The sequence below is a fragment of the Chironomus tepperi genome, unplaced genomic scaffold, assembly GCF_022539635.2.
Source record: "Chironomus tepperi strain 1889 unplaced genomic scaffold, CSIRO-AGI_Ctep_v1 contig_427, whole genome shotgun sequence".
NCBI lineage: Eukaryota > Metazoa > Arthropoda > Insecta > Diptera > Chironomidae > Chironomus > Chironomus tepperi.
Window position 1 is genome coordinate 514,044 of NW_027226549.1, and position 72,089 is coordinate 586,132.

The 72,089-nt window shown below is 32.1% G+C and overlaps 1 protein-coding gene across 6 annotated transcripts; it reads left to right on the top strand.

Annotated features, from left to right (window-relative positions):
• Positions 1–688: 688 nt before the first annotated feature.
• On the top strand, positions 689–43,551 carry sand (potassium two pore domain channel sandman). 6 transcript variants are annotated; one of them, XM_070649627.1, is made up of 11 exons: positions 1,465–1,589; positions 1,687–1,792; positions 25,767–26,524; positions 27,443–27,590; positions 32,248–32,372; positions 32,839–32,940; positions 34,212–34,348; positions 36,457–36,584; positions 36,718–36,841; positions 41,944–42,048; positions 43,130–43,551. In XM_070649627.1, the coding sequence occupies exons 3-11, from the start codon at positions 26,389–26,391 to the stop codon at positions 43,196–43,198; spliced, it is 1,074 nt and encodes a 357-aa protein (XP_070505728.1). In that variant the 5' UTR covers positions 1,465–1,589; positions 1,687–1,792; positions 25,767–26,388; the 3' UTR covers positions 43,199–43,551. The 6 variants fall into 6 exon arrangements, with proteins under 6 accessions (XP_070505732.1, XP_070505727.1, XP_070505731.1 ...); XM_070649631.1 differs by lacking the exons at positions 1,465–1,589; positions 1,687–1,792 and adding an exon at positions 689–706; XM_070649626.1 differs by lacking the exons at positions 1,465–1,589; positions 1,687–1,792 and adding an exon at positions 959–1,410.
• Positions 43,552–72,089: the final 28,538 nt, after the last annotated feature.

The window sequence follows — 72,089 nt, forward strand, 5'->3', positions numbered from 1 at the left end:
ACACAGTAAATATGAAGTCAACTTCCTACGCTAGATAACTGAGGTTGATTTCAGTTCATTAATGAGCTAAGTTCATTACTCAGTAATGATTCTAGGAAGATTCATTATTTACTTCGTTGGTCTTATAGATCATTTGTTATAAATGGTCTTTTTAAGAAAGTACCTACCCTAAAAGAAAGAGAGCATGCTTACATGGCACAGTAATAGCAGTACACTTCCTAAAAATTGTCGTTTATCAGGGCTAATTTGACTATGCATTTATTAAAAGTGTATAATAATGCATTATTAATTGTGGGTCTACATAACAAGATATCTCGTTCTTCAAAAATATTGCGAATAAAATTCAAATTTCTAAGAAATTGGGCAAATCTGTTAAATGCGCTTCCATCTATCATACCTCCTAGAATCCTCCGGACTCTCCTATTCACATAAAGAATGAGCATATCGACGTGATTTAAAAGATGAGAAAGAAAAAAGAATTGTTAAACATCGTCGAAAAGTCAATAGTCGTTAGCTGTTCGTTGTCGTCGTCGTATGATGTTTCGAAATTTTGTTACACACACTCATATTTAGGCGCGCGATTTATGCATGAGACGAGTACGAAATAAGAAAGTAAAGTCAAGAAGAAAAAAACTACTATAAATGCGGTGTGCTCGAAATGAGTGTGGAGATTATAATTTTAAAATAAACATGTAGAATGAAAATTGTATTTTCAAATAAAGATGATGATGGTGGAAAGAAAAATTGTGAATATATGTGAATCCCAGACGATTTTTTCACTCACGAAATAATATTGTGTATGAAGATTATTATAAAAGAAAAGAAAAAAATTTCCTTGAGTTTCGCCACTTCTCACAGAAAAAAAATTCTTTTCCCTTTTTTTATTTTCGCTCTGCCGTCTTTTTTTTCCGTGAGCTCGAAAGCTGAGCTTCAGTATGAATTTTTCATTTTAATAAAATGGATTAAATTGCTTTTCTCGCTACTCGAGAGTTTTTTCTTTCATTTTTCTTACTTTTATTTTATTTTATTTTACCACTGCCGTGTTCAATCTACGCGATCGCGTGCGAAATTTGTGAGGGATTTTTTGTGAAAAATTCAAATTTAAACGATAGTGCTCGACCATATCTCGTAGTGCATGAAAATGAATAAAAATTCAATTGAATTGTGGAATTGTTGTATAATTTTCTAAAAGAAATAATCTTGTGCTGCTTCAATAAGTGTTGTGATTTCTAACCAAGAGGAAAAGAAAGCAAAAAAGATGAATTTTTAATTTTGTGAAATGAGAATAGAATTGAAAATTTCCTCATAAATTCCAACCATCCAGAATTGCGAAACGTGAAATTTCTTTTTTTTTTAAAAAAAAAAGCCAAAAAGAAAATAAAAGAAAAAATTGTGAGAGAAAAGTGAAAAGTGAGTGAAAAAAAAAGGAAAATCTTTTTTGTGCTAGAAGAATTCAATTCCGTCATATTCGGTTCCGCATAGAATAATACATAATTGAAAAGAATGCTTAAAAACGATTGAAATTTTATTTATCAAATCAAATAAAATTTATTGTTATGAGCTTGAATTTGAGGATAAATATTTTTAGGGTGAACTTAACTTTCTCGTCGTTCTTGCTATTTTTATGAGAGAATGAGGAGAAAATTTATTTTCTTTAAAAAAAAAAAATTTGTTTTTGCACGAAAGCCGCGAAACGAAAAAAATCAGCTACAATAATTGCGGAATTTAATATGAAATTTGTGACATATCCATAAATCTTTCTTTCAATACGAAATACTTTATGTATTTTTATGTGCGTTAATTATGGTTCATAAGATCGTAACGAATTACACATGCCAAGACAATAATTAGATTGTCATTGGCAAATAAGCTTATTAAAAAAATACTTTTTTTATTTCAATTTCCTCTTCTTTTTTCTCATACTTATTGACCGTGTGGATGACGAAGATTTAAAGATCTTTTATGATATGGTTTATAATTTGTCGGAAATAATTCATTTGAGGAATCTCATCTTAAATCTTTAATGTAATCTATTTAACGATTGAACTATCAAAAAAAGGGATTATTGCTGCTGAAATCATAAAAATCTACCCATAAATGTTTATTTCAAGGGGTGAGAGCTCTACTCTACTCATTGCAATTTATTGCACTTGACCGTGATTTCACTGAACTTTATTGCAAATTCAGCACTTTTCTCTACTTTAGCGAAATTTATTGCACTTTGTTGCATTTTATTGCACTTTGTTGCACTTTATTGCACTTTGTTGCACTTTATTGCACTTTGTTGCACTTTATTGCACTTTGTTGCACTTTATTGCACTTTGTTGCACTTCATTGCACTTTGTTGCACTTCATTGCACTTTGTTGCACTTTGCTGCACTTTATTGCACTTTTCTCTACTTTGTTGCACTTTATTGCACTTTGTTGCACTTTTTTGCACTTTGTTGCACTTTTCTCTACTTTGTTGCACTTTATTGCACATTTCTCTACTTTTCTCTACTTTGTTGCACTTTTCTCAATTTTGTTGTACTTTGCTTTACTTTGTTGCACTTTATTCTACTTTGTTGCATTTTATTGCACTTCGTCCCTGGCAGAGAAACCAAGCGGTATCGGCGGTATTTGGCGGTATTGTATTTTCTAAGATTTTATCTTTCTGATATTGGAAAACCAAGGTGAGAAATAGCGTTTTCCGGTAGTTTTTCTTCCTGGTGAAAGGAAAGCTATACGAAAATAGTCATTTTCGAGGGTTTTCACCCCATTATAGAAAAGTTTAGACATAATTTGACTTTTCCAAATGTTTGTCACCCTAATATAGAAAAATTGAGACGGAATTAGAATTTTCTTATGGTTTTTCACCATAACATAGGAAAATTATGGCGAAATTTGGCTTTTTCGAGGATTTTTCAAAATGATATAGAAGAAATTGGGTTTTTTAAAAGGTTTTTTACTCTAATATTGCAAAATTTATGCCAAATACAGGTTTTCTGAGATTTTTTTACCCAAAAATAAGAAATATGAGGAAAAATTTTGCTTTTTGGAAGGTTATTCAAATATAAAGCATGTACAGTGCAGTAAATTATCGTAAAGTGTAGTAAAATACAACAAAATGCAGTTAAATGCAATAAAGTAAAGTAAAGTGAAGTGAAGTGCAATAAAGTACAGCAAAGTGCAGTAAAGTCCAATAAAGTGCAGTAAAGTGCAACAAAGTACAGTAAAGTGCAATAAAGTGCAACAAAGTGCAGTAAAGTGCTACAAAGTACAGCAAAGTGCTACAAAGTACAGCAAAGTGCAGTAAAGTGCAGTAAAGTGCAATAATGTGCAGCAAAGTACAGTAAAGTGCAGTAAAGTGCAGTAAAGTGCGGCAAAGTGCAGTAAAGTGCAATCAAGTGCAGTAAAGTGCAATAAAGTACAGGAAGTGCAATCAAGTGCAGTTTAAGTTCTGTAAAGTGCTCTAAGTGCAGATGTTTCAAAATAATGTAAAATTTTTCTGAAGTGTAATTTTTAAATTTGTACAAAATTTTTATTTTTGTGACATATACTATGAATATTTGAGTGTTAAAAAAATGTTTTATAGCATTTCAAAATTTTAAAAATAAGTTTAAAATTGGTTGCACTTTAGTCTGAAACATCTGCACTTGCTGCACTTCAATGCACTTTAGTTGCACTTGATGCACTTTTTTGCATTTTACTGCACTTTATTGCACTTAGTGCACTTTACTGCACTTTACTGCACTTTGTTGCACTTGATTGCACTTTGTTGCACTTTATTGCACTTTGTTGCACTTTATTGCACTTTTCTCTACTTTGTTGCACTTTACTGCACTTTGCTGCACTTTATTGCACTTTTCTCTACTTTGTTGCACTTCGTTGCACTTTATTGCACTTTATTGCACTTTGCTGCACTTTGTTGCACTTTGCTGCATATTTTTGCACTTTTTGAGGAGCTCTCACCCCTTGGTTTATTTTATTACTTTTTCAATATTTAAAAGTTTTAAAAAAATTCGAATTTGTTTATTATGAGAGAGAAAATCAGATTTTAGTTCCTTTCCCTAATGGAACTGTTGCTAACTAGACTTTCCATCGATTGATGAGATATTTTAGGGCACGTTCTGGAGAAATCAGTTAAACGTTGGTCCAGCTATTAAGAAGACACTATGACAAGTTGTCGATTCGGGTTCATGGAAACAGTTTTGGCACTGTGGATGCAATATACTCATTTTTTCAATTTCAAGACACGTTGCTTCAAATGATTCACGTGTGATTCATAGTACTTCTTGCATTTTCAAGGTCTATTTTTGCACTAAGAGTTCATCAACTTTATCATCGTGTTACACATCATAACGATGACGATGCATATAAAAGCATTTGGTAAAACGTGGTGATGACCGTCATATCATGGTATTATTTTAAAATATCATCTTATTACGGTCATGTGACCTTCATTACGAATGCTGTTTCATTGCAATTGTCATGATGATCATTCGGGTATTGAATCTATTTATTCTGTAGATCTTTCATAGATTTCTCTATCCTTCGAAGCCTCTACTAGTTATGGATATTAAGGGCACTAATTTCACTACTAAGGAATATATCGGTCTTGCTTGGAATTATGCTTTTCATGAAGCAAATTATCACACTTAAATTATCACAATTTCATGAAATAATTTAAAGTTTCAACTATTGGGATTTTAATCTAAGTTTTGTCAATATTTCAATTAAATATAGGTCTTTAATTAAATTGAGATAATTTAATTAATTTTAAGACAAGAATTAAATCTAGTAAAATTGTTTTGACTTAAATACTGTCCCGAATAGAACAAGTTGGTTGATCGCCCGGAGAATGTGAATCAGAGTCACACCGGTCTGGGGCTATATCATCTTTTCCTGACTTAAACACTGAGCTAATTTTAAAATAAATCTTGCAAAAACTGATTTCATTACAGTTTTTATATCAATCTACAATCTCAAAAACAGTCGTAATTGAAGTAAAAACTAGATACAGTCCAAAGTCCACTAATGATCATCATATAATCAAACATTGAAAGATGTTTAACCAACAAAAAGTCAATAAATATTTGATCAATAAAGCAATGCCAAATGTTGAAAGTTTATATCAAAAATGTTCAAAAATTTTCAAATAAAAAAGAGATACAAATGTTTCCTCATATGATGATATTAAATCTCATCTGATTCACTTTACTACGATTTTAATTACACGGAAATGTCTATCTTGAAACACACTCAATGTATCGTTATTTTAAAAGGAAACAATAAATAAAATGTGAAATATTAAGTATCAAAAAAAGAAAAAAATCATCAAAAGCAGTGTTTTGGATGTAAATCCATGCATTGCCACAGCTAAATTACCCCAAACCATAATATATCACACACACTTGTCTCGTTTATGAAATTTATTTATGTGGATGACTCAATTGTTTGACATTTTTTCTTCTAGATTTTCTTACAATATTTGATCTCATATTTTTATACATTTTATTTCACTAAAGTTCTTCTTCAGTTTTATATACTTAATGTTACAACCTTTATGGGTAAATCAGACATTTTTTTGACATCAGTGGGTGCTCTTTGATCAGATACGATTTTCAACGATCGTTTGCGATTCTTTTCGGTTATTTAATTTTTAAAACTTTTTTTTTTTTTGACAGAAATGTGATAATAATTTATGAGGTTTTATGAGTGCTTGGCTACGGTGGGTGGCTGTAAGACCGGAGATCTAGTGGTGTAATAAATTTTAATGTGGAATATTCAGTGTCTTGTTTGGAATTTTTATATTTGTTTTGGATTATTAATTTTGTGAGGGCACAAATGAATTATCGTTATTGTACAACAACATAACCAGCGAGAGACCACGAATAGAATCAAGTTCATAGTCCGTTGAAGACCATGAGACTCAGCGTCTTTTTGTTCCATTCAATTAGAGTCATTTATAACCAAAGCTCGGAGTCGACTCAGATTTTGAAACTAAATTTATAAAACAAACCCTTGCTCCTCATGTGAGATATGACCATATCATAACACACTCAGTTCTAGATAGTTCTAGACCTGCCAAGAACTTAGATTTGCTCATTGATTATTGCAGTCTTTAGAGTTAGAGCTCCTGATTCTGAATTCTGAGTGACCAGGAAGGCGAATTCTGCAATATTTTATTACCAATTCTAACTAAGATAAAGGTGTTATTAGAAAAGAGGGAGGGGGTTTTTAGGGGGTTTGAGCCTCTCATATTTTACACAAATTTGAAACATTGTTATGAAAAATCAACCTAAATTTTCTAAAATTTGCAAATTAATTAATCACATAATTCCAGACACCCCAATAATCCCTCACTCAAAATAACCCTCAAAAATCAAAAATTTTAATTATCCTAAAATAAAACTCAAAAAATTTATATGAACATAAATATTTAGTCATAAACTTCTCCTTCAAATATATTCATGTGAAATGAAATCAAATGAGATGTTTCAATGATTTTGGCAATAAAGTTTGATATTTATGTCCGAATGGCTTAATATTCCCATTATGTCTAACAATATTGAGATTTTTGATAGTTTCTTTTTTTTGTGATAAACTTTTCTCTTCATTTTGGGACATTTTAAATATTCAATGAAGTGATTCATTCTTATTTTATGGATTTGTTCTGTATTTTAGATACATTTGTCTGTCAATTTAAAGTCTATTAGAGAAACTCTTTTCGTTCTTTTGTTTCATGGATTTATAATTGAATAAATGTTGTGGGATTTTGTGTACAAGAATCAATAAAAACTAAAACATTTCATTTCCGCACAGAGGAATTGCATCATATTTTTAGAATACAAAATTTATAAACATAAAATCAATGAATTACGAAACCCTGTCATGTTTGTGTTTAAAACTAAAATAAACTAACGTAAATTATTTAAATTAAAATTTTATGTTTTTTTGGGGTTTTAAAATCGTCAGTATAGGGCAATAGCGCGTGTTAATTGACCAACTTTGACTAAAATATTTCACTATGCGCTAATAATTTATGACATCTAAAAATTGATATTTCTGTAATAATTTAGGACGGAGTGTCAACATTGACATATTTAGGATGTATTTTTTTCGTGAAGTGTTTTCGAAATATTTTAATTAATTTTCATTAAAATTCTAAATAAAAATTTAATTTATTAAATTTGAATGTTTGCTGGTTTTGAATATTACAGCAGCTCCAAGGGTACTACAGCAAGACAAAAAACTGGGGCTACTCAAAAAAAGAGGGGGTGATGGAAAAATAGGTAACTTGTACCCCAAAAGCACGCTGTATATACCCTTGGTAGCCTCCCAACAATTTGTAAAAAGGAGAAAGGATGAAAGGGTTGCATAACCCCAAAACGACCATTGGTAGTCTAATAGCCATCTGTCATAAAAGGAGAGAATGGAAAGAAGGTTTGACCCCCAAACGCACGCTTAATATATCTACATTTACTTACTCACCTACTTGGCTGTACAGGTAAATTGTGATTCATGGCTTCCTTGTGATCTCGCCTGAAACTGGCCTTATAGATGGCTTTTGCTAGTCAAATTCTAATACCAAATGAATTGATTGGTAGCCATTTAACCATCTGTCAAGAATGGGGAGGAGGAGAGAAGAGGAAAGGGAGTTTGACCCCCAAATGCCCCTCTGAATACGGCTCTAGTAACCTCATAACCATCTGAAAATCAAGAAAAATTTCAATTCTCTCAATCAACAAATCAAAAAAATTTCAAACTCATCCATCCAACCCAAAAAATTTATTCAAAAATTAAACTTAATTATACATCTATTAAAATTAATTGATAAAAAATTTTATACTGTCCGAGTAATTTGTTTTCCTCACAACTTACCGGCTACAAAATTTCTCATATTTTCATAACTCAAAAGAAAAATTTTTGTGAAATATATTACGAACATTTCATCAAACAAATGAACATTTTCACTTCATATTTCTCATATTTTTTTGTGTTTTTGTGTGTCGAGGAAATATTTTTAATTCATTATTTTGTTGATACTATATGACAGAGTTGTTGTGTGAGGATTACAGGCTGTCATGATGGAATATCAAATAAAGTTGACATTTGGTGTCAACATATGATGTATGAAGAGGAACTGTGGACGTGATAAAGTTCATATGTTAATAAATTTATTGAATTTTGATGTTTTTCACTCAAATTAAGGGCATTGACTTTAAAATGAGTAAGCATGTAGTGTAAAAATGACAAAAATTCAACCTTCAGGCTGGTGTGACTCTCAAAATCACTCTGTTGCTAAAAACAATTTTCTTTGTCATTTTTGGGGCCAACAGTAATCCAATGAGATGTGGAACAAAGCGGTCACCGTCACTTGCATTGAGAATAATACAATTTTAATGTTCATGTGATATATAAAAAGACACATAAAGGCATTAAAAATCACGACAAGTTTTATTACCACTCATTTGTTATCAATATAGGGTCATCGTAAAGCTTCATATAATCCCAATCTATAAATTTTCAAAAATACAAAAATAAAGCAAAAAATACACACAGCATTGATGCGAGAAAAGTGTGTTACAAATTTCATTTTGCTTATGCCTTATGTTGTTGTGTGTGACTCGATGTTAAGGGACTTTACTATTCCCAAATTTCTTAGATAAATGAAAGAAGAAGGAAGCGAGAAATCTGAACAATCAACTTTAATAATGTAGTGTTACTGGTATATGTGTGTGGTTTTGTGGGAAAAAAACAGGAGGAAGTTCTTTTAGTGCAATTAGGTTAGTCAGATGCATTAACAAGCATTTAAGTAAATTTATGATTCAAATACACGTATTGAGCCTTAGCATAACATGGATGCGCTATGATATTCACTGCCAAACATCAAAATGACGGATAAGAGCCTAGATGGTAATGTTACGGCATTATGCTGCTCATTAAGGTAGTGCTGGTACTGAGATTCAGTAAAAGCTACTCTGAAGCCATCATAAACCACAAATTCACAACCAACCATGCATGAAATCGCCAAAATGACCCAAAACATCCCATATTTCAACACATAGATGCTTTAAAAAAAATAGACAAAGACAGAGAATATGGCGCTTTATGTGACATCTGAATCCGACACAATCATCTCTCTCGTCGTCTGAATCGGACTATTGAATGAAAATATTTATTTTATTTCTTCTTCCTCAAGCTGACTCTGCTTGCTCTACTGCTTCTCATATTTTTTTATCTCTCAATATTTCTAAATAAACGCTCAGTGCTTGGCTTCAAGCTACTGATGATATTGAAAACACATGCTGCATTCATACTCACCATTGCTACATATCATTTTCATATGAAAAAAAGTCTCTTTAACTTTTATTTTTTTTGCTATTTTCATTTTCACATCCTTTTGATCTGATAAATTAAATTTAGTACGGCTTACATATCTACATGTCAGCAATGTCGGCCCTTATTTTATGAATCAACGTAAATGATAAAAACAAACTTTTGGCGGACGATCGTTTACACATGATATTATTTTTAGACATATTAATCTAAGTTGTGACTTCTCGCTTCAATCTTTGATTGATTGTCAAGGAAAAGTCTAGATCAGAGACCTTTAAATTAAACAAAATTTGCAGTATGTGTTGTATTTAAAGGTTAATCGTCTAGGGATGAATATGAAAATCTATCGTGGTGGGACTGCATGCTGTGGGAAATTGATGTAGTTGAAAATGTTGTTTATACTTTGCTAAATTTATTATACTGAATATTTTTTGTGATTTTGTCATTTGTTTGTGTAGAGTGGTGAATGTCAAATTCCCGAGGAGCACAATGCAATCAATAGGATATCGCTTCGTTGTCTTATTAATGACAAGACGAGAAGGCAACTTAATGGCACCACAAATGTTGTTTTTGATCTATTTTTCTGGTTAAATATGAAATTTTCTCAATAATGCCATTCTGGATGTGTATAGCCATGTAAAGACGCATTCTGTTTGAATCAAACAGTCTGAACTGTACAATACATTCGCTAGGAAATTGATCAATCACCTTATTGACGGTAAAACATCGAAATAACGAAGAAATGTACTGATGGCACTAAGACGATAATCTTTGGTCCTCATTGAGAACTCCTCATTATATTATGGCGAAAATGAAACATAAAACAGTATGCTGCTCGGGTATGATATCTTGATGCACTAGAAAACAATATATCAAACTGTGTGTGCTATCATAAGATCTTGGCACTCAGACAAAGTTTCAAATTTTGATTTAAAATGTTCATATCACTAAGTGATCATGTGTTCCTTTTGTCTACTGAGTTATGTTGTCTGTGAAATTCACTTTTGATTGTCTCGCGCATTTGTTATCATTCAATTTTTATATTATAATGTCGTGAGCATTGTGCGTGTCCTTGTCATTTTGACAACATTCCGATGACTGAGAGACCAGTCTCTCATAGGAATTGAATCCAAGAGTTCCCAAAAAGTGTTACAGATATCTTGTCTGTTTCCAAGCCAAGCGTCAATAGAGGCCTTACAATTGCACTAATAGATATGTCTAAATATGACTCGATACCTCAGATTCTACTCCGCTTAGTCACCATACCCAGTCATCGTCTGCTTATTTTGATTAATAATCTTGCAACAGTCTTCATCAAGTCATCAAATGTCACCTTAAATGAATCACTTTGTAAAACAATGAGTAGCAGAACAGCTATGCAATAAATTGGCATAAGAACCTATCCTAATTAAATTATTACGCTTGTGTTTTGTTTTTCACATATTTTTAAAAGATGTTTCACTTAAATTCTTTCTTACATACTTCAAATCAAATCTAATTAAGAAATTTTCCTTTTCTCTTGATTTTAAAAAAACAGGCACAATTTTTTTACGTGCTGAGATTTTTTGCTTCTTTCTCGTCTGTAAAACGACAACAAACAAAAGAATATGAAGATGACAAAAATCTCTCCCATCTAATTAGTATGAAAGAAAAGACAGAAAAAATTAATGTCCCTTTTCTATTCTATAACCCCACAATATACTGAATCTAACACAATATTCATGCTTAATGTTCAAATTTATTACGTCTGTCTTGTCTCTTCATTAAGTTAAATTGAGCTTAACTGACTACATATTATGAGTAAATTACAAAAGAAAAAGAAAAAAAAATTACAAAAGTCCTCGTGTTATTGGTCGAGGGACTTAAGCGCATTTTTGTCCCAGCGATCAGTAATTGATTAAAAAGTCACTTCCAGACCTCAAAAACAAAATCCAGTAGGATTCTGGTCACTTCCAGACCTAAAACACAAGATCCAGTAAGATCCAGTTCACTTCCAGACCTAAAACACAAGATCTAGTAAGATCCAGGTCACTTCCAGACCAAAAACACAAGATCCAGTAAGATCCAGTTCACTTCCAGACCAAAAACACAAGATCCATATAAAACTTCCACAAATTTAAGAACTTAATCATTTAACGGATTTTCATAATTCAAACTTCATAACGGTCAAAAAATTCAAACATTGTTCAGAAAACACTGTAAAAACATCGACAAACATTGAAAAACACTGTAAAACAATGAAAAAACGTGTTGTTGTTTTTGTTGTTGTTGTATATGAAAACGAAAAATTGTTAATTATAGTATTTATGCTTTGATTTAAAACTTTTAAATGCCCGGGGCGCCAATAACTTTATAAAACTGATCTTTTAAAACCATTCCGAGCTCTCTACGATGTCTAGATAAAAAGTTTTTAATGACAGCCGAACGAACGACCGAACATTGTGTCTTATTAAGCTACCTTTTTGAAAAAAATTTCAAAAAATACTTTATCTTTTAAAAAAACTAGTGTGTGCTATCATTAGATCTTTTGTATAGCACTCAGACAAAGTTTGATAAAATTCAAATTTTGATTTAAAATGTTCATATCACTAAGTGATCATGTGTTCCTTTTGTCTACTGAGTTATGTTGTCTGTGAAATTCACTTTTGACTGTCGCGCGCATTTGTTATCATTTAATTTGAAATTCTGTTTTGTCTTGAGCATTGTGCGAGTTCTTGTCATTTTGAATACATTCCTATGACTGAGAAATTAGTCTCTTATAGAAATTGGACCTAAGTATTCCCTAAAAGTAATACAGATACCTGGTCTGTTGCCTAACCACTTGGCCACAGAGGCCTTACTCTTACTAAATAAGACTCGATACCTTACAAACCATTCAGCACAGTCACCATACCCAGGCATCGTCTGCTTATTTTGATTAATAAACTTACAACAGTCTTCATCAAGTCATCAAAAGTCATCCAAATGAATCACTTTGTAAAACAATGAGTAACAGAACAGCTATGCAATAAATTGGCATAAGAACCTATCCTAATTAAATTATTACGCTTGTGTTTTGTTTTGTTTTTCAGATATTTTTAAAGATGTTTCACTTAAATTCCTTCTTACATACTTCAAATCAAATCTAATTAAGAAATTTTTCCTTTTCTCTTGATTTTAAAAAAACAGGCACAATTTTTTTACGTGCTGAGATTTTTTTCTTCTTCTCGTCTGAAAAACGACAACAAACAAAAGAATATGAAGATGACAAAAATCTCTCCCATCTAATTAGTATGAAAGAAAAGACAGAAAAAATTAATGTCCCTTTTTCTATTCTATACCCCCACAATATACTGAATCTAACACAATATTCATGCTTAATGTTCAAATTTATTACGTCTGTCTTGTCTCTTCATTAAGTTAAATTGAGCTTAACTGACTACATATTATGAGTAAATTACAAAAGAAAAAGAAAAAAAAATATACTTGAATATGTGAGGATATGGAAGTAAATACAGTGTCTTATGGCACGTGTATGAAAGGCTTGCTCCTATCCATACATGTCGTTCCATTACTAGCTATCTTAAATATGATCAGCATTAATGGAATAATAAAAGCTTCTGGATCATTAGTTTTTATTTACTAGGCGGTTATTCCGGCATATTTAATGTTCTGAAGTCAATTTCTCATCTGCTTATTCTGATAATATTTATACTCGCACACATCCTGCTTATGGATGCATGAATATTAATCGACTTTTTATTTCTATTTGTATGAATAATTTTCATTATTTTATCACTTTCGTGCACTTGAGCTATTAAAATCTTTGCAAATAAATTTTCAGTTTTTATTAATGTTCGGATGAGCTTTTTGGTTCAATATTTTACATCCATTTGATTAGTTTCTTGATTAATAAATCATATAAAATTCATTAAACTTGATGGATATTTAACTGCTGATGTGTACTTGAAAGATGTGAGTTTTTGATGGTCTAGAAGTGGGTTTTACGTCAGATTTTTAAGTTTCATGGATTGAGCAATAAAAGATCAGTGATGTAACTGTGTGCTGATCAGGGCAGAATTTAAATTTGGAAGGGAGATGGCATTAGGTTGGAATGATGTCAGATTATTAGCTATTTTTCACAATATACCTTAGAATTACCTACATTATATGCCTTTAAGACAGTTTTTAAGAATTTTTTAAGAAGTGCTTCTCAAACTCTGACCTCAACGTGATAAAAGCTTTAGGTCTGTTCCGAGTGACTTTACGCATAACTTCTTAGTATGCTCAGTGCAATAAGAGTGACTATAATCATTTTAAGCTCTAGTTACACTACCCTCTAGCATATCTCATGTATCACTTTACATCTCAACAAACAGCATCACCAAATCCATAAGTAGATAATAAAGCTTTCAATGTATCCGATTTAAAGTAATTTTCATGTTAGATGCTGAAATTTCAAATACTTTTGTCGAAATACTTAATGGATATCTGACTAATAAATGTCTAACAGTCCATAATTCTTTCTATGAATCAAGTCACACATAGTTTGGATTTTTGTATGTTCCCATATTTTCCCATTTATCCAATGAACATATAGACATAACATGCTGAGGACATGATCACAAGTATGCTCACAAAATTGAGTATGGTCAATTATATTGATTATATTGGTCAGTTGATTATATTGGATAATAATATTGGTCAATTTACTCATATGGAGGCTCATTTATTTGAGTATGTTCATTGTCTGTTAGAATGATCAGTCAAAATGAGTTTTGGATCCTAAAACTTGGCAAACAATGATGGCTTTACGCAAAAATTGATCATCAAATAATCTAAAATATGCAGAGATTACAAAAATAAATTTGTAGGCTTAAGGCTCTCAGAACAATCTCCAAAAAGAGTCTCTAAAGTTCAAGGATATCAGAATATATTAAGATAATTTTACATTAAATTGCGTCTCACAAAAACATTCATTAATTTTGTAAACAAACAAAAAAATTACCACCGCGACTCAAACCACACAAATATAAAATTTAATTCTCATTACCAAAGACTGTTGCACCTTATGGTTCAGAGTTGAGATTTGCTCACTAATGATTATGATAATGTTGATGGTTATGTCTTAGAAAGAAGACTCTAATTTGCTTCGAGTGTCTTCTTAGAAGTCAAAACTTTGATCTTCTTTACACATTTTTTTTATCAAAAATAACAATCATTTTTGTGTTGTGTCCTTCACAGAAGAATAAAGCTTTATTGCTTGTAAAAAAAGATTATTTTTTGAATACATTTAGTTATTAAAGGAAGAAGATATTTTTTATTAAATTTGTTGATTCTGTTTTGGTTCGGGTTCGTTTACTTTTAAGATTTGAAGAGAAGTTTACAATTTTCTGAAAAATTTTTAATTGGATAGAAAATGTTTCCTAGTGATGTGCGTTATCTAGAAGTTTCTACTCATTTTAGGTATGTAAGGTTGATGAGGGCACCATATTCAAGATCTTGGTACCGTCCAGAATAATTCATTTTCTACAATACCGGAAATTCGGCTGCAATTTCGTCTTATATTTGTATATTATTAACCAGAAAAGCACATAGCGTAGATATGCTCGATAATCCAGTTGCAGTCCTACTTGACTCTATTCTAGGGTGCAACCGTTCATGTTTGAAAGCAACTGAGATACTAAAAATTGGAAACAACATAATTTGAACAGAAAACTCTTGAGTTACTTACTTATTTACTTACAAGAACCATGCTCCGATGTGGAGCCTAGGTTTCTACAAAACGCCTTCAATCTGTCTCTGTTGCTGTCTTTATCACACAGTTTGTATATATTTTCCGTCTTTGCATCTAACTGAAATTCTTTTAAAACCATCGTAAGTCATGTTGCTTGAGTCTTACTCTAGTTGCCACACCAAATTAGTGTGAAAAGTCTTGTAGATTTGGTATTGGTAATTGGCAGGCGGAAGCCGGCGATAGAACCAGTTATAGGCGACATCTGCGAGAGGCCATAGATCACAGTTGATATGTACGGCCATCGAAGTAAGTAAGTGAGCCTCGTAGATTACTAAAGAGAGACACTAAATTGCTATACAATATGATAGAATTTATTCGATAATATCAAGGCAGTATCAAGGGTTCAAAACTATTAAATCAATGCTTATAATTTTGACAAATTCCACAACCTTATTTGAAATCATTTGCTATACCTCCTCTCACTCATATTTCTGTGTAAACCTGTTAATGGTCCATTAAGTTTATCCGGACATTAAAGGTCAAAAAATCGATAATATCTGTGTTTAAACAAGCCATGAATTCATAAATACATACCCATGCTCAGCCAAACGGATATTTATATTATATGAACTTAGATCTTATATTCCTTTGAGCTTCAGTAATTATGAGAAATGAGCGTAGATTATAATCTAGTACATGTACAGATTTGTGTTTATCTACAGGTAAAATAAACAGACATGACTTACGTTCTAATTATTTTATCTTTGCTCACTTTAACAAGAAATCATATTAATTTATCCAAAAAAAAAATGATTCCAATATTTTAATTAATGAACATGTACAGCAATAACACACAAAATCCATGTCATAAAATTAATTAAATCATATTTTCTTCTGTTTCCACGATTCCGTTGGTACGGAAAAATGCTCTAACCCATCATACATTTTTCTCCCGATTATTCTTGTCAAAACACGGTACTTACAGGCTACAAAACAAACGAAATATTTTTTTTAGAAAAGCAAACAACTTTTCTACATAAAAGAAAAAATAATAAAATCACACGAATGATGTTATACATCTTTTTGAAGCACAAAAAAACATTTAGATCATCAACTTTAAAAAAAAAATTCATGACACAGAATGGGGGCTCTCTTCTTTATGCACGATTCTTACTTTAAGATTTCCTCATCAATATGAGTGGCTGACTGGCAATTTATGAATATATGTGTTTATTATTAGCTCATCATTATTGGGCATGGGTTAAATTTAGAATGCTATATTTTGTCATGATGATTATGAAAATGAGTATAAAAAAAGAGAATAAAGATGATGCTGTAGATTTGAATGAGATTAACATTATGACGCATTTCGTCAAGTGGAATTGTATGAGATATTTTCATTTGGCATTTCAACATTAATGGAAATTTTAGTTTTATGGATTGCGTAAACAAGTTGAGTTTATAGTTTCATTGAGATTTCGTAAGAGGAAATGAAGGGGATTTGGAGCAATATTGTAGGATTGTTGGATGAGTGCCTTTTGATACGTAATAAGGAAGGAGGCGGTTTTACCCTTTTTGAAAAATGCAGCCTCCTTTTTCGCCCTAACTTATCTTCAAAAAACTTCTTGATATCCCCATTCATGTTATCTTTCACTCTATAGATTTATGACAAATAAATGCTTAAATAATCACTTCCTTTGTCCTTTGTCTAGAAGTACCTTTTGATAATTTTGAAAGCAAACTACTTACTTCCTTGACAACAGTGCACGAGGGTCCAGTGCCGCCTGTAAAAATGTCACAGTTCTATCATTTGAAACCTTCTGCAAGTTCGGACGGACGGATGGACTTTACCGTCCTTTTCATCAAATCCAATTTAGGAATTTCTAATACCAAATTCTAATTCCCAGTAATTTCGCATCTTGGCTCACCCATGAGCTATTGGATCTACCACGAGAATATCAAAAGTCTTGCAAAAGTCCACATTTATTTCTAGATATTTCTTGATAAAAGCCAATCCATCTCTTGACAGTACTTAGGCAAAAGTATATTTCGGAGCTGGCAGCACCATTAGATAGACTCCATTTGTAATCTAGTGGGGTCAAACTGCCAGAGTCCTGTCAACACTGGCATATTTCTTTAGGCATGCTTAAATTTTTGTCTTCTGTACAAAATGTGAAGATGTCACCAACTCTGCCATATTTCCATATGCATGCCATCAACAAAAATAAATCATTATAATTAGTTGGACATTTTGAAAATGTCATCGAACCTTTCACAATAAATATTTCAGCTAAATGAGAATATGTACATTCATCTCAGTTTTCGTTCTTTTAATAAATTTTCCTCACTCGAATTTCTTTATTCAAATTTCTTCTTCTTCCACCCTGTCGTCTGTCGACTCTCATATAAATATTCGCAACATTCCTTTGCAACGTGTCGATTGTAAATACCTTAATATAAAATTTATATACAGTCACGAATATAGTTTTTTTTTCTTCACAAACATCTACATTATCATCATCAGTAGCATCGAATTGCATGTAAGCGGAGGCAGACGTTGAGATTGTCGTTGCATGTAATTTAGCCTCTGATGAATGCCAGATTTGTTGTTGTAATTATTGCAATGCTGTGAATGAACAAATAAATATAAAAAGAAAAGTTGTTTCTTCTTCTTTTGTTTTCGTTTCTTCTTTGTGCATACAGAAAAAAAATGTGTGAAAATGAGCTGCTTCATGATTACACAAAAGGGTTTCATTTTCATGCTTATGTTGTATAATTTACCTCTTTTCTTTTGTGACTGAATAGTGTGAATTTTGAACAAAATGGGGAATGAGTTTTAATTGTTACATGTAGTTTTATGTACCGAGTTGCACAGGCTGTTAGGAGTCGACATCATGCATTGTTAGGCACTTGATTTAGTGGGCAGTTCAACTCATTTTGACTTGAGGTTGACTAATTGCAGTCCCAGTGTCGTTAGAAGTTAATTAAAACCCTAACAGACAAAGAGCGTGCACTCAAGAGCAAAGTATGCAAAGAGCAATGCTCACGACCACGTTCACCCAGTATATTTAAAGTGAACGAGCTCTGGAAAGCATGCTCTTTGCCTGTTAGGGAAAGCTAGCTGTTATCTGAGCGGCACCATATAACGAACGGCCTTGCCCCTTAATAATTAGTCAAAATCAGCAGTCACGCTGTCAAAACAGCTTCCCATCTTACCGTAAATACGTCGACTTAGTGATGTTCAAGCATACAATCTGTCCTGTTCGGGTAGACTCCATTTTAGTCATTTCATCAAGAAGTTTCCATTAAAGTGCTTGTAAATCTCATATTTTAAGCAAAATCTACAAGGTTTACTTCAGTACATCCTCAATTTTCCCGATTTTTCATTAATTTACTATAAAAATATCCATCGGCTCAGCTTTCAATCCTTTTATTACCCTCAACATAATTAATTGACCTCTCCTTACTCAATATTATCTCACTCACCTGAGCCATACTCTATTATAAACTACGTGTGCTGCCAGCCGCACATTTTTCACATACATACAACCATTTTCCATCCCATGAATTTTACCACTGATCCCCTAAAAAAAAGAGAGAAAATTCATGCTGCGTCTGTTTGTACTGATTCCCCTTTGTGAATTTATTGTAATGAGCTTGACCTTCCTCGAGAGAATATAAAACACCTCATCTCATTTGGCACAATTTTTATTTCCATTCTTTTTTTTATACTTTTGATGAACTTTTGTCGGTGCCCGCGGGAGTTGAGTTCAGTGATTCATTGCGGATTTTATACCTTAATTTGTTTGTGACTTTGTGCAGTTTAGTGTTTTGATGTTAAAGTTTATTGTGGTTTTATGGAAGTGAGGAATGTTGGTGGATGGTTGATGAGATTAGGAAGTGTTGGCGCTTGTGACTGATTTTTTAACAGGAAGACTGCTTTTAGGTACCATATGTAGGAGCTGGTAGGAGCAAAGCGTGAAGTTGGCTAGGATTTTGTATGCAAAGGTCGATTTAAGGCAATTCGACTCCATTTAAATTAAAGCTCTTTTCTAGTTAGGGACTAGATTTGGTTTTATTATGCAATTACGTCTTTCGATTGTTATCGCCGAGCCAGGATCGTATTTAGAGTTGAGGATGGTAATTTGGGGGTCAAAATTTAATGTGACTTCCTAAACTCGACAAAGCATCCTATCATGTTGAATTTTCATCACCAAACTACATCAAATTAACTCTAACAATTCACAAACTAATTTATGCAATGTAAATCCTTTAAATAAATAAGAATCATTACATCAATAGTGATAAGCTTCATTTAAATTCCTCTTTTTTAACATCCTTACGTACGCGCCCACATGTTGAATTGTTGTCAGCATGATTTTGCAAGAAAAAAGTGAACACTTCCTTGCTATTTTAGCAATGAATAGGAAATCACAACAAAAATGGTAAAGAACCGATATATTTAAACATGTTAATGAGATTTTCCTGCTTCATCAATTATTCAATTCATTTTCAATTTGTTCGAGTCTTTTATTGGCTTTGAATCTTGTTTTTTACTCAAGTCATTCCCACTTTTTAAGCACAGATTCTTCTTCTGTGTGCATCAATGAGATAAAATTCCTTTTACTTATTCCTTGATCTCTAAAAAAAATGTTTTAAAGAATTCTTATTTTTATCTTTTAACTTCCATTCATCAAAAAAAGATGGAACTGAATGGGGAATATGGGGATGGAACATATATTCACATTTGAGTAACAACAATACATACATTAAGGAATGTCAAAAATTCCTGTCATGTAGACATGGAAATCTATGAGATAACAGCAATTTTCATTTTTTTTTTGCCATTGTTGAGATTCTGGAGCTTTAAACTTTGTTAGTGCTTTTAACTGGGAAAATGAATGTAATTCTTTAGAGTCTTTTTTGAATCGTATTATTTTGAGGGATGTGCAATGTTTGAGGAAAGGAATATTGAGATGAAAATCGGGGCTTTTGACGCTGAGGACATATACTTGATATTATTGAATTAAATTGAATTTCCACTCCTTACGGCATTCAATTTTTTAAGTAGGCAAAGAACACGCTCAGAAACTTACAACTCTGACACATGATGAGACATACTACTCTGATGCTACCATTTTGCCGTGTTGAGCACTTTTACTGACCTTAATTTTGTAAACATCCTCTTTGTGCTTACTTACTTACTTACTTACTTACTTACTGCAACCATGTTCCTATTTGGAGTTTAGAATACAACAGGACGCTTTCCACCTGGCTCTGTTTCTGGCTTTGTCTGATTCTGTTAGTGGGCTCTGGGGTGCACTCAGTCTTATTTGAAGCTCGTTGTGACTAGAAGAACTGTGTCAACATGCTCAACAATAGTTTAGGTGACCAGAGAATTTTTCATTAAAAATTGAGACATTTCTCAGTTTAACATTTTTGTTGTCTTTTTGGACAATTTTGAGTCAGAATATTCAAAAAACTACTTAAATTATGTTAGAAACGTGCATACTTCACTTATGTTAGGGCGGCAATCTGCTACAATGGACATTTTGATCTTCAAACTTAAGTCTCCCCGCTTTTATATGCCCATTGTGTTGCAGAAGGCACCTTACAGTGTCTAATCCTTGATTTTCACCGAACATACCGGAAATTATTTACGAATTTTACTTTGATTAAAAATACCAAAATTTTCCTTCTTATCTTCAAATAAATAGTTTTAAAAAAAGCTCAAAGCTGTTGTCATGAGTTGCTAAACAACAAAGATCGTATCATAAATTTAAATAGTTTCTTTCATTGTTTTCATTTTGCGACTTATTCTCTCTTTATTGTGTTGCCTTAGAGTCTAAATTCTGGAATTTTTATCCCATAAAAAAAATAAATAGTATTAAGCACGTGCTTACTTTGTTTATTATTTATTTTCACATTTTCTGCACTTGACTTTGAATTCCTTCATTCCTTAGCATCCTCCTTAATTTATTATATTCATAAAATATATATTCATACCCAACTCTTAATATTTTATTACACGAAATAGATTTGAAATGTATGTCAACAAGCACAGCATGAAATTTTTCACGTTTTTTTTACTAAGAAAAAAATTCCTTCTGGCATTTATGAACAAGAAGAGGAAATAAGATTGAAACAGTAAGAAATGTTGCAATATAACAGGAAATTCCTATAAACAAAACAAGCAGAGATTTCATTTAAAAATCCATGTTCATGATTTATGACTTTCCTCAGCCATGATCAAAAGAAAATTTAAAATCAGGAGAATGAGAGTAAAAAAAAATTAATAATAATGAAATAAAACCGAGAGAAAGAGATGGAAGTACAAAAAAAAAAATCTTTAGAATGCGTGGCGTATAAAATTAATAAACGATGTCGGTAGCTGCTGCTTTAATAGAGTACGTGAAGTGAACATTCTGTGTAATGTGTCGGTTTATTTTCCTACTGACTTTGTTCATGTCTTCTTGTTCTTGAGACAATTTTCGTCAGATTGTCTACTCATTTGGAAATCTTTGACGTGAACTTTTTGAAAAAGTTTTATTGAAAATTGTTTCTTAAGTTATAAGAGGGTGGTGGAGACCAAACTGTTTGTGTCAGAAGTAGAGGTGAAGTCTTGTTCTGGATCATTTTGGTTTGAAAATCAAGTCAGATGCTTTTCTGATCTGACAGTCTAGTTTTAAGTAGCTTTTGTAAAGTGTCTATAGGGTTCATCCAAAATTACAGGCCTGCAGACGAAAAGTGCAACTCTGCACTTTATAGCTCCTCCTGCAGAGGAGTCCGGATCATTTGGCAGAAATTATGGATTCCATCGAATCCATGAATTTTGTGGATGCTGTGGAATCCATGGATAAATTTATAGAAATCATAAAATGTTTTGTGGAATCAATGGAAATTATGGATTAATTCGTCGAATAAAGGTCTGCAGCCTTGAATGAGCTTTAAAGTGCAGCCCAAAACTGCAGATCTGCGCATCAAAAATTAAGGAAAAGCAGGTCTACCTGCCTTGTACGAACTGCAGCCCAAATGCATCCTAAATCTAGGGAATGCAGATCTGCGTCTCTTAGCCGAACCCTAGTATCAATTTATTTTTGACAAGAATTGAACTTACTTAAGCCCAAAGCTCGAAGTCGAGTCGAGTCAACTTGATTTGTTTTGAATCGAGTCGACTTGGTTGAGTCTAGTCGATTCGAGTCGACTTGGTTGAGTCTAGTCGAGTCGAGTCGACTTCATGTGTGCCTAATTCAAGTATTTCGACTCCAAGCTCTACTAAATCCGTCATCTGTTATTTAAATTTGACAAATCTCACCCAAGGGTCAAATTTAATGCCACAATGTAATATAAAGAAAAATTACTTTATTTCTCATCTCATCATTTTCTTCTGTTTTCCATTAAAATTATCGCATTTTTCTTATTTTATGCATTCTCTCTATCTCCGTGCTGTGCTGTTTTATGTTATGAATCTTTAAGACAGTTCTCGTTCCAAATGTTTTGAAAATAATACAAAAAGGATGAAAAAGAAGCAAAAAAAAAATCTAAAATGCAATCTGAATAAATTTTAAAAAGTGAAAAAGAAAATCTGTTCATGCAAAAGTTCGAAAGATAAATTGATGGATGAGTTTGAGAGTGAAATTTAAGTCGTTGTGAATTCATCGCTGTAAAACTTAGTTGAAGGTCACTGAAAAAATATGAAAACTTATTGCAAATCCAATTCAAATTATGGATTTAAAAGTTGTGACATAGTGACATTCTATGTTTAAAATGTGCACCTGTGCTGTGATGATATTGGAAATGAAGTTTGGTTTTGAGTTTAGATTTTCACGAGTAGAATAGGCTGTGATAAATTGACTTACTTGTATCAAGGTATAATGGTGAAATTTGTGGAAATTGCCATCAAATAAGCAATTATTTATTCTAATTGTTGACTAATCAGAGCCTGTTTAACTTGAGCTTGTCCAAAATAATGATCAGTATGCAATTCTTAATCTCAAAAGTCCAAAAAACTGGTTATTCAATCTAAAAAAATTAGAATTGAAAGACTTGATCTTAAGCAGCTAAATTTAGTCATTAATGTGGATCTGGGTGCCGCCACGTCACCACATCGACGACAAGGTCTGTGGTTGTATTGACAACGATATACCGGAAGTTAGATGACATGGACATTTACGATAATCAGGCCTCAGACTGACTTGACTCTGGCCTCAGTCCGGATTTCCACGAATTTAGCCTTAAATCAAAGTAATGTCAGTTTGGCCTTAAAACTTTAGCCAATTTCACACCGTGCGCCTTCCGACTCTGCCGCTGATGCCTTTAGCTGTTCAATACAACGACAATTCTCACAAACTTTCCATCTTGTCTCCCCCCAAAGACGACTCAAACCCGTAAAGTCAAGAAAGCTTATTCAACCTTGATTTATTTTCAATATTCTTTCCTTCATCAACTTCAGATCGACATCACAAAATAAGGCCAATAAAGCTAACATAAAAATCCTCTTATTTCCACTTTCCTCATTCATATCACTCCGTCATTCATTGCCTTTGTTTGCCACGGTCTCGACGAAAAGTGACGTCAAATTATAAAACAAACTAAGACGAGCAACAAAAAAAAAGGAAATTTACTTTTATCAAGCATCTCCTTCGATCATCCATTTCTGTTTCATTTCATTCTTACTGTGTATTTTTTCACATCAATTTTTTTTCACTTTTTTTTTTGATAAACTTCAGAAAGGAAATTGATGAAATATATCTGACAGCGTCATAGAGACATAAACCTTCTTTTTTCCTCTATCCACATTCACATGTGAGGAACAACGACGAACATTTCTCATTTTTTACTCGATGATGAGGAAAATGAAGAAATTTTTTTGAAAATCTTCGTACTTTTTGTAAATCTCGTCTGTTGAGCACAAGTGAGATACAAACAATAACCACTGACCGAGTTGTGACGTCATTAATATTTTCTCAGTTCTTCTTCGTCATTCATTTTTGGCTCTCTTTTGAGGAACAACATCTTTTTTTTTGTTTACGCAATTTCAGCACGTCTTTTGTCTTGTTTAAACTTTTCACGATGTTTAAAAATTTTTTTTGAGAAATTAATTTTTTTTTTGGTTAGTGAACACTTTGAGGTATTTGACTTGATGTGCTGAGTCTTTTGAGGTTTCAAGTGAAAATATTTGAATTTGTATTTTTGGATGTGAAAAATTATTTATTTTAATTTATTTGTATTTAAACTAGTGAGGTACAAAGTTCATATGTGAAATCGAAAGGGGGTGGATGTGATTGGTGTTTTATGTCGATTGTCGTCATTTAGTGTCGAAAAAATAATTAAACAAATTATTTAGTGAATCGTGATCTGACAGAAAATATAAAAACATTTTAGTAAATTGGCAATTTTTCTGCGTAACTACGAACATATTTACTAGATTTCATTCAAAAATATTGTAGAAATTCATGCTGTTTTAGAGATCAACTGAGTTCACAATTTCATATGGTGAATGCTTTGACCTTGACTTGATGCAATTTTTAACTACCATGATAACAACACTTGGAATTTACATACTTACTAACTTCACTGGTCGGACAGATCAGTTGTGATCTATGACCTCTCACATGCGGTGCCTAAAACTGGCTCTATCGCTGTTTTGCACTTAACAATTTCCAATACAAAGCGCAACAATCGGAAGTAACTTTGTACAATTTGGTTTCGGAGATAGAAGTATGTCCACTTACTATATAAAACTATTCTGTTAGTTGCCATCGTATAAGTGAGAAGTATAAACAATCTTTTGATCTTTAAAGTACATGATACGTGATAGAGCTTTGATCGCTTGCTCTATTCTTGCTGAAAACAGGAAGTACCACCAGAAGTTGAAACTCTTAATGTTTGGTCAGCTAGACAGTCTTTTGTCATAAATAGTGGATTTTTCAAGAATATTCTCAATTGCACTTCCGCATGGAAAAAACTATTCTTATCAATTTTTTGTATGGCGAACGGAATTCCGAGGAGGTAGCTTAGATCTTACTAGATCTTGATTTTTAAGTCTGGAAGTGGACAGGACTTTACTCGATGATTAATTCCTATTGATTCACTGTGAATCGTAGGGTGTTAATGAAGCGGTTGAACAGTTTCTCACAGATCTGTAAAAAATGACTAATTCCGCTGATTTCGTTTGTTGTTGCTCTACCTCCTTCTTTATGGTTGTTCGTCAAGTGATTTTATCTTACTTGACATTAATTAATCTTGTTTTTTGATTGGAGAACTGGGGAAGTTGACCAAAACGTTACTGGATCTGGCTTTTTAAAATTTCGGATTTGATATTTATTAACCAATTGTTACTTAATTTCAATTACAGTTCGCTAGCTCAAAAAAGCACCTAAGTCTCTCGATCAATACCGCGAGGACTTTAGTAAATTTCTTTTGAACATGACCTTGGTTTCAAATATTTTCATCGTCATTGCAACCATAACTGTTCCCATGAAAACAGCTCAATTTATTTATTTACTGTTATCTGCATGAAAATGTTCAATCACAAAAAAATATCAAATGACAAACAAAAAATAAAAATGCTTTATTCTTCTCAATTCTCTGTGTCCTTTTGTTCCATCCATTTATTCACATAAAAAAAATTCATATCAAAATCCAATGTCATCAAGTATGAGAAAAAGGGAAGCTTGACGTTAAAAAAAGAAACTTTTTTCATTAAATATTTTAATCCCAATTTCAGTTAAAGATTAAAGGACTTTAATAAATACACAAATAAATACGTGAGATATAAAAAACAGCAAGTCGAGATGACACAAAAAAAAAGGTGTATGTACAGTGTTAACATGAATTCCTGATTATGAGAAACTTTCGTAATAAAATTAAAGAAAATGAGTCAACAGCTACAACCAACGGGATGGATATATGTTATACAAAAGCAATAGCCTATAGTCCCTAAATTAAATGAGGCCCTCAACAATTTTTCTCGTTTGACGAGGGTGTGAGATATTGTGTTGGATATAAAAATAAAAGAAGAGGGTATAAAATAACGCGCACACACACAACACTCACACACACACGTACACAATTGTAAATATACATTCGCTTTCGAACAAAAAATTCATCGGGATTGTGATAACAGGTTGGCCTTATCCATACATATATATATACAATACCGGATCTGTATCATCGAGAGCAACAACAGAAAAAAAGCGAATTAACTTTTTGTGTGTGTGTGTGCGTGAAAGGGAAGTACAAAAAAAAAGTTGTAAAAATAAATTGAAAGTTACATAAAAACAACAACAACAACAACAGTGCAGAAGTGAAAAAAATAATTTATCTGAAAAGAGAGAGAAGGTAACAAAATGGAGCGAAAACGGTCAGTACGCCGGAGGCAGAAGGCACCATTTGAACGTTTAAAGGATCATTGCCGGGCATTTACAGCATTTATGTTCTCAAATGTTGGTATCACATTTCTTGTTGTATTCTATATAATTGCTGGTGAGTGTTGATGGACATTTTTTTTTGTACTTTTATGGGTTTTGTGGAATGAGGATTTTGGATGTTGGGAATGTGATATTTTTCGGGCTAATTTGTTTCATATTTTGAAGCATGAATGGGCAATTATGCTTGATAAAATTTAAATCTTTTGAATTACATAAATTGGCAAATTTTGAGAATTTGATCCTTGAGGAGGAATGTTGAATATAATGATCATAGCAAACATATTCGATATTGTCGAGGCTAATTTGTTTGCATGTTTGGGAATAGTTCCAATTTACTTAGCCTTATCCAAACTTCATTTCAAACATTTGGACTTTCAATATTTAGGTAAATTTGAATGAAAATTTCTTCAATTTTCGTGTATTTTTACTATCAGGAAAGTAAACTTAGTAATTGTCAAAAATTCTGCCTCAAGCCGTCTTGACTCTGGCTTAAAGCTTGATTTCATCAAATTAGGCATGAGACCAGAGTCACTGTTGTCTTGGCATCTTCTTGAGTTATTGCATTAATTGAAGATCTCATAGTCTTGAATTTTGAATGAAATAGTCAAATCAAGTCAATTTGACTGCTCATAAAATTCAAGTCGACTTCGAACTAAGTCTTATTGCTTTCACATTAAAGGTACATCTCAGCACCTGGGGTGCAGTCCAGGTGAAGTTTTTGATGTTAAATTTCTCTCGGACATACAGATTTCTTCAATTTGCTAAGATTTTTGGAGAAATTGATTCAAAACTGTTCAAAAGTTCTCACGAAAATATTGGAAATCCACATTCTCGAACTTTTTCTGACTAGACCCTATTTAGTCTTCAATTGAACCTTTTACGTTTCTAATTTGATCACTTGAATTTTATCACAATACCGAACCTCACAATTCCAAAAATCAATCACATTTTCTTTCAAACACTCTCTTTACAGGTTCATTACTATTTGAGAAAATTGAGGAAGTGTCACATGAGCAATTTCAGGAACAAACAAACTTAGACCGATTAAATGCTGCAATGGAATTATGGAAAATTTCATGTTGCACACAAAATACATTCGATAGAGCTAGTTATGAAGCAGCGTAAGTTTCATTTAGTTTGATGAGCTTTATTAAGCTTGAGTGACTCTAACAGGCAGAGTGACTGGTTTTAGGTGCTGTATTGGTCATGAAAGCGTGCTCTTTGCCTGTTAGGATGTGGTTTAAGGCTGTGGAACTGATAGAAAGTAGTTTAAACACATTTTGATCAGTTCCACATCCTTGATGAAGTCTAAAAAATGTAAAGAAAAACCTTGAAAGTCAGTCACAGTTTCAACAACCTCAACGATAATTTTTGCATATAAAGCACAACTAAAAGCCTAAAACTTTCAAATTATTCCGCAAATTAAACAAGAAAACTTATCATATTCAGAGCCTCCCCAAAAAATAATTTTTCCATCACATGTCAGATTTCCTTTTCGTCCTTCCCAGAAATGTTTCTCTCATATATGCAGAAAGAAAACTTTTTTTTACCATAAGTAGTCATACAATCGAGAAGAACATCTCACTTAACCTCCTATAAATGTGTGTTCACGTATAAGTAAAACAATAAAAATTCCCTTCAATTAAGCCTGACACCGTAAAGCAATCCAAGAATCCAATGAAAATCTCCCATTCATTTCTCGTCTTTTCATGTATTTACAAAATAATTTACGGGAAAGGTAAGAAGAATATCAAGTAAGAATAAAGTGTATGGCAAATAAATTGCGGAAGTAACTTTTTTTTCTACTTCTGCCTCCTAAATAAATGACAATTTCACAATTCAAGAATCTCTTTAGATATCATCCAAGTGTACGTTTGTTTCTTGGGTAAGTATGTAGAGAATAATAAGAGGATGTAGAGGAAGGAAAGAAAAATCGATTTTCATTAGCATGAAATTGTAATTTATGCTACATAGGAACTTGGATTTTTCCAACTGTGGATTTGTTTTTGTCTTTTCTTTATATTCAAATCGTCTATAGACAATGCCATGCACTTGCTAGATGAGCAGTTCCGCCAACTTTGTTAGTCTATGTCTTGCTGCTGTTATATACAGCATTTAGATGCCAGAATTTATGCTCTTTCCAAAACTGATAATAGAAAAAATAAAAAAAAATATTTTTCTTGTCTCTTCTGTTCATGTTCTGATTTTTTTTTCGTTGTCTTTCCCGCTATTTTTTTCATTGTTTTGTGTCTCTAAGCTGAGATGTGAAAAGGAAAAGTTTTCTTTCAAAAAGCTGCAGTAGGATGTGCCGATGTTACGCAAACTGTTGATAAAAATTGTTTTTCTTTACATTTTTTTTTGAAGAATAAGAAATTTTTCTTAAACAAGAAAAACAAGGAATGTCGATTAATTGTCCTTGAATTTGAAGGCTTTTGGATATGCAGAGTTGATGATGACTGGAGAGTCAAAGCTGCAGAGCAGTAGAGGTTTTGTGATACGGAATATGGTTCATAATACATCAACGATTGTAGAAGAGCAGAATACGCTAATATGAGCAAACTCTCGTGAGCATGATCTTAGACTGTTAGAGGAGCATATTGTGAATCCCAGTCATATCGAGCAGCTTGGCGTAGAACAATAATACGGAAATGTCAATTATATGTCAAAACAGAGAATTTGTACAAGCTTTGTGATGTGGCCAGTAACAAAGTCAGATGGAAGGCCTTTTTTAATAACCTAGGCTCCAAGTCGGAACATGGTTCTAGGAGGTAAGTAAGTCATATCGACAAAACTCTACATATTGATTGAGAGATCGCTCTTAAGTGGGAATAAAGCACTCCACATTGGGGCCAAAAGTGGAAAAGATGGCAATAATTCATCTGATATGCCTATATTATAGACACTAGTGAGTACTATATAGGAAAAATAAAATTTCTCCCCATGAGTGCACTGTGCGCGTAATACGAGGGAAAACGTTTTTTGGGTAGAGGGGACTTTCAAATCGTTCTAACTTTTCACTGCCTTAGCAGAATTTTTTGAAGTTTTTTTTATTTAGTAGGTATTAGTAAGGCCTTTCAGAAAAATATTCATATGTTACAATCTGGGTCAATTTGGGTGTAGAAATTTCAAAAAAAGTTCGAAAAAATGCATTTTTTTAGTATTTTTCACTTCTTGTGGCTGCATACGAAGCTATAACTGTTAATAAGTTACTGCATATGAAAGATCTTATTTATATCTACAATACCTACATACATCATAAAACAAAAAAATTCTGTACAGATAGTCAAAATTAGCTTTGAAGTTAAAAACACGTGGTTCTTCTGCCTTCTTGGGTCAATATGACCCCCCGAACATGACCAGCGGTTTTTTGAACCTAGTTATATTTTTACCTAACACACTTATCTATCTAATAAAAACAAAAAAATATCAATTTTTCTGCCAGCGCGATATCGAAAAATTGACTTGAAGGGGGTCAAGGGGGGGTACCCCAAAATTCAAAAATTTCTAGTAATTACCAAACTTGATGAAAAATTTTGAAACTTACAGATCTTATTTAAACACTACTAATATTTATATTGATATCAATAAAAATTGTTACACAGTGTAATTTTGCCAAAAATATTGAAAAAACTGGTTTTTGTGTTTTTGAATCTACTAAATGACCTTTGAACGTACTATAACCAAATATTTTCTTAATATCTCATTAATTTATGTAAAGTGCATTAAAATACCTTTCCAATGATATATAATATGTTACATGATCTGCTTTTTATATCGAAAAAACCAAAAAGTTGTCAAAATTTTTCAAATCTGAAAATCTATAAGTTGCTATTTTGCTCATAATTATTGTAAATTTCAACAATATTTGACAAATTTGGTATTGTTGGAAAGCTAAAAGCAGTATCTATGAGATAATAAAAAAATTATAGCTTGAGATGTACCCGGTGCACAGATATGCTAAGTCCAAAATGTTGTACTTTGGCTATCCGTCCTAGGTGCAACGACTATCCAAATTTTATTTTTGAAAGTGATTTACATATTTTTACTCTAAAACTGTCTAAAAACAGGAAATAATCCCATTTTACACCATCAAAACCTGTAAATGACAGAAAATAATTCAATCAAATTTTTCGAAAATTTTCGAATTTCAAAATTTTTCCGTTTGCTTATTTACAGTTTTTGATGGTGTAAAATGGAATTATTTCCTGTTTTTAGACAGTTTTAGAGTAAAAATATGAAAATCACTTTCAAAAATAAAATTTCGATAGTCGTTCCACCTAGGACGGTTAGCCAAAATACAACATTTTGGACTTAGCATAGCTGTGCACCGGGTACATCTCAAGCTATAATTTTTTTATTATCTCATAGATACTGCTTTTAGCTTTCCAATAATACCAAATTTGTCAAATATTGTTGAAATTTACAATAATTATGAGCAAATTAGCAACTTATGGATTTTCAGATTTGAAAAATTTTGACAACTTTTTAGTTTTTTCCAAGTTTTTTCGATATAAAAAGCAGATTATGGTACATATTATATATCATTGGAAAGGTAATTTAATGCACTTTGCATAAATTAATGAAATATATAAAAAATATTTCGTTAAAGTATGTTCAAAGGTCATTTAGTGGATTCAAAAACACAAAAACCAGTTTTTTCAATATTTTTGGCAAAATTACACTGCGTAACAATTTTTGATGACATAAATATAAAGTATATTAGTATTTGAATAAGATCTGTAAGTTTCAAAATTTTTTATCAAGTTTGGTAATTACAAGAAATTTTTGAAATTTGGGGACCCCCTAGACCCCTTCAAGTCAATTTTTCGATATCGCGCTGGCAGAAAAATTGATATTTTTTTGTTTTTATAAGATAGATAAGTGTGTTAGGTAAAAATATAACTAGGTTCAAAAAACCGCTGGTCATGTTCGGGGGGTCATATTGACCCAAGAAGGCAGAAGAACCACGTGTTTTTAACTTCAAAGCTAATTTTGACTATCTGTACAGAATTTTTTTGTTTTATGATGTACGTAGGTATTGTAGATATAAATAAGATCTTTCATATGCAGTAACTTATTAACAGTTATAGCTTCGTTTGCAGCCACAGGAAGTGAAAAATACTAAAAAAATGCATTTTTTCGAACTTTTTTTGAAATTTCTACACCCAAATTGACCCAGATTGTAACATATGAATATTTTTCTGAAAGGCCTTACTAATACCTACTAAATAAAAAAAACTTCAAAAAATTCTGCTAAGGCAGTGAAAAGTTAGAACGATTTGAATGTCCCCTCTACCCAAAAAACGTTTTCCCTCGTATTACGCGCACAGCGCACTGTTGGGGAGAAATTTTATTTTTCCTATATAGTACTCACTAGTGTCTATAATATAGGCATATCAGATGAATTATTGCCATCTTTTCCACTTTTGGCCCCAATGTGCACTCCTGCACATATTTTCGGTCTGTTGCATAACGACTCGGCCACAGAGTGCTGAAAATTAAGCTCGCATTGGCGAAATTGCCTACATACCCCAGATCCTACTCTGCTCAGAAACCAGAACGACAATACCTCATAGTTTGCGAATACAAAAAGTAAACAAGCTTTTAACAGAGAACAAGCTTCAAAGGCCAAAATTCTTGCCAAAAGCATTCAAAATCCAAGGACATACAGGACATCCCTTGTAATACAAAAATATTCAATTTCTCAACTTTTCATTTATATTTTATTTATTTTTTTTTTAATTTTCCAATTTTCACAATATAAACTCCTTTCAAAAGTGTAGAACAGAAATTATTGTCATTTCAAACAGCAGTGACTGACAGACAGCGTAAAGGTGTTCCTGATGGTAAATGGACATTCTCAAGCGGCTTTTTATATAGTTTAACTGTAATTACAACAATAGGTAAGTCTGAATAGTCATAGTTAATTATGTGAGACTAAATAATACAGATGTGTTAATTAATTTAAGTACCTAGCATCAACAGCAGTGACAATAATAAAAAAGCACTTTTCAGCTTGATTTGAATTATTATGTTCATGGCTAAAATAATCTCTAATGGTCATGATTTGCACAATTGCTCATGCATTTAATAATTTTCATCCATTTCGAATGTAATAATTCATTTCATTCGTTAGCTTCAGTTCATTCATATGCTGAACTCAATATTTTTTTTTTCATACATATTTTTCTAGTTTGTGCACAGCTAGACACCTTTATTGTCTGGCAATTTATACCAAATGCTATGCTGCAATATTTTATTGAATCTCACACATCTTACTTTCTATAGTTGTGTCCTATTCTCTATTTTTTTCATTACTACCTATTCATTATTATTATTATTCTTACTTTCTATATATCGTATTTGCAGGATATGGAAATAAAACACCTACAACTGAATTGGGCAAAATCACAACGATATTCTACGCAATTATCGGAATGCCATTGTTCCTTTTATATTTATCAAATATTGGTAATTTATCACCTCTTTACCTACCTACACATACATACATATATCCTAAATTTTATTTTTGTGAATCTGATGACCACAGCATAATTGTTCTCACATTTCTATGGCAAAGCAGAGAGGGGCGTCACATTTGGGATTTATCGTTTGATTTCTGATCTCACTAGTCTTGGTGTTATTGAATGTTTATCTAATTAAATATATTTAGCTAGTGGTGTGAAATTATAAAGCTGAATTGCTGGTGTATAGAAATATTTAATTTAGATTGCTATATAAAATTATTAGGCGATAGTGTAAAATAATTTGGTCATTTTGATGAAAAGCTGTTTCATATAGTATTTGACAGCAATATAGATTCAATGAGCTAGAAGGAAGTTAAAAATGATTGAAATTTGAATTAAAATTTTTGAGAGGTGATTGTGATGAATAATCTGATCCATTCACTTTGGGTCCATTTATTTATGACTTAACGCAAGAAATCGAATTTTCATTCTTCAACTCTCCTTAAAAAATTCTCAACCCACTCTCTCAATAGCGTTAAGTTATAAGTGAACAACATATATTTTTTAATTTTCAAGCATATTGGATATGTAAACAGTAACAGGAGCAGAGCCATTTAAGTGCTGTTCACTTATCACACAACGCTTATAAGGGAACGAGGTTAGTGGTTGCTGCTCCTCCTCAAACAACTAGAAATAGTATTTCTTAAAAAAAGAGAGTGAGTCATAAAGAATACTCCGAATAGTTCAAAGCGGTTAATCGATCAAAATCCAAACCCAGGACGACTTGAATCTGATTTGGTGCTTGATTCGGTTGAAATCAGGCAACATGCCATTGAAACGCCTGGTGAACTATAGATCGATTAACCGACTTGTGCTATTCGGGTACACATAAGAGAATGAAACTTTCTTTCTGGGTTCAATCCACTTTTAGACAAAAAAATCCTTAACTTAATAGTAGAGCTGCTACAGAATTTTAAGTTCAATTATCACCTAATCACTCTAGGATAAGTGCTCAAATGAAAGCAATTCTAGAGTGTCCCACCAAGCATTTTAGAAATTAAAATTCCCCTCAAATGTTAACCAACTCTGCTTAAAATTCACATGTGAAGAGCAAAAATGCCCAAAACACTAAAACATAAAAAGAACGACCAAATAATAGAAAAGAAAGCAAGAACAAAAAAAAATATATACATCCACAGAAAAAAAAAGAGACAGATGGGAGAGAGAAAATTAATACTGAAAAAAAAACTTTTTTTTGTCCTTAATTTATTGCAGGTGATATTTTAGCAAAGTCATTTAAGTGGATTTATGCAAAGTGCTGTTTATGTCGTATTTTTCCCAACATTGCACGTCGACGTTTAGCACGAGAGAAGCACAAAGAGCGATTACGTCAAAGCATTGGTGAATTTCCGGTAAGAGATGAAAAAAGTTTTTTTTGTTGCCTTCAAGGGAAAAAAAGGGAGGAAGGAAAAAAATTATTAAAATGAAATAAAGCATGTGACAGAAATTAAAAACAAATAAGAAGCAAAAAAGTACATAAAGTTTGTTCCATTTACAATCTCGAGCAGCATTTGCAGTTTAAATGTATCGAATTTAATGCAACACTTTTCTTTGATATCTAATATTGAAAAAATACAAGTTTTTGGATACGGTGGTATGCACACAGATGGCTTGAAGGTTATAAGAGGGAAAAACAAGGAACGAATATGAAAGTTCTGAAGGTTGTCGTTCTGTTGCATTTATTTATTCCAAGAAAAATATTAAATGTTACAAATAGCTACAAGTAACATCGGGTTATGGTTTTGTGCTTTAATTGGATTTAAAAGTGTCAAAGTCACAGAAACCTTTAAGTTTCCTATTTAAATGCTTCTAGCTTGAAAAGTATTTGAAGCTAAATTTAGATGTTTAAGGCTTCTCAATGAATCTTTTCAATTTTAAATTATTTGAGGCTATTTTGTAATAGACATAATATTTATAGACGATTTTATATTGACCTAGCATCTGGACGAGCATTTTTAGAATTTCAGATAGCAACACAGTAACTCCTACTTATCTAACGAATATGTCAAGTTTCGATAAATATATAATCTAAATTTTATTGAATTTACAATAAGCATGATTGATATTTGTGAAATATTTGACAATACTCACCCAAAAATATCCGAAAGCTAGTCTGTCATACATTTTCAGACTAACATATAATTCAATTGAACTCAGTAATAAAACATATTAATTTTCAATAAATTACAACTAATTAAATACTCGATAGTTGACATCAAAATTCAAATAAATTTAATATGATCAAATTAGGGTACGGGATGTTGATTATTTCATTTTTTGAGGCTTGCAAGCATGCTAGTACACTGTTTTGAATATAATATAGTTGATCACCATTAGGTTTTGATCAGCATTGATCGTTTAAAGTACCTAAAACAGTAGTCCCAACGACAGAAATTTAAGAGGCTTCGTCGTGGATGCTTTTAATCTTCTTCGTGGATGCATTTATTAATACCAAACGGTAGTGACCCGAATTGACAACAAACCGTTAGAACTTGTCATTAACTCGACATTAACTAGTTATAACGTATTTTTGTCCACTCAGGTCACTTAAATGTAGCATTTATTTGGCTTTCCTACCTAGTCGATATGCTATAATTTGGTCCTATATTAAGTTAGGTCTAATGAAACGCAATATGATTACTCAAAATCAATCTTAAGAGAAACAGTCTGCTATTATTCCACATTATGTCTGATTATAAATATGACAATTCATGTCAAGGACTATCAATTATTAAGAACATAAAAAAAGAACAGAAGAACAGAAGAGGTTTATTCCCCAATAAAGCAAGATTTGATCTGCTGAAAACAGCAACCTGTGGAAGGAGATATCGGCAGAAGCCGTGATTTGACAGCTGACCGGTATGTCAGCTCTTCTTTAAATCACATAAATTATAATAAGCAAACAAGACTCTTCAGTTTTAAAGTCTTGTCTTAAACAAACTTAAATTTCAAATCTTCCATCTCCTTCCAAATAGCCTCCACCGCATGACCACCAAACAAATCAACAATATAAATATAAAAAAGTTAGAAAATCGCATTTGGCAAATAAATCTGCTACCCTTGTTTGTTTTCAGCTTCCTCATCGCATAATATTTTATATCACATTGGGTGGCCCATTAGTAAAGTCATAATTATAATTTGTTCCAATTTATTGACATGTAAACAACAGGCGAGCATACTGTTAGGCTATTACTGTGTATTTTCGGGGGATACGGGAGCATTGGCAGTCTGTCAAGCATTGTATTTGTGAATCAATAAAAGTGTGAGGAAGGCAATCGACCAGAAAAGCTCAATAAAACAAATAGAAAATTTTAATTATGATTTATATTGTTGCTCGGGTAATAAATTGAGCATAAAACCTCAAAAAAATATTTAAATCCAAAAATTCATTTCTGATTTTTCTTTTGTTTCGATTCTTGCAATCCATTGACTATCAACACTCATATTCATCTTCCATTAGAGCGATAGCGGAAGCATAGCAACGAGCATAACCTCATGTGAAAACGATTCAGACATTGAAAATATAATACAAGAAGATCCGCAGGCCATTACAGTACCAATTACCGTTTGTGTGGCTATCATGATTGGGTAGGTAGATGAGAGCAGCAGAACATAACATAAATTTTCTACTAACTGTATATGCGACAGACTATTTACTGAAATATTTGACTCATCAGCACTAATTGGAATTTTTTTGTCATCTTCCTTCCTAAATTTGCAGATACATTTTCCTTGGAGCTGTACTTTTCAAAGCATGGGAGGATTGGAATTATTTAGATGGTAGTTACTTCTGTTTCATCTCACTGTCATCAATTGGATTTGGAGATTTAGTGCCTGGTGCTGCCGTAAGTTATTATCAATTTAACAGTTTCAATAGGCTATGTTTGATTGAAAAAAATCTCTAGTTTTTGGATATATGAAGAGATATTCTTGGAAAAGGTTATGTGATATATGCAGATAAATTCAGCTATGGTTGTAATGTGTTGATTTTCAACTGGAATGGATATGGGATTTTTTTGGGTTTTTTTTTTGTGAATATCAGGAAGAAGGAAATGGTGTATATGGGAGGAATGGTTCCTCGATTTGCATAGTAGTTTGTGTATGGTCAGATGTTAAGCAGATTAGCAGATATCTAAGTGTCTCAGTAGAGTATTCGGCCAGTAGCTTGGTTCAAATTTGGTGTGATAACTTGATAGTGGTCGGTTCGGATCCTTCCATTCCTAAATGTGTGTGTTGTCTGAACTTTAGAAAATTCGATAGCTTTAATGTCTAAGATCAATGAAAAATTGAATCTTTGGACATTTTGGATTAGAGGACGAATCAGGAATTTGAAGCATAGAATCTAACAATTGTTATGAGAAAGCTATACGGGGCTGCCTGATGAATGCAATTGTATGCATCTAAGAGTATCATTTGGTTCATATAGACGATAGATATCCTCGTTCTATTTAACTGAACAGGTTCTGACTTTAATTTTAACTGATCAGGTATAAATAGACACACTTCATGTCCGGGAGACCTACTGTGCCTAGCAGACAATGATCATACTTTTAAGAGCTGAGATCACGCATGAAGAGGATGATGCTCAACTGTTATATTTTAGTATATGAATGCTCTTGGAAACATGTTCTATACAAGTTAGTGTGTCTTTGTAAAATATTGACTTTAAGCTTTGAAGTTCATTTTCTAAGAATCCTCAACTTGGATATAAATTGGATCATTTCCATTCAAGTCATCCTTCAAATAATCACCACAGAAAAATAAATAAATTCAATTCCACCAAGTGCCACCTAAAATTTCCAAAATGGTCCCCCAAATAAATGTTCACCCACAACATTTCAATTACATTATAAAAGTCACAAACTTTATTGTTTACAATTTAAAATTTCTTGTCCAAATTTATGGCACTTAGTGCTTAATATTTCACAGTGCTAAACTTTCAACATTAAACAATTTGACATTTTTATCGTTTGTGAATTATAAAAATTTACTTATAAAAAAATAATTTTCAATTCGCTGGTGAATAATAAAAGAAAATAACTCCTCCAGATCGCCCATTTACCATTAATTTTTATTGTATATATACTTCCTCCCCACCAAAAAAAAAAAAAAGCCATTATATAAGCACAAAAGTGTTTTTGTGAAGAAGAAGCAGTTTTTTGTGGTTAAGAAAAATTATATACTTTTTTTTTCGACACAACAATAAAAAGAATGTGATAATAAATTGTTTATTCCGAATGTGATGAGATGTGTGTATTTGATGGCTACAATTTTCATGTGAAAATGAAAATTTTATTACGCATTTTGGTTGTAACAAATTCACATATCGATATTTGAATTTTCATCTTTCACTCCTTTATGTTCATTTTCACAACATCAAATGGCTTCTTTTTTTACCAGTTTATGTGCGTCTGAAAATGCCTACTTCCTCTCTCTCTCTCTCACTCTCTCTCTCTCCATCAATTTCATATGAATAATTGCTATATTTAGTATTCGTCATTGTCGATTCGTGCATATATTTGCGTTTATGTATCCTATCGATATTGTTTTTCTATATTCGGAAATGGGTGAGAAATATTTTATGGGAGATTGTTACAAGCTATGTTGTCCGGCAGGTATGACAATTGACTTTTTAGATTAGGTACGGTGTTACTGAAACATGGCTTAAATTATGCTTTAGAATATACTTCTTTATCCCATCATGAACTTGGACTTATCGAAAAAAATAAAAAAATACGCTAAGCAAGCATAATTTTAGAACTTTAATCCGAAAATTTCTTCTATAAAGCTTTAAGCCACACTATTTTAATTTGACAAATTAGTCTATATTTTTGCTTAATTCAAATCCAACTTGAAGCCAAATTTCATTAAAATTCACCTGCATCTTGAATTGAAGATATGTCAAAACAACTGAAAGACACTGAATCTGGAATGTCTAGAGCAGTGATGGGCTGAGGTGTACCGTTGCACAAAAAAGTTGGCCACCACTAGCTTAGATTCATATTTTTAGATTTTTGTCCAAAAAAGCCTGCTGAAAATATTCAAGCACCACTATTTCAGTAGGATAAATCAGTATAAAACCTTACTTAAACCAGATTCAGTGTGAACCAGATTCAGTATAAATCCAAGTTCGATGAAAATTCAGCTGAATCTGACACAGCTTCAAATATTCATACACCATTCGCATTTTATGAGTTGTTCTTAGAGTTTGAGTACATTTTGTACATCAACTCTCTCAGATTTTCAATCATCGTTGACATCAAATTTAACATTTTTATGTTCTTCCATTCTTTTAAACGGAGAAACTAACTTATTTTACTGACCAAACAGATCCATGGGATCCATGGGTGAACTGTGATCCATAGGATCTCTTAATTGGAGTAAGAATCTAGGACTATCGCTGGCGGCCCTTTGCCGATTATCAAATTCTGAACTATCCCTATCAACAGCTTAATTCCAAGAGTACTTAGCCTCAACCCTGTTCTCTTGCCATCTACAAAATCAAACTTAAAACAAACGGAAGTAGACACAGTTAAAAATGGAACGTGGGCAATGGTATTCTTAGGAGTCATTTTCACTTAAACGAAACCTTTCTTAGAATTTGCTATGCTTAATTTTTTGAAAAATTCTTTAAGTTCCTTCCAAATAATTTAAAGACTCTGCTTCAGTATTAAAATGTCAAGCAATTTCCAAAAATCATCCCACAAATCTAAAGCTTTTAAACATTCTACAAAATCCCACGAAATTTTGTCACAGCTGAATTATTCATTCCTTAGATGATATTGTATATACCCCATGTGCACATACAACTAGGTCAAATATAGTAAACATACTTACAAATTCAGAAAACTATAATTCTAAAAAAAATACACAATGCCATCATGGCATATGTTTGTGAGAATATGATTTCAATAATTCATAGCCGGTCTGGTACTTCGCATGATTTTTGATTACATTTCTCTACTCTCTAGCTACTACTATGTATGACTGTATACATATACATATACTTTTTGTCGGTTGGTTACATGATGAATGATTTTTCATTTTCATTCGGTGTGTATTTCATTTTTATTTCAAGTTATAAATTGTTATTATGTAACGCAACCATACACACACATAAACAGCCACACCATACACACACGTACGTACCTTCCCAGAAGGATTAGATCTCTGATCGAGATATTATTTAGTCTACAGATTCATATTAATAATGATCCATTGAATGAGTGAGATGAAGGAATAACAAAAAAATAATATTTTTACATCGAGCATGAAGGAGCAACAGAAACGAGGAAGAAAAAAACAATTTTCCGAATGCATTCTCTTTTTTTTTCTCACACTCGCAAAACAGTAAATGGCAATAAAATATTTATGATGCAATATATTTTATTTTACATTCTACCCCCATCGACTTTAGCCATTGCAATTTTTTTAATGCATTATCCGAATGAATTGCTGAATGTTGTGAATATACTTTGTGTTTTTGAATGCACTGAGGCTACGCATTTCATAAAATCGGCTTTCATGGAGTAAAAAAGCTTCAGAAATGAATCAAAAGTTGCATCATTATTATTAGTAATTTTATTGCTTAAACGTCACTAAAATGTATACACAAAAAAAACCGGCGATACTTTGTACAAAATAAGAGATTTTTATCGTATTTAAGCGCAGTAAAATATCTTTTTTTAATGATCGTCATCATTTAACAGCGAAGCATTTATTATGAATTTGCATTCATGTGTTTTCACTGTAAAATGATTAATATTTGAATGGGAAATATAAAGCCTGACTTTTTTTTCACATTCATTAACTTTATGAAGAGAGTTTTGATGGGAGGGAGGGGGAGGAAGTACTGTAATTATGATTGTAACTAAGTGATACAGTTATTAAAAAGGATATCATTTAAATTGATACTTGGTGGCATTGCGTGTAATCCATGGGTGTTGCTATGGGGATGGATTAATTATGATCAGAAAATTATCAGATATGGATTGGATTTACATCGTGGTTTTGTCACAATTTGGTCGAATTTCGGATGAGGTTTCGAAATTCTCCAATTTTTGAGTTTGAAGCATCGTCCAAGTGTCCATTTACTTATTATCCCGAGGGACACAAACAAAGGCTCCGCCAAACCTCTTTAACTCAAACCAAATAGAAGCCACCTCCGTTTGGCGTCTTTACGGCTGCCACATTTTATTTACCACTTTTACTATTACCCAATGGAAGTCGTCTCCGTTTGACGTCATTTTGGCTGCCAAATTAAGATGGTTTCTATTTGGTATTAGTAAAAGAGGTTTAGTTGAGCCTTTTTCATTGTCGCTCATGTATGTAATGCTGAAAATTCACTTTTTGACCCCCTTCCTCCTTAATACGTTACATTATAAATGAACGGTCTTATTACAATCACTTACTTAATTATTTTCATGGCTGAGGCGCACGAGGGCCCATTGCCGCGCAAAAGGAATGTCTCAAGACAGCTCTATCCTTCGAAACCTTCTTCCAGTTCGGTAAATTGAAGACTCTAGCGTCCTTTTCAACACACCCAATCCAGTCTCTACAATACCAGCTAAATTTTTGATGGATCTAAATTCTCCATCTCATACTGAACCATAATCCATTCGAAATCTGTACCAAAAATTCGTATAAAATCACAAAATCATTTAAAAATTCACCATAAATACTACAAAACTAGATCCAATATCTAGTCTGTCGAGTCATGACATGAGTCATGAGCCACAATAGCTTTCACCAAATCAAAAAAATACAAAGAACACTCTTATCAGCAACACATCAACCTAATATCAAGGATAATCCCAAAACTAGAACATTTCATTTTTAACAAATCATTTCTAATGCTTTCTTTATTTTATCTCTTTTTTGTGTCTTCCTCTCAAAAAAAACCTAAACCGGAAAAATCAACATTTAAAAAAAAACTTCAACACTGCAGTTGTCAGCAGACGGATATCAAAGTGTAGATTTAGCCTTTATATTTTGTGCGGTTTATCTTCTACTTGGAATGGCTCTCATTGCAATGTGCTTTAATCTTATGCAGGTAAATATTAACAGATGACAGGTCAAAGGAGATGGAAAGGAAAAAAATTTCTTCATTAACATCAGTCGCATAAGATGAGGAAGGAGCACTGAAATGAAGCACTTGTGCACACAAAAGGACTTTGTCCGAGTGAGGGAACTGTATAGAAAAATCAACAGAAAGATTTTTTTTTGAGCATTTGAAGGGATGAAAAAAAAAAAAGAAATTTTTCCTTTCTTGCTTCTATTTTTCTATTTTTTATGCTTTAACATCTGACAGAACCACAGCATGAAAAATACATTTGCTGACGATGGAGGGTAACTTGGTGGATGGCGATGTTTAAAATTGGGATTTTTGATGTTTTCTTATTATGCTGATTGAAAGGTATTTGTTGAATATGGGCAGGACTAAGGGTTAACGAGACCGAGACCAAGACTATAAGATCTGAGACTATATGAGTCTCTAAGACTAGAAATTTGTAATCTTGGTCTCGTTCTAGAGTCTCGGTCTGTGTCTCGGTTTGGGTCTCGGTCTGAGTTTTGGTCTGGATCTCAGTCTGGGTTACGGTCTGGGTCTCGGTCTGAGTTTTGGTCTGGATCTCAGTCTGGGTTACGCTCGGGTCTCGGTCTGAATTTTAGTCTGGATCTAAGTCTGGGTCTCGGTTTGGGTCTCGGTCTGAGTCTCGATTTGGGTCTCGGTCTGGATATCGATCTGGTTCTCATTCTAGGTCTCGATCTGGATCTTGGTCTGGGTCTCAATCTGGGTCTTGGTTTGAGTCTCAGTCTGGGTCTCGGTCTGAGTTTCGGTCTGGGTCTCAGTCTGGGTCTCAGTCGGGGTCTCGGTCTAGGTTTCGGTCTGAATCTCGGTTTGCGTCTCGGTTTGAGTCTTGATCTCGGTGTCGGTCTTTGTCTCAGTCTCTGTATCTGTATCGGTCTCGATCTCGAAAATTCGCCGTAACCCTAGACAGTACGTTTACCTTAAAAATGAGCTTCAATTCGTCAATTACCACCAAGCTACCATCCCCAGAAAACTCTACACAAGATGATTATTTAACACAATTTTTCTATTTTTCTCTCATCTCATTGTTACATGTCTATGGCAGGAGCAAGTCATTCACAAATTAACAAATCTAAAGAAATGTGCCAGTCAATGTTTCAAGTGCAAAAGGTAATGATAATAAATGAATGATAATGATGGACAAAAATTGCAGTCAAGTCAGTGAAGCTCATTCGTTCATTTATTTCTCATCTCATCTATCGCCACAACAGTTTACTGTAGTTATAAGGTATAAGGATAAGAAAAAAATTTAAAAAATGTTCATAGAACTTTAAGGAAGCAAATAAGACAATTTTTATGTTCACTTTTTATTTTTAATCTCTCTCAAGTTGTTCTTTTTTTTACATTTTAGTTTATAAGATTTATCTCTTTTACTTTTTTCATCGTTTTGAGCATTCCATTCATGTGTAGGAATTTGAAAAAAAAAAATAAATAAGTTGAACAAAAATATTGTAAATTTTAAGTAGCTTAGATAGGAGAAAATTGAATCGTAATGAATAAATTGATGAAAATTTGTTATCAAAATAAAATGTTTTATGTATTTTTATTCCATCTTGAGAATGTATAAATCAATTGACTTATTTATTACAGGATGTTATACAAACAACAAATTATTTTAAGGTCGATGGCTTTTGCTGTTATTTTGTTGCTAGTTAATAAATCAAATGCTTAATTGAAGGGTTTTTGAAAATAGAATTTTAAGGAGGAATTGAGAAGTTTTGAGCATTTTATTCTTGAAATCCACATTTTTATGGAATACAATACTCAATAATGACCCCCTCTCTAGGGACGAAACTTGAATTTTTTCTATGAAAATGGTTTTTTGATATTTTTTGAATGAAATGCAAAAATCCTTGGAAATTGAAGAATTCTGTCCAAAACGAGAGGACGTGGGTTGGATGATGTTAACTCGCAAGCCCATTACCTACCGCCTGCAGACGCGTAGCCAGGAAATTTTACTAGAGGGAGCCTGAACATTTTTTTGAAATTTTTTTAAAATAGCAAACAAAAAATTTGAAAAATACGAAAAAACGATACAAAATAAACGATTTTCCAATTATCGAAGAGGAGGCCCGTGTCCCCAATAACCCCCCTCTGGCTACAACCCTGTCTACCTGAATACACCCCTTCGAATTTCAAAAATCCTTAAGTAGATCATTAAAACTGTCACGTCCAAGTTCAAAGAAGTCCAAGTGGGCGTCCAAAGAATTAATGGAATAAACCTGTCGATAGAGACAAAATTACTCATGGGGTCGGAAATTGGCAAGCGATAGCCAGCAAAAGAACTAGTTTTAGGCGATATCTATAGGACTCCATGGATCACAATTGATCTGCACGGTCAGCGAAGTAAGTAAGTCAGATCATCATAAACCAGAACAAGAACAAATCCCTCTCATCCTTCATATATTGAAATATTGTATCTTAAAGTCCCTCTTCAAAAGAAAACAAATGTGAAATTGTGAAAAAGCAAAGTTTTTAGATTAGAAAGTTTCTCTAGAAGAAAAGCAATGCATCATTATAGTTTTCCAATAAAAATCTTGTTCAGAATTGTGAGAGAAGTTTAATTTATTCCAGTATAAAAAAAAGTAAGAAAATGAAGTGAAATCATAAAAGGAAACTTTTTTTGCTTAACATTATTCATTACAGTTCAGTTACATTAGAAAATGCAAAAGTCTTGTAAAAAGTCATTAAAGAAGGAAGTTTTAATTTTAAATGGATTGCACTTTTTTGCACTATTTTATATGATTTTTTTTTCTCCTATTTGTAATGCTTTGAAGAAATCAGGCTTTAGATTTGTAACCTGAGCAGTACAATGTAATAGGATGCGGTTCCGTCGACTCGTTGATGAAAGACTTACTTACTTCCTTACTTCGCTATCCGTACAGATCAACTGTGATTCATGGTGTCCCTAAGATGTCACCTAAAGCTGTTTCTATCGTTGGCTTCTATCTGCCAATTGTCAATACCAACTGCAATGATGGAAGAATTAAGGATGCATTTAGATTGAACTCAATGCTCAACTTGGTCAGCTAGCAACTATAATCCGTTAAAATCAAGCCAAGCGACACCATGTGAAGAGCCGTTGTGGGAGAAAATTGGGTCAAAATCAGCCATTCCGGCAACTTTGCGTCTTTTTTTTATAAGGCAACGTAGCAGTGTCCTGGCTAAAACGCTATCCTGTTCGGGTTGATCCATATAAAATTATCCTTGCTGTAAGCTTGTTCTCTTCCGGTTACCGTGAAGTCGATTGTCATCAATTCGAAGAAAACCAATCAAAACCGAGTTTAAAATTCATTCCAAGCTATATTTATGTCTTCTTTTTGTAGTTCAAGTCTAACCTACACCCATACACATAATAACAAATTATAGCAACAAACATCACAATTCATATGGCTCCAAAATTCATTCAATGATGAAAAATATGTGATACTAATTGGAAGCAATAAGAAGCTTCACAATCAAAACGATGATTCTAACGAACAAACTTCATCTGTTGATTTTTGTGTTTATTTTCTTCCTGATTACTTTCCTACGAAAAATAAAATTAAAGTCAATATCAATGCTGTAATACTTTATGTCTACTTTTTGGTTAGACAAACAGAGCAGAGTAATCAAAATAAGCATGGAATTTTAGAAAAGTTGCTCTTTGCCTCTTTTTAAGGAACAGATTTTAGATGTTTGGAAGTTTTTTAGATTTTTGTTCAAATTTGCATAGATCACAAATAGCTTTGTTTCAGCATGCATGCTTGGCTATTAATTTGAAGTTTGTATGATTTTATTTTGAGATATGCAACAACATTGTCGAATGGCCTAATACAGCATACACGAGTAGCAAGATGAATACCTACACTGATGATACTTACGAGAAGCTTTAATCTAATCAATTCCTTTAAACGATAAATTAAATTATAGCCTACAAATTCAATTTTCCCATTTCAAAATCAATATTATGAGCACTTGTCTAGCAAAAGAAGCAGACATAGAAATTGATATTAAGAAGTAGACTTAAGAATATTTCATATCAAGAAGTAGACATCGAAATTTATATTAAGAGGATCATTGGAAAGTCGGTAAAATAAAAATGTTAAAGGAAAGGATAATGAGAAAGGTATCAGAATTAGATGGAAAGGATTGAAGGCGTAGTAGACGTTACAGACATAGAATGTAATGAATCACATGAGAAATTGATTAAATCTGGGTTGAAAATTTGATAAGGAAGACGGATTATGCTTGTAAACTTTTACCTTGAGATGGATTTTTATTAAATTTTAGAGGGTAGAAAATTATGACTGTTCTTGGAAGAATTGAGGATGGCTAATATTTTGTGGGTGAATTTAGAGCTTCATGATGCTCAGTGTATCCGAATATGTAGCATAAATTGGTTAATCGAACAGCAATCCGGCTCCAGTGCAGCTTGACTCGGGTATGGTCCAGAATTTGAACCAAATCTATTCGAGATATGCTTTAAGAGTACACTGAGCATTGTGTATCTCTAAAACCGGATTCGACATGGCTCTAGTATCATGCCAAAATCACTTAACGTAGGATTTTTGATTAATTATTCGATTTGCACTGTTTGGGAAGCCTGAGTATCATTCAGCTCTAACACTGGGTTCAATCAAATCTAGCAGCATGCTAGAGTCTCGCTAGCTTTGGTGATGGATTTAGGATCAATTAACTGACTTGTGCTATTTGTTTATGAAGGTGAGTTTAGAGTTAGCATGTGAATTTTTGAAATACAGATGAACTTCCGGAACCAATTTGTTCAAAATTCTATTTTTATGGACCTCAAACCCCCAAAGAATCTGACGAAATCATTCTTAATAATATTCAATAACATATTTTTTAAAATACCTGGAAAATACCCCTTGTACCTTTCTCACCTTCATAAATCTTGTTGCATAATGATGAAAAAAATCGTTCGCAATTTGCAAAAAAAAATCCAAAAATCTCTCGATGCCATTTTTTTTTATATATTCTACCTATGGTTCATTATCAGCTAATCATGATTTATCTATCGTTTTCAAACGGATGAGAAATATAAAGGAACATAATAAGACAAGGAAATAGGAATTGAGGAAAGAAGATGATGAAAAAATTGTGCGCATCATCATCAAAAGATTTCTTGCCTCAGCGACTTTTTTCATGATCAAAAAAAAAAATATTTCTTCAGAGATTCCTTCTTCCAGTGATGCTTTTCTTTCCTTTTTTTGATTGCTAAATGTAATTTCAATTCGAGTCATGATAATTCCCATTCAATCCAATCTATTGGTGGAATGAAATTGTTATTATATGCTGATTTGGTTTTAAATATATGCTACAGATGAATCCATAATCATTATTTTCTTCAGATAAAGTACCTACCTGACTAAATTGCATTACTTGAATTATAAGAAAGGATTTTTCAACTTAAATATTTTTGATGATTCTTAAAACTTAAAGAGGATTATTAATATTGGATTTAAAGTTTTAAGATTCATCACATTTTGATTGGATGATGAATGAATAAATCTTTGAATGAAATGGATATTCATGAAAAGCAAAATTAGATTCAATTATCAATAATTCCTTGTTTTATACGGTAAAGAAGATCTTCAATTACTTAGATATCACAAGCATCAAATGGAAAATTAGAAAAAAATTGGAAATTTTCTTTAAAGATTAAATGAAACTTTCCCTTCTTGTGAAAGTATTTAGTTAGTTTCGAAATGTCCTTTCTCCTTCTAGAGTCATAATGATGACATGGAGACGGATTGTTCGTCATTTCCGGGTATGATGCCCGTAATTTATATGTTACTGCTTTGTAATATCTAGAAACATCATATTATTTCCTAATTTTGATGCTCAACTTTGATGAGATGTCACTCAGAACGGCACAAATGAAAAAGGCTTCTTCATGGAGCTTTTAATGCTCCACTAAAACTATTTTATTGATGCACTGGGTAGTAGTCTACGAACTCCTCGGGCATATATTGTAGTATTGACCCAGCTTTGTTTGTCACATTGCAGTTAAAGCTATTGTATTACAGAGCTTGATGTCGACTCGATTCGACCCGATTCGAATCAAATGAAGTCGACTTCAAGTCGACTCTAGTCGGTTCAGTTTTTTTTTTTTTGAGATGACTCAAGTCGACTCGAATCAACTACGAGCTTTGTTTTATTAATATCAAAAAATTGGCAGTCGCAAAAAGCAACATTCATTTGGTATCCATAAAAAAGCTCTGCAATCTCTGTGTTGGACCCTTCTTCATTTTTATTGGTCGGCAATGAATAAGCGAACATCAAATTCCCAAATTTAGATAGACGTCATTTGTAAAAAATCTCATAAACCATCCAAATGTAACTATTAAGTCCATGAGAGCTTTTACTTGGAATGAAAAGTAATTTAAATAACACAACATTTGAAAACCTCAAAGTTCTCATCTTTACTATTTTCATAAGACTAAAACTCATTTAAAATTGATCGAAAAATTCTGAGAAAAGCTCATTTATTATTCTTTAATTCATTTCTAATGACTATTTAAATTACATTAAATTGAATTTGATTCCAGGAAAAAATGTTACAATGACATTAATTAATTACAACAAGAATTTTGTGTCTCTCATACATTTAATCACATAAATACCAGACTTTATGCACATGAAGTGTAAAGAGCTCAAAAATATTCATATTTTATTACAGAAATTTGAAAACAATATCATTTTTCAAGGATCTAAAGCACATTGAGTATATGAAGACAATAAATTTTCTCTATTCCTATAACAATGTAGAGGAAGAAAAGTCTAAAAAGCACTTAAAATTCCAAATATCATATGAAAAGATTAGATATGATTGAAATCATAGAAAATTTTCAATCTTAAACTTTACTTTTGTATTTTATGGGGGAGGGGGGTATGGGGGTTGTTCGTAAGTGACGTATTTCATTGGAATCTATATTATAAAAACCCAATTCCTTTGCTGATACAAGAACGGAAGCCATTACTTGTGAAGCCATTTTTTGAAGACATGTGAAGCCGAAAATTGAGGGGTATCAGGGGGATGGGGGTGTTATGTAAGGCTGAAAATTCTGAAGATGGGCGCCACGGGCGCTCCCGATACTCTAGTAATAAATAAAGCATTAAGCAGTCAAGAAGATCTTCAAAGGAGCTTTTGTGAATCTATGAACCCAACAAACCCATAAAACATGTCACCAAACGTCATTTACACACGACCCACTTATGGATTATTATGGAATTAACGTTTATACCTTACATCAATAAATTTTCTGTTCTACTTTCGATTCTCTCGTTTCTCACTTTAAGCACAGTCAAGTATAATCAAGATTTTAATCTTTCCGTCATATCTCATTCATATTTCAAACCATTTTATACATCTTCAATATGCTAAGCATGATTTTATAAGATGAAGGAGTACATGAAGGAGACGATTGGGATGCGGGGTAGGATGTGGAAAAAGCGCAACCTCACAGTGTTATATGAAGTATTTTTTAACAGCAAATATGCTACCTACTTATCTATATGTATAATATCATATAATGAATCTATGGGATGTAAAGGAAGAGAATTTTTCTTTTATATACATCCATGGCATGGCGTAGCATGAAAGTAAAGTAAATTTATTGCAATTTTCAAACAAGAAATCAACAAAAATTAAATGAGATTTTTTTTCTTTTTCTTCATTCCCTTGAGGGAAATTTCGTCGGAATTCCTTTAAAGCTCGTAATTTTGGAATGATTCATAATGTCCTCATAATGAATTAATTTTACTTCTTACTTGTAAATTGATAAATTACTCTTAAGTTGACATCAAACTTCTGTTAGATTGTTGAGGGGATTTAATTTATAAGGACTAAAGATTTGTCAAAAATGTCACAATTATAGTGATTAATTTTCGTATGATTGAATGGAGTTTTAGGTCTAGAAAATTATAGTTAAGTGCTGAGTCATAAAACTTTTTAAAGAACTTTCGGATATTATTAGTTTGAATATTCAAATGTTACAGAAAGTCATACTTATTTACTTACTTATTTTCTTAACGGGGGTGCGCGGGGGCTCATTGCTGCGTTTAGAGAAAGTCTGTAGATAGCTCTTTCTTTCGAAAGTTCCTGCCAGTTTGGAATATTGAGCACTCTAGCGTCCCTTTTCAATACAAGAGATCAAGAATAAAGAAGATCAATTCTGCTTATGTCTATTATCACAACGTAGGATTCCTGCACACTTTGGATATTTCTCTGAGAGATGCGGCTTCACAGTAAAGGAACGAACTCAACTGTATACCGTATTAACGAAAATCTTGTATCTAACGCGATTTATAGCTATAATCGTAAGATCATTAAGTTTGTTTCTTGAAGAGCCACTTCTTGGCAAATAGACTAAGTCTACCACGATATCATCTACCCGGCGTATTCTAGAATAAAGCTTGAAATCTTATATCCTCTTAGTCGTTAAACTAGTGGTAAGCAACCTTGTATTTTTCGCTATACACCTGTTCGCTATACACCCGTTCGCTATACGCGTATATATGTATAAGAGGTAAGGCTGAGTAAGGCTCGATTAAAACTGCAAACGACAGACAGTTCACGGTATTTCCAAAATTTATTGGCGGCACACAGTTGTGCCTTAACACGCAAGTTGCCCACCTCTCCTTTTAACCGTTCAAATGACAATAAATCACAATCGTCTGAGCCATGAATCTTAAATAATCTAAAAAGGTAAAGCAAAGTAAACAAAATTAACTAAGTAGATGGAAATAAATTAAGGTCTGATCCTCTAACAGGATTAATTAAATACCTCTTTTTAACCCCTTTTCTTAATTCAAATACTGATAATCATAATTTAGATTTGCGCTAAAAATTAAACCAATTTTTGCATAGATCCAATAAAGCATAACATGCATAATGCACAAGTAAAAAGCTTCAATTCATGCACAACTAAAAAATTCATCTAAAACCAAACTAAATTCTGACAAAATTTCCCACCAAAAAAAAGGATTTTATAGCAATAGCTTATGGTTGCAAGCAAACAAGGCATGTAGGAAGGAAAGAGAAGGTTGAGGAGAGTCAAGTATAAAAGGAAAAATGCAAGCACAATTTTTTTTCTTCTTGCTACAGCTTCAATGTTTATAATGGGAAAACTGCCTTTTGTTTTTTACATGTTTTATCTTTCATAGCAAGACAAGCATCGCAGCATAAGCAAGCAATATTGAGAGAATATGAAAAAAAAAACAGCACAAAAAAGGCAGTTCATGACACAATAAAAATTTTCTTGTCTCTCCCTCTCTCTCGCTCATTCCTCTCGATTTTTTTACCAACTGCTTATACTTTGCCTTTTCCTCAATGCAGATATTGTATATCGTTTACCGATAACCGTATATATTGCAAAAAATGACTCAAATTTACGTTGTTGAACTTGCTCATTCATGCTTATATACATTCACCGACCAGGCATTCATGCCTCCTACATACATACACACACGTATTGACATTATGCTCGCTTCCCTCTAGTCTGAGACTCCAAACTAACGAGAACGATGAGAAATTGCATGAAATATGGTTGAAAAAAAAATAAATTTTTAAACATGAGAAAACTCATAAATTCACTTCTCGTGACTTTTTTTTTCTCCTCCAACAAGCACATCTATAAATGAATTTTTCGTGTGTAACCAGTAGTGGAACTTTAACAGCACAAGAAAACTTGTTACATTGTCTTTTTATTGTGGAATAAATGGTTGATTAAAGTATATTTTGTGTTGTGAAATATTAGGATTATATTGAAGTAAATTGGGGGATAATAAAGTGTAGATGATTGTTTAGTAGATGATATGTTGCTTGCAAAAAGATTAAGGGATGGTTTTTTTATTGAGATTTTGAATGTTTTTTATGGGAAATCATGACGATATTAAAGAGGAATTTTCAGAAAATTATTAAATAGGATTTAATCAGTGTATCCAACCTCATGAGAGTATCCAAGAGGGGATTTTTTAATTTTAAAGGTCAGAGAAGCAACAGCCTGATTGCACCTTTCATAAAACATTAGCATGGTTGCTAGAATACATCAGTAATGTTCCCTAACAGGTTGTTGATCTAGCAACAAAATGGGATTCGAACCCATGTCCTACGATTTCTGTTCACATGCCCCTACCACTGCGGTATCGGAGCTACTTGAATATATATGAAAATGTCATATTTATCGTATAAATTTCCTGTGTTCGTCTTACTTCTGCAATTCAAATGATGTTGAAGTAACAGGATATTACAGGAATCCCATTCTAACACAGGTAAGTCTGGTTGTTACACTTTGGTTTATTATCGAGCGACACAATGCGACGAACCTCATTTTACAATTTAAAAAATGATCAAAATCAGTTGAAATGATGCAGTAAGGTCGATATCAGCTTTCCTGTCAATGCAACAACGTTTAGTTGCCCTACTGAACACATTGTGCTGTTCGGGAGCTTTTACCCAAAATCTCCAATATTCTAAATTCAATTTAAATTTTTGACTAAATTTTTTTCCAAACTAATGATAAAATTGATGTAAAAGCTAAAATTCTCCCATCCCAAAAAGGAATTAAAATGTTCAAACTACAATGAATACCGAGTAAAATTGTTGATGCAGAATAAACATGATTTTTTTTATCAACTATGAAGCAATTTAACGAGTTTAAAGTTTGTCATTCGCATTCACATTTATTTTTATTTTTTTTCGTAGCTTATCACATAAATTTTTATCCAATCACAAAACGTTGTAAAAATCACTATAAAAGAATTATATTTTTTTACAGTAGCGGAAATGGAATTTTCATGAAATTTGTCTGCATTTTCACAAGTGTGGAAAGTGCACTCATGAAAATAAAAATTGGAAAATATTTTTGAATTTGTGGAAAATTTTAAAAAAGTTTTTAAAATTGCACAATTAAAAAACTTTTTTTCAAATTTTTGAATTTTAAAAAACCGTTAAAAATTAAAAAATTCTGAAAAAATAAATAAGAATGGGAATTGAGCTTTTGATAATTTGGTGTCTTTTCTAGAGTTATATCCTCTACCGAACAATTTAAAGTTAATTGTAAATTTTGTAATTTAAATTCAAAAAAATTAAAAAAAAAAAATCAACTTTTTAAAATTTGAAAAATATTCAAAAATTGAATTTTAAAAACGTTTTAAAAACAGTTTTTAAATTTTTTTCATGAGTGTGAAAAAAGTTTTTTAATTATAATTGAGCTGTAGGCAGGAGAGGAAATTTATCATGACATTAAGTCAGTGTTTCTCAAACGCGACTCAATAAATAACATATCTAGTCTAAATTAACTGTGTCATCACACATTTCACGACATACATACCTGAACATTTTAATTCCACATTACAGTACCGCAGACCACAATTTGACAAGCCCTGCATTAAATGGAACTGAAATAGATAAAATTCAAGTGTTGGTATTGATGTTTAAAAAAATTTAATGTAATTATGAAATTTTAGACCGTGAAAATGTTGATGCCTTGTAGGGATGTGAAATTACATTGATGCACGAGCTTGAAAACTGAAGTTGGCAACGAAAATTCCCTTTTGATATTTTTGTAATATATACTTTAATTAATAACGTCTATATTGGTCGACGCATCATGATGATGATGACGTTGTTGAATGATCTACAAATAGGAAGAATTAGTCATCGACTGGGCATTAACAGCAGTTTTGCATTTAAGTGCGTTGCTGGTCGAATAGGTAAGGTGCTTGGCTCAAATTTGGTGTGGTAAGTCAAAGATTGTCGTCGGCTCAAAATTAGAACTCTAAGCAATGTTGTATTAAGCTACGAGTCAGAAACTTGAAGTGCAGCAAGAGACAAAGGGACGAGAGCTGCTGGATTACCTAATGATTGGAATATTGACAGGACGGACCTGAAAGTGTCCTTTATGGTAAAATAAATATTACTAACTATCAACTTGAACGACTGCCCACTCAGGATTCTAAATAAATTCGACATTTTGAAGATTTTTAGACAACGTCAGTCATTAAGTTGTCATGACGAATGCATTTACAACGTCATCGCATATAACAATGCATCGTCATGATATGTTGCTTGGCGCCAACTAAATCTCGAATAGAATTCAGAAATATGTGCAACAATGTGATATTTTTAGGAATTTATCGATCGATGAATGTGTCCAAAAATTCTATTTTTGGAAGCATAGTTTGTGTTCAATTTCCATAAGCTGATTTTCATAGAATTATGTCGGCAAAATGCTCGCTGCAATTTAATTCCTCCAAACATGCAACCATCAATTTCATTTATGCCAATTAGTTATTCCACGAAATTAAAACCTTTTAAACACTAATTGGCTCAAAACTCATAAAAGTTTCTGGGAAACTGCATATTACATCTCATATAAAGCATATTCACTTTTAAAAATGAGAGTATTTTTCAGCTCTTTGACTCAAAACTTATTTTACAGTAATTTTCCGTCCCATTTTGCAGCATAAAGTTTATGTAATGAGCTTTTTAAAGACATGAACAACATCTATGTAACATAATAATCCACAAACACTTTTTACAGCGTTAATAATCTACAAACTAACTTAAAATGATGTATAAATGGCTTTAATGGATGCAATTTATCTCATATCATATGAAATATAAAAAAAATTATGATGAAAGAGTGAACTTGTGTTTAAAAAATTGTGGCAATAATGCTTGGGTATGGAGTAAGAGACTTTATACTTAGTATCATTTCACCCACTTATTCATTCATTCATTCATTCATGATGTTATGTGTAAACTGCATCATTTATGATACATCTTATGCACATATTTCTTTTAGAAAATTGTTAGTGCTACGAAGAATCATAAAAATTTAGCAGAATGGATGTAAATTTTTGTTTGTGGTTTTTTAAAAATGATGAGATCCTTAGTGATGCAAATGGATGCATTTATTGATGTCATTATATAGAGTCGTGTCGACGTTTTCTTGACAAAATCCTGGTTGTCTTCGAGGTCTGATAAATGTGTTCGTGACAAAGCCTTAACGAAGTCCTGACTGTGATAATATTCATTTTTGTCATTCGTTTAAATGTCTATTGAAATTATTAAATTATCAGCATTTAAATATCACTCAATATGAATTCGAGTTTGCTCCGAGCAGCACAAATAAAGATGGCTCCACCTCAGAGCTTTTTAATGTTCTAATAAAGCTCTTTTAACAAAACCAAATAAATGCCACCTCCGTGGGTCTGTCAAATTAGGGCGGCATCTATGTGACTAAGGTGGAATCCATATGACTAAAGGGGCATCCATTTCTATTTGCATTCGGTTGCTTCCTTTGTACATGTTGGGTTCGGTGATGGTAGATTGTAAATCTTGCCATTCCTAGCCTGATTGGGGAGTTTTTACCTAGGCTGAGAAACCAGGCGGTTTGGATATCATGGTATTGACCGGTAAATAGCGGTACTTTGCTGTATTTGTATGGATACCGTGGAATTACTGCATAGTTTCTCAGCATTGGCTACCACCCTTTATGCAGGGTTTTTATAAGCCTTTAATTTATCATTTTATATATATATTGCAGAAGGGAGCAGAATAGTGGCTACTTCCATTTGGTGTGAATATTAAAGAGCATTGGCAAAACGCGGAACAATTGATCCGTTGCAGAGCCTTCCTCTTTTTTGTGTCCTTCAGGAGTCAAATTTGCTCTTCCTTGCATGTCTTAACATCGACATCCATCGACATAAAACTCCAACATCTGTAATTTTCATTTGCAATGACAATTTTAAAAATGTCCATATACTTTTTACCTTTCTCTTGCTTTTTTCCAGTTACCACCATGCAACAATCGATACCAAATGTACAAAAGTCTTTCAACCATTAACATCATTGCTCAATAAATAGTCTTTATTTTTTGTTTGTTCCTCAACCGGATAATGATAACAGAAAATTAAAAGTCTGGACACTCATCGTCACACATGATCTCATTGCGGATATTGGAAACTGCACATGAATGAATTGCAAATTAAGTTTTTGTGTCCATAAACGATAAAATGAAGCAATGAACAATAAAAAAAAAGTTGTCTGACCAAAAAGTGAAAAAGTAATTAAAATCTCAAAAAATTGGAATAATTTTCACATGAAAAGAAGAAGAAGAAATTTGAATGCATCGATGATTTTATTCCTGACCATGGGACAATATGATGAAATTTCTCGCGTATAGTGCGCATTGAGAGAGAATCTTTATGTATGGTCAGGAATATTGGAAGTGAGAGTTGTTGGAATATTCTCTCAATTGGAAGTGAGCAAAAGAGAAAATTATTTTTGTTGCTTTTATTTGCAGCATCCGATTGATAAAAAATATTTTGATGATTTTTTCAATGAAATTTAGGTGATAATTTGGGAATTTTGGGATATTTTGGAAATTCTGAAAAATCTTCAAGGTTTAACGACTGTCAAATTATTAATTTGTCAGTAAATTGCAAAATAATCCATAAAAGCCCAAAAAAGCTCTCTCATACGCAAACTCCTCTGGAAATGAGAGAAAAATTCTCGAAAAAAAAGCTGAGCGACTTCCAAATTGCAAATAAATTTTTCCATCATTATCAAGCATTCAACTCAATCAGCAGCTATACAACCGCTCTCACCAGCCACGCCGTCTTTTTATTTCAACAAGAACATATAAGAAGAAAATTATTGGAAGGATTTATTTCGCTCTCTCACAGCCTCGCCAAAGAGCATCCACACAGCACCACAGGATTTGGGAAAGGAATGCAAAAGCTCAAAAAACTAGAATTGAAAAATTATCAGACGGAAACATCTCAGTGTTTCGTGAGACGTTAAACGATGTAATCCGTAACAATTTTTTGGCATTTTACCAGAAAAAAAGGATGAAAAAATAAAAAAAAAAAATTTAAAAAAAAGGAACAAAAAAAATAACTTTATTTATCCAATTTAAACCCAAACTCTTTTTTTTTTGTTCCTCTTCTCGAATTGTAACTGCATCAAATTGCTTTTGGCAACGAGTAGGAAGGAGGAAAAATAATAATTTTTTGTGAATCGACTCTCGTATTTCGGGAGGATATAAAATAAAGGCATATACATAAAAAACCGCGAAATTCATTTTTTTGTCGAATGCAATTTACATTCCATTTAAGCATAACATTCACTCGACACAGAATATGCTTAAAAATGTGTGCTTAATAATTTTTGGTCGCAAATATTTTTTTTTTCAATAAAGTGAAATGAAGTTGATGAAAATTTAATGAGATTTATGTAAATAAAAACGTATGTGAATCGTACAATTTGAATTAATTCATCAATCAATTAAATAAATAACATAAGCAGATCGAACTGTGTATGTGCATTAAAAAAATCAGATTAAAAATTTAAATGAGAAAAGAATTTTTAAAAAAAAATGTTGCAAGTGAAATAAAAATTTAATCTATTAAATCAGCAACTTTGTGATGGACAGGTGGAGAATGTCAAACAGTAAATGTGAAATTGTAAAATAAATTGAAATTCAGTTAATGGAATTTACAGTCAGTGAAATTAAATATTTATAAAAAATTTGAATTAAGTCTTTTAAAATAAGTGGAAAATTTGTGAATAAATTTAAAATTATTTTGATGCCGAATTAATAAACGTTTAATGCTTAAATGTAAGGAATTAATGAGATTTTGTGGAGTGAAAATTGAAAAATATTTGATATAAATTCAAAAATAGACATTAATTGACAGAAAATTCTTCAATAAATTTTAAATGATTTCAAAAAGTTTAACAAATTCTTAGAAAATAAAAGTTCATTACTCTTACAAATTTCAATTAATTATTTCTGAGAACTTGTTTGAGAACTTCCAAAACGTAAGAAGGATGAAGAACATTTCGAATATAACTCATTAAAAGTCATTGTCCTGATTCATTGTGTCTATTTCTGAAGAATGATAAATGTGAGATAAAGTCATTTGTTAAATTAAGTGTTGGTCATCAAGGCATGGGCATGATAATTTCGTTCATTTGGCATAACTAAATAGACAATAGAATTGTTATCCAAAACAAAAGAAATTTTCATCCGGTGTCCATGCTTGGTTCGGTCACTTTCGTTAAAATTGTGATTTTTTTTTTCTACAATTTTAGTTCTTAAGTCGCAATTTTTACAATTTTTAATTTGAAAAATGTTAGTACCTGACCCTGGTACTTAATATTTACTGAGTATTGATAGATTGTGTATATTTATGAACATTTAAAGGATTTATTTTCCAAGAAATACTTAACGGAACTCTGAGAAATTTCTCATTAATAAGTAGTAAGTGTACCCTTTCAAAACGTCTATATATTCTCTTTCTGTGAAGTATCATTCACTTTTTAAGACTTTCTAATATTTTTGAGTTTTGATAACTTGAAAATAATTTTCTGGCCACTCTTAAACTGAAACTCAAAATTTTTGAGTAATTTTCCAATCTTCAAAATTATGAAAAGTTATTTTCCTTAAAAACTCATTCAAATTTTCCTTTCAAAACTGTCAAACTTCAAGCAAATATTAAAAATGAAATTTTTTACTGAATCCAGGCTGAATCCTCTCAAGTACCTTGACAGGTTCCCTTAAATTAAAATTTCGTAATTAAAAATAAACAATTTTAAATAACGAAATATTTATGAGCACCTGTACTTAAAGTACTTTAAGCATTTTAGGAGACAAATATTTTTCAAGAGTTTCTTCGAATTTTTCGCAACATCTCCAAATGTTTGACAAATGCTTTACATAGCATAAATTACTTTAAGCTAGAATTTCCCAGAAGTATTTTCAAAAATATTCAACGAATTTGTAATAATTTTATACATTTTGTTACAAAGAAATGAAATGAAAAACAAATCTATTAAATATGTAACTTAAATAACTACTTACTGTAAATACACATTATTGATACACTTAGAATGAAGGAAATAGTAGCGACCGAGACCTCTACTGTTTATAGGTTATCTACAGTTTGCACAAATAATATAATAAATTCAATCGACAATCAGGATCGAATGTGCCTTCATTGTTTCGCATTGCTGCAATACTACTTCATTGTTAGCTTTTATGAAATGGTTTGAAACTGCTTGGGAATCCTTCATTTATTACGTTTCGTATTTTCAATCTTTACTTACTAACTTCGCTGGCTGTACAGATCAACTGTGATCCGTCAGTGCCTCCCTCAGATGTCGCCTATAACTGGTTCTATCGCCGGCTTCCGCCTGCTTATTGCCAATACAAAATGTAATGCTGTCTCTATCGTCAGCTTCCTTACAGGAGACAGCTTCCTTCCAGGGTATTTTCAATCCCAAGGATAAAAACAACAGAATCTCAGGATTGATTCAATTTCATGCCATTTCAATCCTGAGATTGAAAACTCGAATTACTTGAATTGTGAACAATAGAATTCTCTGAATTTCTATATATCCCAACCCTTTTACACGTCTGAATGTGACAAATGGTTGACTTTTTATAAAATTTCATTACGATCTGCAATAGTTTAAATTAAAGATCTAGCAATTCAGATTTGATAGATTTTAATCAAGTCTCAGTGTACCCTTTCTGTTTGATTTTCCGAACTACACAAATGTAGCATTTAAGGAATCAACGGAGCATTTAAGGCTAAACCTTCATTACAGTCACTCAGGATTCATATTTCCACTATCCCAAAGCTCCAAAAACTAGGGTTGGGCAAATATTCGAATATATCCGAATATATTCGAATATGAACAAAAAAATGTTCGAATATATTCGAATATGATTTTGCCCAACCCAATGAAAAACCAAAAATATTTTCAGTACTTCCCTCACAAAATCATCTCAATAATCACAAGATTTATGCATTAAACCTAACATTAAAGTATCTCCTCTTTCAGAATATAAACATAGAATCTAAATGTTAATTAAACTTTTTGTGACGTGATTTGTAAAATAAAAGTGAATAAAATCAAAACAAAACATAAAGTTAAGAAGTAGACGAAAAAGACAATAAAATATTCAGCAACATCTTGTTGTCGTTGAAAAAAAAAAAGACAAGGATTAGAAAACATTGAAATTGATGGCTCAGACATAAAAAAGTTTTTAAGGAACGAAAAGAAAAAAAAAAAAAAACAAGATAAAGTTATACCAAGAAAAAGGTAGAAAAGTAAATGTTGGCATTGAAAAAAACAGTGAATTTGTCGGTTGAATATTTTTGAACAAAAAAAACACATTGAATCACGGAGGCTTTGAAATTTCAAATTTTTGAAAATATTTTGTGAATGAAAAAAAAATTTATAAAGTGAATCTACGGCAGTAGATGTAAATAACGATATAAAAAGAAGAAGTGAACTTCTAGGAAGTAAAACTTGCTGAATGAATTGAAAATTTGATTTTAAAATTTAAAAATAATAAATAAAAGTGAAAAAATTTATTGGGATTGACGAAAAATCAACAAAATTGGATCAAAAGTATTAAAAGGTAGGTTTTGTGTAATAAATCACTTTATAGCATTGCTAGAACTTGATACTCATGTTATTAGATTTATGAATCTATTGTTAATCATATCGAATTCATCGAAAGAATCTTAAACATATAAAATGTGATGCTCATTTCGAGTTTCAAAACAAATACTGCAAAATAAATCAATATTTTATATCTACATACATACAGCCGGAGGGATGGTGTATCAAATTTTATATATGAAGCTTTATGAAGCTTTTTAAGAAAATTTGTATCATATACTGAAAAATAATTTTTACAAATCGTTGTGCTTGTGTTCAGTCTTGAGTATTTGTAGGTGTAACAAAATGCTTTGCAATTCACATTTTTGAGATTTTTGTCTCAATTTGAGGTTATTTTCAAACTGTTTGACTAAAATTTTCAATTGCCCAAATTATTCATTTAAAAACTTTATCTAAAGTTCTAAGAACCATGGTTTGTGTCAACTCTCGGTTCCACATATTTATTAAGTCAAATAAAATCTAAAAAGGGGTTCCAACTGAAAGTCGTCTATGGTTAATTTAGAGTTCAAGTATCATTCTAACTGCTAATCACATTCATTAACCGATTCTTACATCTTGACAGTGTCTAGTTCTTATTTTCCGTCACATTAAACTGCTACACTTAAGGAGCCAAAGTACCCAAATTTTTGATCAATCTTTAGATTGATGGTAAGATTCGAAGTCCCTAAATTTCTGAAAAATCACAAAACTGGTGGTAAGATTTGAACCCATGAGTTCAAATTCCACAACGGCTTTCATGAGTTACTCCTTGCTAATTGAGCTATCACGGCACATTTGCAACTTGAATGAAAATACTCATGATGTTCTTACTCATCAATTTTATGACTAAACGAGATTGACTTCTTTTGACTACGTAAATGATTTCTAATAATACCCAGGTTTTCTTGGTATAAATATATTGAAAACAAGTAACAGATCCAAACTTTAAATAACAAGAAATTCAAAATAAATTTATATTCTAAATATACATCTACAGATATCAGGTGGGCTTCTCTACGCTCTAGCTCTTCTTTATTAATAAACAAAACCCACAAACCTTTAACAAATAATGCAAAACGTAATTTTTTTCGTAAATAGAATTTAATATAATAATTTTTGAATAATGAGATAATAATTCAATTATACTGCTGCTCAAAAATACGCTTGTAATTATTCCAACCCACAAAAATTTCCGGAATTAACTCTCGAGTCTAGAAGAAAATCAATTTTCTGTATCTCAAAATAGAATTAATTCAAAATTTATTGAGAATGGTTAAAGTTTGTTTTTGAGGTTTAATAGCTGCAAATTCAATTTTGCATCATGGTTATCAAGATTCAGGAAATAGGGTAATTTAGAAGTGAGATATAAATTTTGGAATGGAAGTATATGTACAGCTTTATACTAATACAAACTAATGAGAAGATGGAGCTAGAAGTTGACTCGATTTTCATCCAAAAGTTGAAAAGAATTCGAGTTTTGAGGAACAAAGCATTCTAAATTGGAATTTTAATTAAAAATTGATCCAAAAATTCCAAAATATCTTAGAATATACTGCAAAGCTCGAAGTCGTCTCCGACATAAAAAGAATAAGGAGAATCAACTCAATATTTATAAAATTCGAATGAAATTTAGGGAAATTAGGTTAGGATTCGCCAAAATGAAAAGGAACTGTAACTCTCTTCTCTTCAAGTTCTCTGTCATTCCTAACCATTTCCCAAAAATTCTACAGCAGGATTCAATGAACCTATCCAAATATTAAACTACCCAAAAACTTCTCTGTCCAGATCTACCTCAACACGATCCAAATTAAGTGCATCCAAAGTTTTCCATACCAAAATATTAAGCCTAGGAATCCTTAATAATCTTTGAAAAATCTCACAAATAATCTAATTTTATACAGACATTAAATTGTGTACATACACAAAGAAGACACTCAAGAACGCCATAAAATTTATTTAAACACGACTTAAATAAATCAAACTCTCAAAAAAGAAGGAAAAAAATTTCAATTTCCAAAAAAATTAATTTGTCTGAAGTGAGATTCATGCAAAGACGAAGTGAAAAAAAGGGAAATAAGATAAATTCATTTCTATGATGGCAAATACTGAAAACATCAAATAAAGATTGAGTCTACAGAAATGAAAAAAAAAGATGAAAAATGTCATAAGAAAAGAACGAAAAGATTCTCCTCAATTTGTGGATTTTTTGCCGAAAGCCATCATGTAGATATCGTCAAATTTGTGTACATTTGTGCTCTAAATATATGTGGGATTGTTCATAAGTTAGGCCTAAAGTTAGGTTTGTTTCATATGCAATTGTCGAGCTTTGATTGGTAGCCAGATTGCTTAGGGGGAGTTGGTCCTACCCAAAAAGCAAAAATCAGCTAATCAGCTCAGATCGGCGTGACTCTGGCTTCGATTTAAACCATATTCGGCACCATGCACGAGTCACATCAGCCTGATGCCACATTTTTGATCAATTAGCCGACTTATGCTTACATGCTTTACTTTGCTGGACGTACAGATCAATTGTGATCTGTGTTCACCCTTGGTTTGGGTCTGAAGCTAGTTAACTCGCTGGCAACAACTTGCCAATTATCGATATCAAGTGCATTAACATCTTTATCGACAGCATCTTTCCATGAGTCCATCATCGACTTATGCTATTCAGACTCAATGTTAGACATCATTTCCAATCGAATCCTCAGTAAATGGAATATATCCTTTTGGCAGTAAATAAATAAATACATACACAACATATTAAATGTTGTATATAAAGTCACACATATAAGCATATCCACATTATAATATGAATAAGCAGTATGAGTACTTTGAGTTTATAAATAAATAGAAGGAAATTTTATTCTCATTTCCATGTTCTCAGCAACAACAACAACAAAAAAGTTTCTTGACAGCTCAATCAATCAATGTCTCATTCTTATACTCATTTTTCTCTTTTGAGCTTTTAAATTGGATGCATGTTTATGCATAAACCAATAAAATTTTCATACATACGAGATGGAAAAAAGCTTTAAGGAATATGAATATTGTTGATGGCTAGCATGCTTGGATTGTGATAACTTTTTTGGTTTCAGTTATATCAAGTCATGAGCAATTGCTAAAATGGAAAACGTTTAATCACAAAAGAGTATGAAGCCTTAATGATTTTTCACAAATAAAGCTCTTTTGAGTCTTTTGTCTGAAAAGTTCAGGGTTACTGAATTTTAATGAGAAAAGCTTTAATTAGTTGTGAATGGCTTGATATTGAAAAATTGGTAAAATAAAGAGCTTTGTGTTTCTTCATTATTGTCGCTCGGATGACCTAAAAATCATGAGAATTTTATAATTTAAATCCAAATACCAAGCTTAGGTCCTAAATGTTGCTTAAACCCCCAACATACAAAGAGCATGCTCATATTAACAAGCATACCCGAAGGCTGCTTTTTTCATACAAATGAGCATGTTCACAAAATTGAGTAAATATACTCAGAGTATGTTCTTTGTCTGTTAGGGATCCAAGTAGAATTATTACAAATTTTGTTAATCTCTAGCAGGCAAATAGTGTTCTCTCAAGAGCAGAGTTAGTTGAGATCAACAGTCTTGTATAATGCATCACATCTAGTATAATTAAAGCTACCAAGCTCTCAGAAGCATACTCTTTACCTGTTAGGGAATCTAGACTTATAAAAAACCTTCCCTTAACTAGCTAACTTCGTTTCTCTTACTGACTCTTGAACTCATGGCAGCTTCGTCGGTTTCACAATGATTAGTTTCCGAATTACTAAGCCACCTAGCCACCTCGACTCAATCAAGATATAGACAAATATCTCAACCAGCAACTTCTTCCATCCCACTCCATAAATTATATTAAAATCACAAATCCGTAAATCCATAGCACCAAGACTATTATATCAACTTTTATATACACAAATTGACATCATCATCATCGTCTCCATCTCGTCACATCTTCCCAATAAGGAATAAATATAATTTTCTTTACATAACAAACTTGTTAAGGAGATTTAGTTTGATGATTGACAGATGAATAGAGTCAAAATGAGAAAAATAAATTTATTAATGTCACACTACATAGTGTTCATTATAATATGAACTGAAAATCAATCAGTATACAAAATAAATCTACGCACAATTAATTTAATCATTGATTTCATGTGCAAGCAGTATTCATGGAAATATGTTAGTTATGTGCGAATGTTTATTATATCATGAAGTGATTTCCTAATGTAGCAAAAATGGAGACATAACTAGCTAATTTATGTGCTGACACATTTTGAAATAAATCTCGATCTCATGCAGTGGCAATAGTTGATGATAAAATACAGAAAGCATTTACATTATGTATGTATGTTGAATTATATACAAGCATGTATGCTTGATAAATCTGGAACATTAATGTTTGGGAAATGGAAGGGAGACGAAAAAAATAGCAAGAAAGTTTTTTTTTTGTGATGCTTTTAATGATTTTTATTGTGTCATAAAGTGAGGAATATAGCTTTAAATTTTTTCTAGATACATATGTTTATGTGAGATATGTTGAAGCATAGAATAAAAATATTCAGACATAAAAAAAGTTAAAACAAACCCAAATTCTAACATAAATAAAATAAATTGCTTTAAGGAAAATGACACAGATTTTTTTTGAGGCTGAGACTGAGACAAAATTGGTCTTTTGTATGAACTTTTTCTGGTATGTATTGTTAATTATTGTCATGTAAATTAAGCTATGGGCTGATTTATAAGCATTCATGTGATTTTTGGGTGGACATAGAACATTTTGTATTGAATGATTTGAAGATATTTGATGGCTTTTTGCTTAGTTTTCTGATGAATTGTCGATATTGAAGGATTTTTTTAAATTAATTCCATTAATTTTCGTAGAATTTTTCGGATTTTTGGATTGTAATGCTAGTAATCCTTCTTCTGGGCTTCTCAATATTTCTATTTTAGGAAATTATAGAAATCATGACCGAGATCGAGACTGAGACAACAAGAGAATTTATCGTTGATTGAGATCAGACCAAGAACGAGACCGAGACCGGTTCCAAGATTAAAACCGGGTCAAAGACCGGGACCAAGACCGTAACAGGGTCCAAAACCGGGACCAAAATCGAGATAGAGATTGGATTCAAGGCCGCGACCGGGCCAAAATCGAGACTGAGATCGAGTCCAAGATCGAGGCTAAAACTGAACCGAAAATCAGGACTGATTATTTAAGATTAGTACAGACCGAGACTTTGGGAAATTTGCTCACATTTCCTCAAATTTACTCGGTCGAAATCGAGACTGAGAAGTGTTAGTCTTAGTATCAAGAACCTTTACCTCTCTTATTCTCATTTTCCTAGTTCGGCTGCATACATAACTTGCTGTTCTTTTCGGACAAGTGGGTTAATCGATCCGAAATCAGACTACTATATCACTAAGTCACCAAATCAAAATAACTTCAATCAGTAGCTGGATTTTTGATCGATTAACTGCTTTGTGATGTTTATTTTCTTGTTCCTTGTTTCTTGTTGCTGTTATGCTTGTTAAAAAACGAACACCCCTAAAAATCAACCAGTGTTTCACTTAATTTTAATCGCATGTCAAAAAGAATAAAAAATTGTGACTTTTTTTTCCTCATGACATGAGAAAGTACACAAAATAACAACAAGAAATAATAATGAAGAAATGAAAAATTCTGAGAATGCAACGAAATGAAGAAATACACATGAAAATGCTTATGTAAAGCTTTATTAAAAGCTCTTGTTGCTGTTTGTTGTGCTATATGGGAAAATATTTATTTTCTTATTTTTCATGAGAATTTTTTGCTACATCAAATTGAAAATTTTTTTTGAAGAAGAAGTTTTTATGCATTGCTTTATATTACTTTTGAAGAAAGTGTTGTACTAGTCATGGAGATGTACTCTGTTTTGCTAGAGATTCCGGATAGCTCAAGCTGGTTAATCGATTAAAAAAGTGAATAGTGACTGACGTGACGCTGACTTGGTGCTTTATTCAGCTGCACTATTTCAGAATCAAACTAGCCTTGTGCTGAATTTTGGATAGATTAACCGACATGTGAAATTTGGGTATTTTATCACAAGCTTGTAATTAGTCACTAACTTCGCTAACCGTACAGTTCAAGTGTGATCCTAAGTCTCCCTCAGTTGATGCCTTAAGGATAGCCTAAATAATAGAATAATAGCTCTTTAGCTGGCTACCGCTTGCTAATTCCCAATTCCAAGTGTGATACTATCTCTGTCGACAGCTTTAATTTACTAGCAATTCCACGAATATTCAGCAAAACATTAAGGTGGGAGTCAAAAATGCTATTTATAGCACTATGTATTTTCTGAGTATTTCCTTAACAATATGAGCATTATTAAAAAATATCATTCAATATTTTGTCAATAACAAGTCATTACAAAAATTACATAATTGTCAATAATTGTTGATGTAAATGCAAAAACTCGTAGGTGTCATATTTAGTTAAGAATTCAAGTATTATTGTCATTCAACCCACATCTTTAATTAACAATATTTTTAGAATCATATCATTTTCATGTCCATCCCCATTTTTTCGACATTATCTTCAAACTAACAAACATATGTGCTGCCCACATTGATAGCCTTAATTTCCGTACAACAAAGGAGTAAAAAATAAAAATTGTTGAAAACATGAAGCCTTAATGTTGTGAATATCAAAAAATAGTATGTATGTAGATTAGATCTCGCTTGAAAGTTGGTAATCCCTTCCGCAACTACAAAATGTCCCAAGAGTCAAATTTATACATTATTTTCTGAAACTCTCGAGGATGGAAGATGAGAGAAGCAAAAAAAAATGTTTCCGCACTTCCGCAGTGGCAAAAATTTTAATTTTAAATTCTCAAAAAGTAGCAGCAGCACAAAAAAAAATAGTTTCATTGCTGAGAATATGCACATATTTATGGGACCAAAACGAGAGAGCTGACAATGTTTATGTGGTTCATAGAGTGAGAATAGAATAAGGAAATCTGCTAGCCAGAATTTTTTCTACCATTAAATAAAAAATTCTCTCCTTCTGGCTCTCTATTTGCACTCAAACATTCTTTGGCAATACATTTAATGTGTAGTCTGTTCTGTTATTATGTGAGAAATAGCAACAACAAAAATTGCGATAGAAAAGCAGAAATATTCGCTTCACTGTGATGTAGTGGATGGAAGGAAGGAAAGAATTGAAAAGAAATTATCTGAAATTGGGAATTTATGGCGCATTTTTGTGAATTTTTTATGGTACAAGTTAGGCGGGTATTGGGATAATTGGCAGTTAGGCGACATCTCATGGAGCACAATCGATCTGTATGGTCAACGAAGCACATAAGAAAACAATTGGTATAAGACATTTTACATTAAGATTTTTTAAAGTCTGGGTCTTCACAAATTTGCGAGACCTAGCCGAGAACTAAGATCATAGGAGAATTTTTTGAAGGCTTGGTCTCGACAAGTCTCATGACAGAGACCAGTAAGCCTTAGTCTCGTCATTACAAAACGTACCTGAATAGCGCAAATTGTTTAATCGATCAAAAATCTGAAAAAATGTTGGCTTGTCTCTGACTTGGTGAAGGATTGGTTTGAACTCGGAACCATGTCAGAAGCACATCGGTGTGATGCTGGATTTTGGATCACCTAAGTGACTTGTGCTATTCAATATAATAAGGAAACAATCATTAAATAATAAATTTGCCAATTTTTGATATAAATATGTTAAACCTCAAACAATCAGCTAACCACATGCAATTTAATGCTATCGATTAATTCTTAAATTTTAATAATTTCCATCAAAAATTGGATCTTTAAACGAAAACACTTTACAACCTTCATAAAATCTAATTTGAATTTAATTCAAAACCTAATAATTTTTTTAGGCAGACGAAATAAAGTCATTAACATCCACACCCCCATAAAAAAATCTCCCATCCTAAACATATACAACCAAAAATTAAGAAAACCACAATTTTTTTCCTCCTTCGTGTAGTAACGCCGGAAGCAAGACAAATTCAATTTTCATAAATTTTTTTCTAGCGAAAATGAGACTTGAAGAGGAAGAAAATAATTTTTTTTTTCATTTTCTTCACACCCGAAAGTATTTTTTTGTATATTTCCGTCAACTGACTTGTATTCCTTCATTTCCAACATTTTTTCGGAAGTAGAAAATATTCCAGGCAGCACAGGATGTTTGCTAGTGTGCCAATTCATAGCCTTTTGAACATTAAGTTGCAAAGTTGCCTTGATGGCACCGTGACTGCTGATTTCGCTGAATAAGGCTGTTCATCGAATTCTGCTGCTCGGGAATTTTTTAAAAAATTCAAATTTAGATACGAAATGTGCTTGGTATGGCTTCAAATAATTCACAATGTTAATTATTCTCCAAAAAAAAAATTAGAACAAAGAAACATTTGATTGATTTATTGTACAGTGTGTATATGTCTATCAAATATTCATTTTCAATAACTTTTCGAATAATTTCCCATCCACAGAGAATTAAATTTATTAAATAATTTATTCATAAATGAAGCTCATCATTTTGTATTCAGACATCAATTTCAAAGGGTTGGAAATGTTGCTGATCTTGTTTGGAATGAGCGAATACTTTGAGAATTTTTAATTTTTTTGTAGCAGTTAGTTAGGATTTTTGAGTTTTTGAATGCTGGATAATATTTTTAAGTGTGGTTGTTAGAAGGATTTAAGGCATTCGATCTAATAGAGCTGAAAAATACAGAGTTTTGTGTTATGGCACTCAAACCAAGACCAACAATTTTAAGCGAGATCCGATCCACTCCGATGACAACATTCCTACCTGGAGCCGACTAAAGGAGGCTTCGAGCTGCGTTTTCATTACATACGATTCGAAATCTAGATTTGAGAGCCCTAGAACTACTCACTAAATCACAATATTAATTTCAAGCAGCACACGGTAGCCGCTAGGACACCAGTACCTCGTCCAGCTAATGACAAGACGAGAAAGTCCTCTGACAGCGTCGTAACTATTGCTTTTGACCCATTTTAAGGCAAATAATGAAATTCATTATCTACCACATGCCAAACTGGTCAAAACTTTCTAAATAATTCACAGCATTTTAAAACAGCTACTTTGTAGTTTATCAAAACCATAAATTTTTAATTAAAATATTATTTTCGATCCGCTTATTCATTTCAAAGCCTTAAATTTCATACCTGCCACGTAAATAAATAAATTATCTCAAAAATAAATTCTAATCAATCGAAATTTCTATCTAAAATAAAATAATTTTTATGAATAAATTTTCAAAAGTAGAAAATTCAATTTAATTATTTCATCATAAATTCAGATTTTTGTGTGACATTAATGAATGAAAATTTTAATATGTCACAAAATTTTTCAATCTCAGATTACAACCTTGTAAGCTGAGAATATAATTATATTGAAATTCATTGGAAATTTATTTGTATCTAATTAGAGAATCAATTTTATCTAATTAATTATTTTCTTTACATCTAATTACTGTTTTGCGTTCTTCAAATTAAGGCCTTTCAGCCATACATGACAAAAGCATTCCAATAGGTAAAATCATCATCATTAAAATCACGGACATATTTGATTGTTCCATAGCATTTAATTAGCAGTATGTCTCTAGGATTACAAAAATCTGTGTCATATGGTAGGCGTTGGACAGTTCATGATCATAGTATTTAGGCAGAGCTCTTATTTCCAAACAGTACAGCGTGTTTGCTTGAGCTTTTGGCTTCGTTGCTGTATTAACTGTAAGACTTGAAGTTGTCCTAAAAGCAACATCACTGATGATTTTGATTCATTTTACAGTGAAAATATTCAGCTATTCAAATTATTGAGATTCAGAGCTTTGCTGGGGTGTTTTGCACTCAGTAGACCTACAGTTTAAAATAGGATCAAAACCACTTATGGTGAAAACCATTGTCTTATGACGTAAAAGACCTCCTGCAGAGTCTCGAACATATCACTTCGTCAGTATCACAATAACAACGTACCCAAGCACGAATCCCTCTACCATCAAGCCACCTAACTCATTTGAGGTATTTGGGAAATACAGGAAGTACAGAATGATACTTTGCAGTATTTGAAATCATTCTTGACCTGAAAGATCCAGAATTCAGCGTTAAATACGTCTTGTTGCTAAAGACAGCTTACCGAGTTAGGGTTCATCAAACCACCGCACTCAAATCAAGCAAAAGTCTGACCCCCTCAGCATGTAAACATCATCTATTTATAATCTCAACCAATCCATTCTAAAAAATCTTAATATCCATGATGTTTACTCTCGGATACCTTCATAATTATTATCCCATCATGACCGCAATAAAAATTCAAAACAACCTTTTAAATTACTTCATTTTTATAAGCCACCTTCTTACTATATCTCTTAAAAAATTTAAAAACTTAATGCCACTCAACCCAAAAAAAATTCTTTAAAGCACTCAAATAAAAAGCAATTACTCTTACCCAAGACTTTTCACTTCTTATTCATCAAAAAGAAAAAATTAAGGAACTACAGCAAAGAAGAAAACTTCAAAGCATCAAAAATCGCTATTGATAAACTCGACACGGGGAAAAAGTGGGAGGATCTGAAAAAAAATTCTGTTTTTATCCATAAAATGAGGATTGGCAGACACGTTGCTGGGATAATTTACGGTCTACATAAAACGATATAAATCTCAATTGCTTTAATACATTTTCTCGAGATTTTATTTTGTGGATTGAAGTTCGCTTATTTCATAAAAAGAAATATTTTGCGTCGAGAAATGAAAGCAGCACAAAAAAATTAATTTTCTTGCTTTATGAAAATTTTTTCGTGTATTGAAAAATTAGGCGCGGGGCTAAGAACTGAAAAGATTTGTTTATTAAGGATGAAACACACAAATTGAGAAAGTTTTATGCTGAATTGAAGTATACAAGATTGAAATTTATTGCCACTTAATTTCTTCTTTATATTCACGCTACTTCATCGATTTGAATAAAAAGAAAATGTTTAATTTGACAAATGGTTGGCAGAAATTAAGCACTTAGGATGTCAGTTTCAGGATTGTTTAGTTCTTATTCTGTGGGGTGATTTGATTTTGTGGGAAAATAAGTTACTTAGAAGCTGTAAATGTTTTGTTTACTAAATATTGTCACTTGGATGACATAACTCTAACAGACAATGAGCATAACTAAATGTGTTTCTTCCTTACTAGAATTATTCTCCGATTTGGAGCTTAGGTTACTGCAAAATGCTTTCCATCTGGCTCTATTGCTGGCCGAATCACAAAATTGTACAAATTCTCAGTTTTGATATTTATCTGGCATTCCTAAATCATTTGCTCTTGCTCTTGGTTGCTCTTGGAGCACCAGGATGCTTTTCCCTTGTGCATTCCAACCAAGAGCAGACCACATGGCAAACAAGTCTCTCTTTCAGCTGCAACAATATTCCGCTTTCGAAGTGTGTGACCTATCCAGCTATATTTACACATTTGTACTACTCGATTCAAATCCTCCTGACCAGCT

Coding starts and splice junctions, on each gene's coding strand:
- sand (XM_070649631.1), top strand. CDS start 26,389: ATGGAGCGAAAACGGTCAGTACGCCGGAGGCAGAAGGCACCATTTGAA. Junction 26,525..27,442: donor TGTATTCTATATAATTGCTG/GTGAGTGTTGAT, acceptor CTCTCTTTACAG/GTTCATTACTATTTGAGAAA. Junction 32,373..32,838: donor AACTGTAATTACAACAATAG/GTAAGTCTGAAT, acceptor TCGTATTTGCAG/GATATGGAAATAAAACACCT.